The following is a 72,089-nucleotide window of genomic DNA, read 5'->3' as shown; positions in this document are numbered from 1 at the left end:
TAACCACTAGACTGTCTGGGATCTTTCCTTTGTTGATTAGGGGGCATGGCTATGAATTAAGCCTACGCCTTTTACCAGTGGTCAAGCATTAACTACAGTGGTGACTTTCAAGGTGCGTGCGTGTATGTCATGAGGAGAAATAATGAGGGAAAGCACAGCACTGGCTAGTTTGAACCAGTTTCTATTTCAGTTTCCAGACCAAGAACACACTGTTTGTTCATGGTCTGTGGAGATCTAACTTGTTAAAGCCTTTTTGGCTCTCCTTCTCATTTCCACTTGCTAAATTGCCATAAAAGCAGTTCTGTTATGGCAGGGATTTTCACCTTTGGCATTTCTGAAATATCTAGCCTTAAGCCTTCTTGTTTTTCACATTACTTCCTTGTGCTTGAAAGCAGCGTAACTTCAAGAAACATGCTGTATAGTCATGATTAGCAGAGGAAAAGCCCCATGGCACTGTGAACCAGGAGGCCAAGGAGCAAGTGTCATCCACTTGCTGGTCTAAAAAAGACCCTGCTTAATCACTGTGCTTCCAGGACAACATTACTTCAGAGAAAGGGGCTTCTTAAAAGAAAACTCTAATTTCTCAGTCCTACTGATGTGTGTCAGTGGTGCTGGCACAGAGACTCAGACCCTTCACAGGACTGCTGCTCTGGCCCCAACCCCAAATTCTTTTTTACTTCTAAATTCACAGCTAAGACTCATTGGTAAAGGCTCCCGATTCAGAGGTCTGCTAAATCTCACAAGAACATCCACTTTGAGATCAAGCACAAATTGATCATATAATAGTGGGCTAATACTATATTGTAACAGCTGAGCCTACAGCACTAAATTCAGGTGCTGCATATTGTCTCTCTCTTGTGATGGTGTCTAGGCCAAGAAATCTCAAACTGGAATGATGCATTCTTCAGTGCCTGCTCAGCTTTGCTTTGCTTTTCTCAAGAAATGACGATTTATTTCCTTCACTCAGACTTCATTTTTTTACCTCCTCAGTGACATCCAAAAAGGGGGGAGGAGGGAGGAAGGGAAATAAAAAAGAAAAGAAAACAAATAACAGAAAAAAAGAAAGTTGGCCAGGCTACAGCTGCTGTGACTGAGGTGACCATAACTACTAACAAGTACAAAAAGCTCGGGAAACCATCACCACAAGAAATGCAGTTAAACTAAAAATATGGCAATGCAGTCTGATTGGGACTTGATCACTGTGTTTTAAACACAGATTTTTCTTTTATTGCTTGTTTTCATGCAAAGGTCACTAGAAAGTCAACTATTATGTTCTATAAATATAAACTCTGAAAAATCTTGCAATTTCTTACCAAAACAGTCTCATGCCCTCTATTTTACTTGGGGGAGATTAAATTAATCTGAAACCCATAGATAACGTGTACTTAAGAGGTTCAGCACTCCAGACTCTTTCCACAGAATGGCTTCATTTCTGCTTCTGTAGATGATTTGACACAAAAGAAGGTGCTAGAATGTGCCCAATAATAGATGTTCAGGAACTGAGGGGGTTGGGGACACCATATGAAGATGATCAAGGTTAAAGAGACCATGCAGTTACTATAAACTACGTAAAGTAGAGCAGATGCAATCAGGTATTTGCGTCAACCTCCTTTACTTTTTCATACTTACTTGCACATTAATACTGCTGTTGTACATCTCTACTAAAAGCCAGGCACTTATGTGCTACATTTATCCTTCTGATTACGAAGGTAAAAGCATCTGGCTCTCTCTTTAGTTACTAGAATTTCCAAATCACCATCACCCTTTTGTAAGAACATAATGGGTTTTTAAAAATGGATGTTTTACACAAATTCACAAAGGCATAGTAGCATTAGTATGTTATTTTCATTGAGACAACACGCAAGCTCTAGCTGCTCTGAATGGCACTTCAAGTACACAGATGCATATTAAAATCCACTTGCTGAAACACACTGAAATAATTTCCAATTATGCTTAAAGAAATGTCATTTCAGAGTAGTAAAAATTGATAGTCAAAGCTTATTATTCAGCCATGGCACATGACATTTATGTTTTGATGTCTATTAGTTCTTTAATTATTTTTCCTTCAAGCATTGACTTGTTGAGATTTGATAGCTCTCTGGGGTTGTTATCAATTACTCCAAAATAATTTGTCTGAAAAAATTGTCACTGCTGTTAATAAGTGGCAAGTCTGAGTGCTTAGCTGCATGATTCACCAATATCAACTGTTAATAAGAACTCACTAAAAATACTGAAAGTTCAATGCAGTAATAACAGTTCTTAATGCAGAACCTTGTCTCATAATAACTGTCTTTATACAAAGGTCTCTGTTTCATACAGATGTCAGCAGTGGCAAAAAGTACTTCCTTTTTAGGAGGATGTTGGTCACGGTTTCAGGCAAGCTACTAAGCAGGAGGGATATGCTTGAGAAACGGAAGAAATGTCTCGGATTGGTACCTAGTTCACCTTATCCTTGGTTGGGATTAGTTACACCTGCCTTCATCCATCTTATTCTTAGACTTCAGTGATTAAGACTGCCTAGGGAGATCATGGCGAGGCATCACCGTACTTGCTATTATAAGGATTTTTCAAGAGTTTAAGCTGAGTCCAGTTTATTTCTTCTTTATTCACCACAGACATCAACAAGTGATACTTTTTGCCCCACGTGGTATATGCCTATTGCTTTGGAAGATCCATACTATTATTTTCTTAAGGCTGAACAACTTTATTCTTTCCAGGCCTTCCTCAGTGATGACATTTTCTACACCTGAAATGCTTCTTGAAAGAAAATGTGTCCAAAACCTGCACAGGAAGGCAAATCATAGGTATAATTTTACTGCAGAGACATAGGACGAGGTGCTCCAAAAGCCCACTGTCACCTCTGAACAACAAAGGCACCCTGTGTGTAAGCATCTAATATTTGACTCTATATATTTACATTTACGTGAAATCATACATACAGAGTTAAAAATGAAAGCCACACATCAGCATAAGAGATTACCCAAGAAAACAGTAATGATGGAAAAAGTAGGGACAATGAGATGAACATAAGCACTCAGTCTTGAAACTAGGTTGAAGGGTTACTGGGATATTGTGCATGTCAACAAGTTAGATGAAAAAAGCTTCTCACCGCTTGGTTCTACTATGGTTTCAATGGAGTGCTGGCACCCAAATATCTGCATTTCAAAGAGGACTTTAAGAAGAAAGAAAAAAAAATAGTCTGGATAGTTTCAAACAAGAGGTAGAGAATAGTTTTAAAAAAAAAACAGGGATGAGAGGAAACAAAAACATTACAGGATTTGACACCAGCCTCCATCTATCTATAGGTCAAAAAAACCTCAAACATGAGCCTTGTTGACAACCAATAAGGCTACACTAGTGCTTCTTTCATTCACCTTTTGCAGTCCTCTGTGCTTCTCTGTTTCTTCCTGGACTGGAACAATGTACTACCATGCCACCCAAAGCAGTTTTTCTGACCTCTTCTAAAGCATCACATAGCATGTGAGAAAGCCTCATAAAGGCCACAAGAAGAGACAACTCAGCAGAGATCTTTCCCTGAACTGACCATGTAGCACAGCTGGACACCATTTCCAAGACAGAAATGTGCTATTTTGCTTCCCACAGCAAGCTCTATGCATGATCCTCTGGTGCATAATCACAAAAACCTGCATGCCCTTTCTCCAAAATTACATCTGTTTGTACAAGTCAGGATGCAGGAATCAGGCTTCATACTAGTGGTTTTCTGCTAGAAGTAACTGAATTACTTTTATTTTGCTCAGCTGACAGAGTTCCGCTATTGATTTACCTTATCTTACTCAACTCTCATTCACTTATTTTAATTTGATCTCACAGATATTTAATTAAGCTACTTAAAACACTAGCACTAACTGCTAAAAACATATGTATGAAACAGTGTAAAGTGTATCAGATAAGGAGAATCCCAGGTGGGTACCAAATGGCTTTGATCAATGCACTGGCTAAGGATTAGCAAAATACTGCGGGAACACAAAACTGTTCCCAAAAATGTGTTTGACTGCAATTTTACAGACTCCTGCAGAAGCACAGAAAAGTTACTAAATTGAATTAGAAATATAAAGCAACTTAATATGGGCTAAAAAAGAAAGACAACTGTTTGCATCAACATCTAATAAAAACACTAGGAAAAAGCAGGAGGGCAATTCTGGTTTCATGGTGAAGCAAAGCTAGAAACAAGTTGAGATACAACATCATGGAAACAGTCTTGAAATCAGTTATTATGAAAATTGCAAAGGGATGCATAAATAAAATATGCAATGAGAATCTGTTGGTAGATCATATTCTTGTTTCCAAGAAGATGAACTTTAAAGGGAAGATGTTTAATAAGTAACATTTCCCTAGATACTGAGAGACACTACGAAACTGCAGTAAGAAGAGAGAAAGAGGACAGGAGAGCAGGAAACCAAGTGAAGCAGAGCAAGGAGCAGCACTTTTAAAATGCTGCTACACAATGCTGAAGTATTTAAATAAGCCAGGAGATTGCAGGGGGTGAGGGAGGGAAACCTTGAGATTTCCCCAAAAGCAGTTTAAATACACACACACACACACACACACACAGGCATGTATGAAATGTATTTCTGAACAATATTATCAAGAAGTTGAAGGAGACACATGATAATATTTTGCCAAGCTACAAAATAAATGACAGGCTTGTTAAGCACCTGGTTTCCAGAGATGAGCAGGTGGACAGTAACAGAAATGAAAAAGGCAATAGCTGACAAGAAAGGGACAAGTGAGTGACATGGAATATAAACCACCACTCAGTCAACAGCAAATGTACAAGATGCAAAAAGAATACAAGAAAAAAAAATTCAGCAATTTTGTATAGAAAACTTAATGGAAAAACCTTATACAGAGAATCATTATGTCAAGGGTTTCAGAAAGGAATTCACTTGACAGTGACTTTGAGATTTATCATACAAGACACTGATGGAACATAAAAAGTTCAGATTTGTCAGCCCCAAGTGAAAAAAAAACACCAGCCATAAATGAACAGGAAATCAGAAGCCAAAGAGAAAAAAATCAGCATCTTTTTCTTTTCCATGCTAAAGTCTATACTAAATAGTGCAAATTAAAAGTGTACAATAAGATGTGACCAAGATCTTTATTATAAACAAGTTTGAGACATGAGAAGATGTAAAGATTGAAATTTCATATAGGGAGAAAAAGTCACAGCTTTCAAGAAAAAGTCATAAACTTGGACTAAACTTAAGGCATACAACAAGTATATGTATAATTGAATCAAACCAGGATGGTTATGAGTCAGCCACAAGTTCCTAACTGACACACTTGTTTATAACTGACTCTAAAGAAGAAAAAGCACTACTGCAGACATCCATTTTTAGCATTATCAGTGCAATAATCACTAGGATTGAAAATTATCTGATATTTTCTCAAAGACTTCCAAGTACATTCACCACCTGAGACAACAAATGGAATAAGCTTCTACAGGATACTGCTTCAGCACACTGTAACTTGAAATGTTGATAAGAGCTGGAAGCCAGCTACCACATCCTGAAAAATAAAGTGGGGAATGAAAAGGCAATCAGCATACAGCATGAGATCAGCCAGGCAGAGCAGAAGTATCACTCCAGCAAAATGCAGTGAGCTGCTGGATTGCACATCAGCTTCGTTATCAACAGATGGTCAAGAAATACTTGAAAAAAAACATCTTAAAGAAAAGTCTGCTTGACAGAAGTCTCACCAGTGAGGAGAGGCTTTTTTTTTTTTCCCTCTTCTTTCTCTTAGTTTTTAACAAAACATATCACAACCAAAACAGGTATTTCATTAAAGTGACTGAGAGGTAGCTAGCTAACTGCTGAGGCAGAGTGGCTTTGCTTATGAAAACACATCAACTGAACAAGAACATTCAACTCGCAAGCATAGAATTGTTTAGGTTGGAAAAGACTTTTAAGCTCATCAAGTCCAACCGTTACCCTAACACTGCCAAGACCACCACTAAATAATGTCGAATGGAAAGTGCCAACCACCCGCCTAATTGTGTTTAAGCCAGGCGCAGAAGAAAATAAGAAAATAAAGCAGAGGTATCCAAGTGTTCATATTCATTATTCTGTTAGGCTGACCAACCACAGGGGATAGAGTTCTTCTATTCTTCTCTGTGCCCATAAAGAGAAGAACTGCAGAAACAAGGTGAGCCATCTAGAAAGCATTACTTTAAAGGCACAGTGGAACATCAAGAAAGTCAGAGCCACCATCAAGGATATTGCCATTTCTGAAAAGACAGATTTGCCAAATTCAGCCCAGGACACCGGATAAGTGGTTATGAGAATTGCAGAAGTCAAGCTAAGTGGCAAAGAAATACTGCACTAGCAGCAGGTTACAAAAGAAAGCTGAAATGGGATTTTGCTCAAAACTACTTGGCTCTACCTCTCCAAAGCATGAAATAATGTTAAAAATTGAGATTGTAGAGTATTGCTGGTCCCAGAAACATCTTTACAGAAAGGGAAAAAAAAACAACCAAAAAACCAAACCAACCAACCAAACAAGAAAACCCAACAGCATTTCAGCAGAACAATATCACAAACTGGTTGTTGTCTTGCAGTGAGTGTGTAGATATGTGCATTACACATTGCTGCCATTTCACTGTCACATCAGGAGGAAAACCAAATTTCCTATTAAAATCCTAAAGAATGTGGCTTCAAAATGGAAAAAAAAAAGTGCACTTTGGGGTTGAGAATTCCTCCTTCAGTAGCATTAATGCCAAACTATTTCAACATGTGACATGAAGACTAACATATACTATCTATGGAGCTCACTGGCTCCAGCACGTCTACAGAGAGAGAGGACAGACTGTTCATTCAGAAGAAAGGTGGCTGCAAAGTGCCCAGGAAATCTGCACCTGCAGGAAATACAAAGACTGTGTCAGCATCCGTATTCCCCAGTGGGAGAAACTGATACATATGAAGAGCTTTTTACTAATTTCCCTTCAGTGTGGAAGGACTGAGCACTTCTGCGAAGTACCATTGGTTTGGAGAGTGCTGTGTTTCTTCCAGGTTAGAGATAATTTTGTATTGACAAATACAGAAAAAAAGTCAGCTAATTTACCCTAATGCTATATTATTAGGTTTTAAATTTACTGTCCCAAATAAATATGACAAAAGGACAAGTTATGCAGTCTCTCCGTACAGGGTTCTAGGATCTTACATGAGGAAACTGCAAAGAATTTCAGAACTTTTTACTTGATTAAGACAAGAAGAAATAGGACCCGGGCAGTGCACTCTTGTGTCTCACTTCTGGCTCACACAGAACAAGAGGGAACTGAAAGAGTCTGTGCAATAAGGTATTTGTTTGAAATGCTTTTAGCCGCAGATGACAGAGTCAATTTTGCCTGGAATTTACTCTGCTCATTTGTAAGCATTTTCTATCATGAATGTGAGCGTATGAAGTTACATGAGAAGGGAGTCAGTTCCTGATTTCAGCCAGCTCTCCATCCTGCTCTTTTATGCTTAGCTGTACTCACCTCCGAACAGTTGCCCAAGAGACACTGTAACCTCCATGTCAAGGGACCAAGAATGGTTTAATAAGAAAACAATTCTTCTGGGATTATTTTTTTGTTTGTTTGTTTTTATTCAAGCCAGATTTCTGGTACTATATAATTTATACTTGCAACCAAAATATCAGTAAACCTTAACCCAGTCCTTGGTAATGTTATTACTGCAAGGCAGTATTTCAGGCAATCTTGGGTAACACATTAAAATAGGTGCGACTTGATTTTTAATTTTTTTCTCCCTCTCAGCTCGATCCAAAATGTGCTAAACTGATAGAACACCAGGAATGTTGCAAAGGCTGGAGCTCAACATATTGTATCTACAACTATAACATTGCTGAACTGTATCTCAGCTGCATCACCACAGGAGAGCACATGAAGAAGCAGACATACTTTATGGAGATAGTCAAGGCACAGATACTTTTGAGAAAGTAGGGCTGGCAAACTGATATCTGATTTGAATGTGGGAAACCACAAGAGAAATACTCTTTGTGTACAGCTCAAAAGGACATAGGAATTGATGGATTAATTTTCCAGCTCTGCCTCACACTTGAACTTCACAAAACTTCAGCTTTATCTTCTCTCCCCAAGAACTGCCCAATAAGGCTAGAAGGAATTTAACACCCAGTAACTGAAATTAATCATCATTACACTGTCAGGAGTGGAACCCAAAAGAGATGTTATTAAAAATGTTAGAAATATTTAAACAAGGGTCAAAAAGCCAGTTCTTGAGTCTGCTGGATGTCAACATGTTGCTTCAGAGTCCAAAGCAGTGTTGCAAATATCCAACCCTGAGCTTAGTGATGCCACTTTTAATAAGTTAAACATTACATTTCTATTCATAAAGCCTTCCTTCTTCCAGAATGGACATTGATTAATTAGTTCTCAATAAATAAAAGATCATCAGCTTTTACTCTATAATAAGTCTTTCAATTGTAATGTGTTTGTATTCTCCTGCCCTACCAACTGCATCTCCTCCAGCTGCTAAGAACTATTAGTAATGTTTCCAGAATGAAAACATGGAACTGTTCCTGTTTCTTCCCAAATGTCAGAACTGACAAAAATGAAACAGACAATGACACTAACAACAATTTTTATGTGATCACATTGTCCTTGCTGAAAATAAGCGTGTAAATAACAGTGCAATGTGTAACTCAACCCTACTTCTACTTGAGTTAACCTAATTTTTTCCTTCAACTGAAGTGGGAGTAGATTCTTCATATGCCAGTACACAATGCCTAATCAGAGATCTCTCTACACTTCTCGTTATTCTCATTCATCATATCAGTATACCATGACAAAATAATAGCATTTTGATAGTACTTGTGGTGGCTTTAAGGCTGCTCATTACCCTCCAATGGCTTTTCTAATTGTGGCTCAGTTTACAGCAGACGGAGACATCACCTAAAAAATTCATGGTGGGTTTTTGTGTCTGCACATGTGTGTACATGCCTGTGTGCTTGCATGCAGGTGCTTATGCATGCAAATAATGCAACTGAGATTCAGCAACACAGTGCTACACAAACACCAACAAAAAAAAATATTCATTAGTAAGATAATAGTGACAAGAGGAAAATATTTGTTTATGTTCAAACCCAGAAAAAAGTCCTTGTAACCTGCACTTTTAAATCCCTTTTGTGCTCAGCCCATGTTGCCACAACTGCCTCTTGGCAAGCTTGGGGGAAGATACGGAAATCTGCTCCTGTCTACTTCTGCAGAGGCTGAGAAACAGCAAGCATTCTGCAAGGTGCTGAAGTGTTAGTAAAGATGTATCTAAGGAAACATGTAACATGTTGTAAAAAAGTTACTTCATGTAAAAACACTTGCACCGGGTCAGCAGTTACCTTTATTTTGCAATGAACTTAAAACCTTTGTTGCATTATGCAAACACTACTGCAGAACACTTAAGGCAGAAGAAAACAGGAAAAAAAAAAAAGGAGGTCTATAAAGCTGTGGTGGGGATATACCCAGGGTAGGAAAGCATCATAGCTTTCAGAAGAAAGCTACTGAAATATTCACAAGTCAATAGAGAACACTGAAACATCCAGCACTGCTGTGCCCAAGGCTATCAGCACTACTGTCACAAAGAAACACACCTCAGAGCCAGTATGTACCTGTGATCTTCCCTTTTTTTTTTGCTACTGTGTTTTAATAAACCGTTTTCAGTACTTATTCTGAATCTTAACTCCACATAGCTCCTTCTGGGGGGGATTTTTTAAACCTCATCCCCTTAATGAGCTAAATTTTTATCACCAAAGCAGGAGACTTGCTCGTGATCTATGCTTTGTGAGGTATAAAAGCACAACCCAGGAGAAATTAAATTCAGCTTCAGAACTACATGAACTTGGACATTACTGAAATTAAAGTGGTAATTTCAGATTCTGAACAATGTAAAAATATGCATGGCTTAATGACTTCTATGAAGGGAAGACTTTTATATGGCTACATTAGGAATCTTTGCATGCTGTTTATAGTCCACTCCAGTAAAAACTGAAAACACACACGTCACTCCTATTTACAATTTCTGCAGCAATTGGTGAGTTTCTAACATACCCAACAGCACTTCACAGAATAAGTATTTACTGCACAGTATTACATAAATCTTCACGTCTCCTTGTCCACCAAAGATTCATCAATACTATGCCTTCAGTTGTTGCTGCTCCTTCTTTAACTGCAAAGGAACAGAGAGAACAGGACTAAGCAAAAGTTAGGCTTATTGCTTCCAGGAACAAAGAGGTTGGAAACTAGGCAGCATAAACAACTGCAGCTTTCAACTCACACAAAGTTTTCACAATTCGAACCCAAACCTCCCTTTTGATGCCATCAGTTGGAGAATTCCCTGGGAGTGCAATTTCCACCCATCTGCTTGTGTCACCTGCCCAGTTTGGATGGGATGCTCCAAAACCTCACACATACTAAATAATATTAATGTGCTTTGAAAAGTAATCACATACCTCTCCCTTCTCCAGACAATCAAGTTAGGCTCATGCTTGCTTTATTTCTATCATACTGATTTGCCATTTCCCTCTCTCTCTGCTGCTTCACCTTAAACTAACCATATTACTTGTGTGTATCCTAGAAGCTGGATAACAGTTTGCAGTTACTGTACCGCCCAAATATGGTGGGGCTTAATTGTCAACATTTGCAAAGTGCAGAGATAAAGTTCAGACGAAAAGGTTCACAACCACTGAGTACATATGGATGGAGAGAAGAGATAACACATTAACTATGTTTGCTGAAATGGTGCAATATAATTCAATTCTACAACCACACACAAGTCAAATGAAAAGCTACAGCTATGCACACGTGCATTCACTCACATTCTCCTTCAGCCCAGATGCCATCAGCTATTTGTGGAATACAAAGACGTGATCCTGAAAATCCCGCTGTGTACCTAGTCTTACAGCTTGATTTCACCTCCACAGTATGCACAAACATGGGCAGCGCATCTTGTAAATCTTAAAATACACACAGTGGGAGAAAGACTAAGATCCTGTATGTTTTTCCATTCTATTGCAATAAAAGCAGCATACAGAATGCAGGATAAACAAAAACATCTGTACAGGCACATAAGGAAAATACCAGACAACTTTACACCCACTACATTCTTTATTTTTTTTCTTTTTGCTACTGTACCACCAGTTGATCCAGATGTTGCATCACCAGACGGCACAAGCACAGCCCACGTCCTGAAGCACTGTACTGCCATCTATGACACTTAAAAGTGGTAGGGTCCCCTCCAGAGCAAACCTGTAACATTATACAAAGAATAGCCCTAGAAGCTATTGCTTCTGCAAGGTGGTCACAGCTGGTGAATCACGATGACCGGAGACAGCTGAACAGCAGCAGGTAGCTCATGTTCACTGTGCAGCTCTCATGACCTCTCCACCTACCATACAGGAATTACAGACTCACATACCTGATGCCACTGCTGTGCTTAAAGCACAGGGCACCTGGCATCCTCCTACCCTGAACCACATAACCTACAAGACAGGCAGCTATTTCCTTGTAGTCAGGGCTCACTGGCTGGCAAACCTACATGACATACTCCTGCAGAATTACAGGATGACAAAATGACTAAATGAGGAAGATGGACATCTTTAATGGCACTTCAATACGAGAAGACAGATCTATAAGCAATACAACTGTGAGAAATAAGTTGAGAATCCAGCCCCAGGTGTTGCATTCTCCGTATCTAATTCTAAAGGACAAGAAGGGGAAGAAGGAGGGAAAAGGGGACAGAGAAGAAATTCAGAATGATAAAAAAGCTTTGGGATCAATTATCTGCTTACTTTCTTACTTGAGAACAATTCATTAAAACAATGTCTTTTTTATTAGAGAGGAGAGCTGAATCCCAGCTTTCCCCAAGCTGTACATTGTAACTTGAGAGCAAATGCAGTGGGACTATAAGCCTACTCTTACATAAACTTTCTTTGCTTGCTTATCCATTTTTCATGCATGTAATATCCTTTATGCAAAGCTTAGCTATGTTTTGTTTCAACAGTCTTATTCCCTTTGTTATCTGAAAAGCTCACACGAGATTTAGAAGACTTGACCTCAACATTAAAGCTATTTTAACTTTAAAGCAACTCTGCAGATCAATAAAGAACTCACTTAAATCAAGATCAAGGAGTGTCATCTGTTCTGAACTGTCACTTAACTCTGACTATGTGATATTCTTGGATCTCCTTTCCTCTCAAAAAACATAGCTGCAGTTGAACTCTGTTGCCCCACTCTGTGAGAGTACTGATCCTATAAAGGGACCTGGTTTTGACTTGGTATTTCCAGTCAAAAACACCCTCCAAAGAGCCACCCAGACAAAGCACTTGCACAAAACTAATGTTTATGACAAACTCATGGTGTTTCCACAAAAACACGAATCAAGAAGTTCTCCCGCTTTGTAAAGTCTGAGCCATGCAAATTCAGTATCTTAATCAATTTTGAGGAAAACAAGCAAACAAACAAAAAAACAACCAAAAAAGCAGATTAGCAACTTTACAATAATTTTATATTTGAGAACAAAATGGTTTCAACACCTGGAACAGCCCACTTTCCTTTAAATCAGAAGGATAGTCTCAGCAGGTCCTACAGCCCTGCAGTGCATCAAGTAAAGCACTTACTGCATGTATTCTCATCAGTACAGGGAATAAATCACCAGTAGAATTTAAAATAGAATTAAAAGCTACATCTTCTTTTGCCTGTGTAGCTTCAAAATGCCTGCAGTTCTTGTTTCATACACAAAGGAAATAATTTTAGATAACTTTATACTTACCTAAATTGTCGATTATATATAACCAGCACATAGAAGTATACTAGCTTTGTGTAAATCAAGATTTTATGGTTTATTGCATTTGTTTACAATTTTCTTGGGGGATTTTTTGGTGTAGCTTGACTTGAAACTGTCAGACATATCTACATAGGTTTTTTTCAAGATTCTTTTATCACACAGTGATCAGTTCTCTACATTCATTTTCTGTAGCTTGCTCAATTCCAGTTCTCCAGAGTTCATGAGTACTGACACTATTGAAAAAGTACAAGATCAAGCACACCTATACAAACAGACAAACTAGACAGAATATTGCAGGTAAGGCTACTTTTTTTTTTTTCCCCTTTTTTTTTATATGTATATACATTTGTCTAAACCAGGCACAGAGAACTTTGGAACACACAATACTGAAAGCCATCTATGATAATCTTTGAAGGTTAGGTATTTTCAAATTCCACAGTCAAGCATTCACCCCCATAGCTTTAGTAACAAATACACAGCTCTTATTTCCTCAGCACTTCAAGTGAATTGTACCTTAAACACAGTGGTTCTAAAAACCTGTACCATATTTACCAGAATAAGACTACAGATGAGCTAATTAAGTGTCACCACATTCTATTCAACTGTGCTTTACTTTACAATAGGGCTGACTGCTCAGAGGCCAGTCCCACAGCAGTGAAAAACATGCACAACTCAACTGAGAGCAGGCAATGGCAGGGCACTTGGATACAGTGTGGAGCATGACAGTAAAAAGTACTGGCCACAAGAGTCAGAGAACCAGTACTTGCATACGTAACTTAAGGAAAACTGCATTATCAAACTGTACTTTTACATGAAGTTCAAATACAAACTTTATCCAATATTCCCAATTTGCCAGAAAGCTGTGAAGAACCACTCCTGCCCCAAACTTTGAAGATGTATAATTCTGCACATTCAATTCCACATTAAATCACAAAATAAGCACTCACTTTTCAGCCACCTGTGAATTTAACAAAAACCCCTCACAATTTAAGATTAGCAAATACATTTCCAATCTACTGTTTCATGTAACTTTACTAATAATATGTCTTGTCAAGGAAATTCTCTCAAAACATACATACAATATATATGTGGGTAAAGGACACCGTGAGCACATTATTTCCATTCTCTCTAACAAATACCCAGTTATTATGTGCAGTGTTTTAATGCTGATGTTAAAGATCACATGATTCCTGTTCTTCCAGTCCCATTTTACTTATAACAAGAACTTCAGAGTGCACATACAACGTGGACTGTGAAAAGTACAAATCAGTGCTTATTCCACATAGGTGCTGCTATAGGTCCCTGAGGAGCCCTTTCAACAGTCACAAATTCATCAGGGTTGTCAAAAGCTTCATAGTGGATTAATAAATCTTGAATAGCACACTCCTCGATCTGGAAGGAAAAGAGAACATGTATATCAGTTTCAGATCTACATTTAAACCAGCAGCAGTTATGAACTGGCTTTACTAGTCTGGAATGCATGCCTGCTACAGACCTCCTAATCAGGAAAAAGTATACATAAGCCCTTCCTTCAGAACCTTGTTGAAATCTCATGTTTGCAAGCCCTGTCCTCTTGGGAAACCGGAGCCACTCTGATCCCTGCTAGGCTTGATTCAACGCAACCCAGCAACACAACAGGGCACAAGCACTCGAGGAGGTATGCATTGGTGAAAACTTCCTAACACAGATGACCAAATAGCTGATGAAGGGTGACACTCTGCTGGATCTCACACTTACAAAGAAGGACTGGTCAGGGATGAGAAGGTCAAGGGCAGCCTTGGCTGCAGTGACCACGAAATGGTGTAGCTCAGTATTCCAAGCAATGGGAACAAGACAAATAGCATAACACCCTGGGACTTCAGAACAGAAGACTATCATTTATCTGTTCAGGGATCTGCTTGTTAAAAACCCATAGGATATGGCCCTGGAAAGAAGTCCAATGAGGCAGTCTGAAAACTGGCTGAACTGGTGATCTCAAGAAGTTTCTGATCAGTGGCATAAAGTCCAACTAGAGGCCAGTCACCAGCACCAAAACTGAGAACAGTACTGTTCATCTTCATTAATTACCTGCATGACGGGACAGAGTACACCCTCAGCAAGGTGGCAGACAATACAGAATTGGAAAGAGTACCTGATATGCTGCTGGATGGTTGTGCTGCCACCCAGAGGGACCCAGACATACTGGAGAAATGGGCTACAAGGAGTCTCATGAAGTTCAGTAAAGGGAAATGCAAAGTCCAACACCTGTGAAGAATAACCCTAAGCACCAGTACACGCTGGGGGCCAACAGGCTGGAACGAAGCTTAACAGAAAAGGATCTGGGGTCCTGGTGCACAGGTTAGCAGCAATGTGCTTGTATGGCAAAGAAGAGTGACAGCCTTCTGTACTCTGTGAGGGACAGCATTGCCAGCAGATTGAGATAGGTGATCTTTCCCTCTGCTTAGCACTGGTGAGACATATGGAGTGCTGGGCCCACTTCTGGACTCCCCAGTACGAGACAGACATGGACATAACAGAGACAGTCCAATGAAGGGACACAAAAATGATTAAACGCTTGGAGTATCTGATATATGAGATGCTGAGCTCATTGCTGTTGTTTAGCATAGAGAAAAGAAAGCTTAGGGAGGTCTTATCAAAGTGTACAAATACCTGATGGGAGAGAATAAAAGGGACTGAACCACACTCTTCTCAGTGGTGCCCAGTGACAAGAGAAGAGGCAATGGGTACAGGCTGACATATAGCAAGTTGCATTTAAATATAAAAATCTTCTTTACTGTGAGAGTTGTTAGACACTGGAACACATTTCCCAGGGAGGCCAAGGAGTCTCCACCCTTGCAGATGTCAAAAGCTGCCTGGACACAGCTTTGAGTGATCTGCTCTAAGGAACCCTGATCTGAGTAGGGGAGGGATTTGGATTAGACAATTTCCACAGGTTCCTCTCAACCTCAACTATTCTCTGATGCTCTGAATGCATTAATCATGGACTCAGTAGTCTTTAATATAGATATACCTTATCAAATAGCAACTTGAGGTTATTATTAAATGATATTTAATATAATTTTGTCAATGATACTAAGTGTATCAATAATTAATCCCCCAAAATGATCTCTGAAACAGCCAGTGGAAACTCCTTGTGTTACTTCACAGATGTAGTAACTTAGCGCATTACCTGGATCAAAGCCAAAGGTTTTTCTCTGCTCCTAATAAGGGCAGCTTCTTGCTGGAGCTCTTCTTCTACGATAGCTGAAAACATGACAGGTGCTATCACAGGAGAGCTAGTTGGTGATGCTGCTGACCAAGGACTGAAAAAAACAAATGACATTGTGAGGCAACATCAAGAACAAGGTCAGTACAACACACAGAAAACAAGCTCCAGAATCTAAGATACTGTCAAACATACTTATGACTCTCCAGCTGTGGAGAATCCAGAACACGGTCTTCTAGGGCTGGGCTACTTACAGTGGTGCTCCTGGAAAAACATAGGAAAGGAGTTTTAAAGTCACTGACAGAGCATTTTCCTGCATCATCTGTGAAGGACAAATTTACTATGGGCAATTACAAACGGGTAGGGTTTTTCCAGAAGAAAGGCATTAGGATGTAATGCTGAATTTGTCTTAACTGTGATACAGTGACTAGAAGGGACAATGATGCTCATTTTTGACTACCAGAATGTAATGGTTTTTCAGCTTGGATATTAATTGTGGCATTTCATAACATTTGAGCATTTGAACAAAGGCGTTTTTAAAAAATAAACCCATAAAAAAAATCGTATAACTCTACTGAGTTATGCACTAACATCACTGACTATAGATGTCTGCAATATAAAGAAACCATAACAACTGTCCTGTTTCAAATTAAGTGTTTCATGCAAAAGAAACAGTGCTGCAATAGTAAATTATTTGTTCAAGTGTAAGCTCAGAAATGATGGATATCCAGTACACATCCTGCAACCACATCTCACATTCATACAAATAGCATAAAGCTAGGATTGAAAAAAAAATTAAAAAAACCCATGAAATATCAGAGTTCCCAACAGGAAGATACTTTATTCAGTTGCAAAATTTTAACCTCTCAATAAAAAGAAGTTGCACTTGGTATGTTGTATGCTTTAAGAGACAAGTATTTGTCAGAAAACCCCCTCCTCAGTAGGAAGACAGGGACCTGTTCTCATTATTTAATATCCACCTTTGGCAACGTCTGACTTCCAGGACTCTAAAGAAGTGTTACAACATACTATGAAATGCTAGCAGCCTTCTTTAAGTAATTCTATGGCACTGTAAAAAATTCGTGAGGGTGTTACCCCTCGTGAGGGTGTTTCAATATATGTCTCAATTTTCTTAATGGCTTTGGTAATCTTCTGTTAGTGGTCACAAACTCTTGGAAAGGAGGAAAAAATCTATAGAAAGCTAAGAGAATTCCAGTAACTGCTAAGCTCTCTGCCTGGAATATTTTCCCCAGAACAACACAATTCCAAGGTCAACAAAAACTATATTCATACCACTAAGCAATGATGGCAAGATCTCAAGGAAAAAAATCTGAAAAGCAACATCCATCATTAAAATGGCATTTAAATGAACCATGCCCACGTTTTTGTCATAAAACATAACTGCCCACCAAACAGCTAACTACTCAAAGAACAGAATGAACACAACTGCTCTGGGAAAAGATACATGTATCTGCAGAAACAGCTGCCAGGGCATAACACTGGATTTCAAAAGAGGCTTTCTACAGTGTCACTCCCTTGAACAGAACTCTGTGTTTCTGCCGGAAAGCACAGTTCATGTTAGTCAAGATGATCCTTCCCCTCCTTTTTCAGTATTGGTGATCATATCAGACACTGACAGGTCAGACAGTGGTACATTGTATGGAGAGGAAACCAAAGAGGTGTGGTGCTCTCCAAACTGGAAATTTCCAGATAACCACTATTACAGAGATTTTAAAGAACTGACACGTGAAACAACAGCTGCATGCCAAGACTGGTGAAATCTGGTGTACCATTCTCCAGATGGAGTATTTATGTAGCTTCAGTTGCTTTATTTTGACGTCATTAATACACAATGTCTTTTCCATAGGTGCTGAAGAACACTTAGGAAAAAAAAGGGAGAAAAATCAGTACTTTGCAATTTTTTTTCCCTCTTTTATCTTTGGCAAAAAAATACCATTGGCAGGTTAGAGAATCCTATTTTATTTAAGAAAGGTCTTGGGTCATGACAGATAAGGGTGGTAAACAAATAATGGGAATTCTGTAAAACACTGAGTCAAGGTCCACATAACCAAATTTACTATTTTTTAAACAAGTTTCTCATAGCTCTGCTACCTAAATACTACTTTACTCACTTTACAGCTAGGTTAATTGTTATTTTAGACAATAAGTTAACCAAAAGAAATATAACAAAGTTACTGCTGATGGATGCAATAAACAGAAAAGCTCAAACCAGTAGACAATATTAAGTGATGCTATTAATTTAGCAAAGGATAAAAATGAACAATACGACTGCGGAAGACAGCAGTGGGAAATTCAGAAGTACAAAAGAAAAGACTGAAGTGAAGGCTGTAGTAGTTAGTTGTGAGCTGAGAGTTTTTCAGCTTGAAGAGAAAAAGGAGAATCCAGGGTGTACTGATCTCAGTAACAAATCAGAAGTATGTGGCTGAGGAAAAATTGTCTCCATTTGAAACAAATACTTTTACCAACATATCCCACACTGGACAAAGCTTATTTGGATGAGCTTTTAGTTTTGGTCTTGTAGGTTCAAGGAAGAACACTAAATTGTCACTGTTCTATGTTCTATATTCTATGATTCTATTACACAGAGAATAACTGATATTAAATCTTCCACTGATCATCTTCTGAGAGAAAACAAAAAATTATCTCCAACATTGCAAAGAAAAGAATGAGAGAGCCTCCTCCAAACACAAAACCAGATCATTTCAATGTGCCTTAAGTCAACCAGCATGGCAGAAGGTTGGCAGGAATGAACAAGTCCTACATGGACTTGGAATTCAAACAGGACAAATACAGTGGAAACACAGCCAGCCTACACCAGAGGAAAGTATAAATATTACTTCTGTGTAGAGGAACACAGTTGTAAAAGTCAGTGCTTGGCTGGAGCTGAAACAACTCAGAGAGGTGGAGGACAAAAAGAAGGGTTTCTATATTAGTGAGAAGAAAAAGAAACCAATGAACCAACCACCGTGTTTTCTTGATGACTAGAAAAATCTAAATGTTATACCCATTTTCCAGGATGATATAGGGAACTACAGACTGATCAATATCACCTCAATCCTGGGGAAGACTGGGGAGCAAATCCACCTGGAAGTAATTTCTAAGTGCATGCAGGACCGGGCATTGATTTATGACATGTATTTATGACAAGGCAAATTTTACCTGACCAGCCTGGTTGCCTTCCATGATAGGATGACAGACTCTGCAGACAACCAGGGAGCAGTGGTTATCATGTTCTTTGGCTTCAGCAAGGTCTTTGACATGTTCTATTATCCTATGCTTATACTCAGTCTGAAAAATACGGACTGAGTAAATGGACTAGCAGATGGTTGGAAAATGGGCTGGACTGAAGCCTTCAGAGTTTGCACAAAGTCCAACTGGAAACCAAATACTAGTGACAGTTCTCAGGGAGTATTGCTGGGACCAATCCTATCTAGCATCTTTGGTAAAACAGAGCATACTCTCAGCAAAGCCACAGATGGATGAGGAGAAGGTGTGGAGGGTGCAGCAGTCCACAGTCTGGATGCCAGGCTGCTATCCAGGAGGCCTTCAAGAGGCTGGAGAAATGGGCAACCAAGAACTCATTTATTTCAAAGGCAAGCGCAAAGTCACATATTTGGAAGAGAACAGCCCCATGCAGCAATACAGGCCAGGGACTGACTGAGTAGAGAGAAGCTTGGCAGAGAAGGACCTGCAGAGTCCTGGATGGCAGCAAGTTGAAGATGAATCAGTATGTGCCCCTGCAGCAAAGGCGTCCAACTGCATACTGGGGTTTACTAGCAAAAGTGCAGGCAGGTAGACAAAGGAAGCGATTCTTCCCCTCTCTGCTGTATTTATTAGTCTACATACAGAGTATCACATCCATTTTTGGGCTCCTCAATACAAGAAGGATGCTGTCAGGCTGGAACAAGTCTAGTGGAGGGCTACAAAGATTAGAGGCTGGAGCGCATCACAGGAAGAACTGTGTTTTGTTAATCCTAAAGGAAGTCAGCAAAGGGCATTACTGTCTTCAATTGCCTAAATAGAGTTTAGAGAAAAGATGTAGCAAGAATCTTCTTACAGGTGCACAGTCATAAAGCAGCAGCATCACAGGCTGCAAAACAGGAAATCCTAGTTGGATATAAGGAATGACAAAAAATGCCGGTATGGGGACAATCACACACAAGAACATGTTGCCCAGGATGTCTGGGGTATCTTCATACTCGGAAGCAGTCACAACGCAACTGGACCAGGCCCTGAGCAACATGATCTAGTTTGACTTATTTTAAGCAAGAGGCTGAACTACAGAATCTAAATTATTCTATGATTTCAACAGCCGGGGACTACATTTTAGCTGAAGTCTAGATACATTAGCTTCCAGCTTTTACTGCACTTAATATAGTAACACAATAAAGAGCAAGAAAGAACCAGAGAAAAGGAAGGAAGGAGAGGAATTGATGAAAGCAGTTTTTTGCTTGCTTGTTTGTTAATTAAGAGCATGTTTGTAGAACTTACTACATGCCTTTGTTCTGGTGTCATCTCTCAACTTTACCTCTTTTTACACCTGCTTTACTAATGCTCACCTTTCTGCACATTTGACACCTACCCTCTTTCCCACTCACAATCCAAAGAACTCATAGCACTTCTATAAATGAACCCAAGTAGACTGCTATACTTAACAAACTTGTTTCAATACAGAGAAAAAGTTCTTTCCAGAGAAAGACTTCCAAACAAATTAAAGAAACCCCCCAAACGACCCAAAAACCACAACAGAAATTTTCAAAACATGGAATTAATAGTTCCTGTGTCACAGCACACTCTAGTGAGCAATTAAAAGATAAGTTTAAATACCTATGTCATCTCCCTCAATTTAAATGTGCCTCTAAAATGTAGGATGTAGTTCACATATTTTGAAGCTGTTTGTACATATGTACATCTGTGTTTCTTGCTAGCAAGTCACTCGGTCCAGATATTAAATCAACTGCAGATATTTCAACATGCTAGATTAATTCTCAGCTGGCATCAAAATAACTAGGAGAAATGAAGCAGACGGGAAATGTGAAGCTAATAAACACAGAAAGAAAAAAAAGCAGCCTCAAAAATATAGAACTTGGAAACCTGGAAATCTTGAAAATTAAAGACTGATGCAGAGACATAAGTGGTTCTGCATGGAAACAAACCAGCCAAATATCATCAGCACTGAAGCAACCTGATTAACTCAGCTGGCTGAACTTGCCATGACTCTTGCACAGCCACCAACATGTCCTAGCACTCAGCTCCCCAGTGTTTCTTGAGGAGTTTTTTCTTTTGAAGCCAGTTAAGGTCCAGTGCCTCCCTGATCTAATGACTGCTCTCAGAAAAGGAACACAAAGCCTGGTCTACTGCAGAACCCCCTGGGTTTTGCTGTACCATTTGAGTCATGTACTATTTATTAGCTCATTATTAGCCATGCCAGAACTAGGCCATTCCCACGCGAAGCCACAAAGACTTGTTTCCACTAAGACTCTTCACTGCTCCCTGGAGTAACACAGTGAAGACAACCCAGGCTGCCACAACAAAGTTAAGTCATGTCAGGCCTATGTTTTTAGCTTAGGCTACGAGTTACACATGCACAGCTGCACAGTGTAACTCCCAAGGCTGAGCTGTCCCTGGAAACAATGCAGCCGCAACCACACAGCCCAGCTTTTGGGCTCATCTGTCTCTGAACTGAAACCAGTTCACATATTCACATTCATGACATGGTTCATGTACAGAAAATTTCAGGGTTGCATATACTGGAAGGTGACAGCATATGGAAAAGTCTTTTTTGGTGATTGCATAAAAATCCTCACCCAGAGACTACTGCACAGTTTATACAAAGAAAAAAGACAAAGCAGGAACAGTAGCCATGCCAGTACCTTCAGTGTCTCATCACCGAGTCTGACATCAACAGATGAGGATTCCTTACACTCTACACACATGTAATTTCCTTTCTTTAAAAAGGAAGGGTTTGGATAATTTATCATCACAGAAATAGCCCTTCAACACCACAGGCAGAAATCAGAGCCTACTGTGACAGGAACTGTCAAAGAATAAAATTACCTCAAACTAGAAACTCAGCTCCTAACTTTCTGATGGATGAACTAGTCACCTAGGCTCTTTATACCTAATGGAGAGAAATAAGCATCTTCAGACACAATTCAAAACAACTGAAATAGCTCTGGAAGTGCTGTCCTTTCCAACTGATAATAGTCAATCTAGTCATCTAGGCGCCCACCAGCCTAATGTATCATTTTCGGACAGCTAAAGTATTAGGCCTGGATTCAGCTCAAATAATCCACTTTGAGAGTGTGCAGACTGGCCAGACAGCACAGACTAGACAAAGCAATGCAAAAGGAAAAGAAATGACTTTATGACGATCACAGAGCAAGTGTGACAAAGCTAATAATAGCATCCAGTGCAAATTTCCTTATCACCAGCTCTTGCCATCTCCCATATGACAAAAAGCTTTATTATTTTGCTAGCAACAAAATTAATGATACCTGGTTTTCCAGAGATTTGTCCCTACATCTCATCACAGAAACTTCAGCTTTATCCCTCTGTTCCTGAAGAATGCCTTCCCATCACACACAGTCTCCAAATCCTCCTACCTCTCTCTTCTAACACTGTCCCGCACAATGTTCCTGTATTTCTACCCTCATTTTTTCTTTATCTACCAATAGGACATATGCTACTTTTGTCCTAGGGAAACACCAGTTTTTATACAAGCTGACCAACCAAGAGGCAGGTCAAGCAGAACTTTCTTTTTCTTATGGAGGAGACAGTTTTTGAAGTGGGATGGAACAAGACTTCGTAAGAAAAACTGGGAGTTAATTGGTGTCAGGGCTCTCTGTGACCAACAGGCTCTGCAAACTTTTATCCCTCAGTGCAGATGTGTAAACTTGAGTCAGGCTGTGATGAACAGAGTTGAGCTGTAACGCAGACCTGTGCAAAAGCTCAGAGGGGCTCCCCCTCTTTACTCAGGATTTGCATTTATGCTCAGTCTGTTAGTCTTAGGCCTTTCTTGAGCTACACTGCAGCTATGCACAAGCTCAGCATTGCTGTTCCTGACCCTGACTTGACTTGTAGGTTTGACCTCATCCCAATGAACTTGTCTGCACACACTGACACTGGCTCACCCTGGTTTCCAGCACAGAGCCCGCCCTGCTCACTTTACCCCAGCACAGTGGGGCGGCGCTCTTGCTAGGAGGCCAGTGCCCAGCCAGGCCTGCTGTGACACTTGGCTCCCCAGCCATCATGGGGCAGCTGGCCTGTGCTGCTTCCAGACAGTGCCTGAGAAAGTGTAAGATTTTCAGGCTCTCTGAATTGTTAATACATTTGAAATGCATAGCATTCAAAGTTACTGATGATAGGGGAAGAGATGCAGGTAGGCAGGCAGATGCAGGAAGGTCAGTCATACAGACCTTCAGGAATATGGCTGAGATTTCTTTCCTCAGCTTAGACAGTTATTTTAACCCCAAAAAGAGGTTTTATTTGAGGTAGCAAGAGGATGCATGGCTATAACAACTGGACCAATGATCAATATTGTCTAATACTAGACACACAATTAATGTGCACCTCAGAACAAGTTGTGTCCTTAGAACTGTAGTCACCCATTAATTACAATACACAGACATAACCAATGCATCAGTATTTCAGTAAGCCTTCTTAATCCATGAAAAATTTGATCTAAACAACTAAGTCAGCTTATAAGAAAGCTCAGATCAGGAAATGCTAAAAATATGTTTGCAGAAATTGATTTTATCTACTCAGATGCTACAAAGAACTATTCCTAAGCAAACTCTGCTTCATGTATGCCATATCCAAATGCTAAAGAATGTCTAATTTCTACAGAAGTTAGAAAACACAGGTTTATAATTTTTAATTTTTATACATACATATACAAATGTACACACACTTACGTAGTTTGCCCAGAGCCTGAAATGATTGTGTCCATCTATACACAGACACCTATCTATATATACAGACACAAACACTTCAAACATCCAACAGAATATTAGCATTGGAATTAAACTGCTTTAGTCTTTAAGCCTCCTACTCATAAGGATATTCCATTCATAAAATCTATGAAAGCACTGAAATCAGATTTCAATGACAATCATTGAAAGACAGAAATCATTGAAAACCAAAACAGTCAATGAAAGAATGCTTGTAGGATTTATTTTTTTTTTAATGACAATTTTATCCTTTCAGCAGAATTTAAACAGGTTATTGTGGTTCTTGTCTAATGGATGATTAGGAGCTTTGGAAAAGCCTGCTCTTACCTTATGGTGTTTTGGGCTGATGAATCCTCAGTTCCTTTATGTCCAGCTCTTTTGATACCAGTACCAGGAGAATTATTTGCATTCATGCATTTTTCTTCTTCCATTACAAGATCACGGAATGACTTTGGGAAAGCAGAATGTAATGAAGATGACCTAAAAAAACCAACCCCAAAACCAACTATTTTATACTTGCAGTGTCCAAGACTCCATATTGTTCCATGATTCATATAGCAGAGGGCCTTTTCAGTTACTAAAAATAAAAATACAATATTACCTAGCTTTTGTAACTCATCATTATGCCTGCTAGACCTCATTTACCAAAATTGGTCACTTTGGGTCAAACAGATAAGCATCAGATAATAAGTACTTATGAGAACAGAACAAGCCAGTCATATGGAATTTTTATTAGAAGGAAAACCAACAACTTACACAAATACCCAAACCCATCCTTCCAACTATTCCACACCTAACCCATTCTCAATTTTATTTGCACAGACACCTTGTCTTAGACAAGCTATATTCTTATAAATCACACAACGCTTTAGTACTTTCATTCTAATATTGTTAGTTTACCACCATGGAAGTCAAGTACAGCTGATGATCTTTCCGTAAGATATGAGTTACTCATATCTGCTGGAGGCGATATAAAACACTTAATTCACACTCAAATTCCTAAAACTGATATGCTTTACTTTGTTTTACTTGCCAAAAGTATAGCCTGCAGTATTACTGAATTAGAGCCTGCATATTATCTTTCAAAAGTAAACAAGTATGAAAATATAGCAATTTAGTATCATAGCTATTCTGAACATTTTCTCATCCAAAAGCGTTTTTATGTACAGAATTCAAGGTAGTTACCATTAGCTTCTTCCTCACCCATCAAGGCTTTGGAATTAATTCTTCATACATTTGCTTACATTTAACTTTACTAAGCACAGCAGTCCCACTCATTGTCAAATACATATTGGAAGAATAGCTCTGTTCATTATCTACTCAAATATGAGATCAATTATAAACACTACTGAAGTAAAACTAGCTTTCTATACAATGCTAATTGTTGTGCCGCCAGCATAAGCAGCAAAGCATCTTAAGCCGAAGACTGTCAAACTCTTACCTATGTGGTTCACAATTTAAGACAACAAACAAGGCAACTAAAACACTACAACACTGTATCTGAAATCTCACAACAAAAGCAACTGAAAGTTATATATGGTGTCTGAACCCCCTCCTCGACCACCTAGGCTTATGTCTGGAAAGGTTCTGTTGTTGAGTTTTTCCTCTTTTTTTTTTTTATTTAATATTGCATAAACAATGCAGAAGGCACAGAAAGCAGAATGAGAACCCTCAGATGCAGGGGCGTTTTTGCACAGAGTCATTTTGCACATCCTCTATTCCTGCCACCAGCTGGTACACAAGAGTCCAAGCAAGTGTTTGACCAGAACTACCCCACATACACTATACCAAGAAGGCAAATAGTTCCCTTGGGATCTGCTGACGCAGAAGCTTCTTTTTTAAACAGTTTAAGTAGCCTATTTTCACGAAAATTCTGTACTGCAATCAGATCCATTTGCAACACAGCACCAAAACTCCCCCCAGAAAATACCCAAAACACTACCCTGCCTCTTGTCAAAAAAACAACCCTGCATCATTCTCACCTTGTGAACCTATCCAAAACAGTTACTGGAGGCTTAAAACGGTTCACCTTAAACTGGTAAAAATTTTCCTAAGGGCAACAACTCTGTATTTCACCTTGCACTGCCTGATACATTGTCATTTCTATCTAATTTGTAACATTAGAAAAACTAATTTATACATCTTTTTTAAAAAAGTGAATGCAACAAAGTTCCTTTAAGCTGTAGCTGTAAAACATCAAAATCAGGAGGTTTCAAAACAACTGCTGGTGTTTCAGCATAAGCTGGACAAACTGACAAACTAGACATTAAAATATACAATTGCCAATTCTCAGGCTACACTCCAAATATTTTTTTTTCTGCCTCCACTCTTGAAGAGCCATAGGCTTTCCTGAGGTTAAAAAAAAAAACCAAAACAAATAAACACCACCCCACCCACCCCTCCCCCCCTTTAGATATGGAAAACTAACAGAGTTAACACCTAGCTTCTTGCATTACATACTCTCAAAGTGTTCCTAGAGTGACTCCCGTCCCCCTTCTAATTTCCATTTCTCTTCAAAGGAGGAAAGGTAGGTTCAGTCCCCCAAAAACTGTGAAACTGGCAGACTTTTTGGTGGAAAAGGTAGGACATTGTGAATAACAGACTGTCTTTTAGTCAACCAAAAAAGAGCCAGAAGGTCCCACACCCTTCTGGCAAGTGTGCTCTCTGCACATCCAAGATGAGTATCTTATTTCATTGGAACACAAGTTCTATGGCTTTGACTATACTGCATGTGTGGAAAGCTCAATATATTGCCAAATGCTTAATAGTCTGTTGTGAATTTACAGAATATAAAACTTTGCAAGTACAATATAAGAGCAGATGAATAGCACCGTTTTACCTTACATACAAAACTACAACTAGAGGGGCAGTCAAATAGTTGATGGCTTGCCTAGAGCAGCTAAAAATTTATTCAACAAATGCTCTCTTCCAGCAGCTAGGCATAATTTTAAACATTCATATACCTCCTACTGGTTCTTTGCTTGAACTCTTGAGCTACTGGCATTTTCCAGATCAGCAGCCAGTGGAATGCTGCAGAAGAACGTACAGAATCATGCTTGGTGACCACATGAGCATTAGATGGATTCCATCCTCCTGAAACACACCCTGGCCTTTCCACTTAAGATGGTTTGTGTAACACAGTATGGCCCAGCTACTTTTAAAAACTCTTTCATCAGAACCTTAAGAGAACAATGTATCTTCTGGAGATAGTTATCTAAGCATATTAAAAAAATCAGCCCACACTTTTTAAATGCAGGGAACAGTTCATAGGCAGTTGGTACTTTAAATTAGGTAACAATAGGCAAAGAATTATCTATCAAAAAGTTGATGTATAGCACAAATACTATTCAGATCAAGGAAGTTATGCCCCAAACTTTTTTTTAATCAGGGTTTCTTCTAATATCTTACTTTCTGTATTAAGAAGTAAATAATTTAACTAGAGGCATCTAACTCATGTGCTTCAGTCAACCAGTACAAATACTTCTAGAGTCATTTATCTCGCACTGAAAAACAGGACTTCAGGAACCAACAAAAACCTCTTCTAAAGAAGTCCAGATAACTAGATAAGCTATGCAATGTCTTCCAAAGCCTACTTCAGGCTCTACTATATCTGGAGGTCGTGTATAAAGCAGAAAAGGGAAAGACCAAGCTGGAGAACGACATCATCCTGCAGAGGAGTTCTCATAGCCCCTTCTGGTGATATCCAAAGACTGTCAGAGACAAGTATACAGACCTGCAGCTTGAAAAAGGCTAGCAGAACAAAAAAAAAAAAAAAAAAAAGAATTTAACTGATGATATTTAAGATGACTGGTCAAAAACACCCATGAAATGCCTACAACAGTGATAATTAACATCAGCCCAAGCCACGGAATGGCAGGTGTGGGGATGTTCCTTTGAAGACCCCACTGTGACCACAGAAAGGCCCCTGACTCTGTTGGGTCACTGAGGAAAAGGACTGACTCATGCAGGCCATGGTCCACCTCATCAGCAGTGCTCCTGAGTAGCTGCAGCTTTTCTCCTACATGAGCATGGACACCCCTTTGAGTCACCCATCAGTTACTGCACAAGAGCATGGCTTCCATGGTGCTGCCACACTGAGTCACTGATGGGTAGAAAGGTGGTAGGTTTGTAACAACACATATATTAATGTGTGAATAAGCCCATGCGATTTGTGTGTGAAAGACTGCATAAATCATTGCCACAGATGTAGTGAAGGGCCCAAAATTGAACACAGCATCTGAGGCCTCACCAATGCAAGTACAGGGGGATGATCACAAACCTAGCCCTCCAGGCCACAGCAGTTCTGATATTAAAAAAAACAACTAACTTGCTGCTTGACCTGCAGTATCACCTGTGTAAAGCACAGAAAATGTTCTTTGGGCATTTGAGATCAGTGTTAACGATTCTGAAATTCATCCACTCACTAGAATTCCGAAGACAAATCTTGCAACCGTTCTTCCTCCTATTGTGAAGGTGCCAATTACAGTTTAGAGGTCAGGTAGAGTTTGAATCCTTCAGCACAAAGCAATTCATTTCTTCTTTAAGACAAAATTATGGGCTTTGCCCAGTGTTGTACCAGAGTAACTTTTGGGGGCTATGGGAGTAAATGAGACCCTAAATTTTGGTATTAGGTGTACATGTTTGAAAACAAATTCAGTTGACGCATTCATAAGTCCTACTTGTACAAATCAAAGTGAAAGAATTTCACTTTTTCTTAGATTTACTTGAAATACTGTGTGCTGGGTATTCTAAAATCAGGTCACCTTAGGCAGTTCATTTTAGTACTTTACTGTAACAACATAGCTCTATAGCTTGTAAGGGGGACACTAGAAATACATGGCATATAACTTTTTTAAAAAGTTTTAATCTAGCCCTGATATACAGATGCCTACAGAGAAGATTTCTTGTCGCCACTTTACTGATCCTTGGAGGAATCCTGACCAGTCACTGTCAGAATCACTACTTGAAGGACACACCATGCTACATTACCTTGAATTCACTAAACAACTCCCCATTTCATATCAGATTTGACGCTCCCTGTAAAATAGTAAAGCCCTTTAAACGTATGTTTGAATGTACTGCATGGTGTCCACTGGAGAAGCAAAGCTTGTTCTGGTATCATAACTGGAAACAGAATACCATTTTAGAATCAATTATTATGCACAACTTTGGGATGACTATAACATGCTCTCACAGGTTTTCAAATACATTACTGATTTTGAACACCATCTCTATCTTACCATTATGATGTTCTGGGATATTACTGTTACTACTATGGTCTGAGATAACAGCATACCAACAGACCTATATAGCATCCCAAATAAATCTAAAGGCTTTTTAAACTCAAGATATTGATCATAAAAGCATCCATCCAAAACAAAGGAAGATGAGGTAACAGATACATGAAACAGAGCAAAGAAGCAAGCAGTTCTAGATATTACCCCAAACCTTTTGACACAGAACACCTCTCAGGAAGAAGCTACTGCCAGGAAGCAGCCTACCTTTTCCTCAGTCAGCCAGTCATGAGATTTTTTTTTTTCTTTCTCTCCATAGACTCATTAAGTAGCTAACAGGCTACATGTCTGTTTTGAACTTACAAGAGCATAAAGGCAAAGATTCCAGCAGATGCTTACTACTCTTATATCTGAAAAGAGCAACCAATTCATATAAAGGATCAAAGAAAACAGAGCCAAAAGACACGAGGGAGATAGCTCTTATTGTGGAACATAAACCCATTCTTTGAAAGACAGATTCCTATTTTATTTTGAAATCTCTCCAATACAAAAGGAAAACTACTACAATAGCATTTAAAACAGCTAAATTGTGTAAAAAGACTTAATTTAAAATACAGTGACTGTGGTAAGTATGCAGCAAGCTTTGTTCCCACTGAGACAACACCAGGTAAGCTCTAGAGAGGAGACTGACTCAGAGTTCTTCTAAGGGTCCATTAGTGAAGCAACCTGCAATGAAAGTCTAGTCCTTGAACAGGGGAAGGGGAGAACTGACCAACATTTATCTTAAATTAAAAGCATGTGCATAGGTATTTATTAAATTTACATAGCTTGCAACTTTTAGTTATGTCTTTATGCTTTCACCTAATATCAACCGTAAATGTGAAGAACAAAGCACGGATAGGGCTAGCACCTCATTACAGTCATTGCTGCAAACCTAGTTCATTGAACAGATGATAAACCACTTTTCCATCTGATACAGTGATACTAACCTGAACATTTACATTGCATGTAATCAGAATTAAAAAATTTAAATCCATTATGCATCCTTCCACCATTAAGAAGTCTCAGCAGCATCTATCACTCCCTCCAGCTCCTAGACACGTAACTTATCTATAATTTAAGAAGATGACAGTCCCTTCTTCATCAGTTTTGCTCTACTCCAAAGTCATTAGAGCCCTTTTCCCCTGGAAGGGCTAATATTTCTCTATGTTTTTGACAAAGAAAAAAATACCATTCATAATGGTTTTCAATAATCTTTTCCTGAATCACAGAATCCTAAGGGTTGGAAGGGACCTCAAAAGATCATCTAGTCCAACCCTCCTGCAAGGGCAGGGTAACCTACAGTACATCACACAGGAACTTGTCCAGGAGGGCCTTGAATATCTCCAATGTAGGAGACTCCACAACCCCCCTGGGCAACCTGTTCCAGTGATCTGTCACTCTCACAGTAAAGAAATTTTTCCTGATGTTCACATGGAACCTCCTATGCTCCAGTTTACACCCATTGCCCCTTGTCCTATCACTGGACATCACGGAAAAAAACCTAGCTCCATCATCCTGACACTCACCCTTTACATATTTGTAAACATTGATGAGGTCACACCTCAGTCTCCTCTTCTCCAAGCTAAAGAGACCCAGCTCCCTCAGCCTCTCCTCATAAGAGAGATGTTCCACTCCCTTAATCGTCTTTGTAGCTCTGCGCTGGACTCTTTCAAGCAATTCCCTGTCCTTCTTGAACTGTGGGGCCCAGAACTGGACACAATAATCCAGATGTAGCCTCACCAAGGCAGAGTAGAGGGGGAGGAGAGCCTCTCTTGACCTACTAACCACACCCTTTCTAATGCACCCTAGGATGCCATTGGCCTTGGCCACAAGGGCACATTGCTGGCTCATGGTCATCCTCCTACCCACCAGGACCCCCAGGTCCCTTTCCCCTTCACTACTGTCCAGCAGGTCAACCCCCAACCTGTACTGGTACATGGGGTTGTTCTTCCCCAGATGCAAGACTCTACACTTGCCCTTGTTGAATTTCATCAAGTTCCTCTCCGCCCAACTCTCCAGCCTGTCCAGGTCTTGCTGAATGTCAACACAGCCCTCTGGTGTGTCAGCCACTCCTCCCAGTTTAGTATCATCAGCAAACTTGCTGAGGGTACATTCAGTTCCCTCATCCAGGTCGTTGATGAAAATATTAAACAGCACTGGTCCCAGCACCGACCCCTGAGGGACTCCACTAGTCACAAACTAAGTTTCAGAGCTTGTGCTCAACCTTCTTTTTCTATGCTTCACTTTGACACCATCTGCAAATACCACATCACACAAAGGCAAGAACTAGATGGGATGCACACTTCTGACTCACCGTAGCAAAATTTCAAAGAACTGTTAAACTGCAACCACTGCATTTCCCTGCCCCCTTTGAATTTCTAGATTACTACCAAATGTAGTACAAATAGCTCAATGCTAGTCTTTTTAATGAACAGAATGAACAGAACCTAGGCTGTATTTAAGAAAATGCTTCTATGAGACTATTAAAAGTAAAAACACTCCAAAGAAAAAGAAGTGATATTTGACTTGAACATACCAGGCATTTCCTAGTTTTACAACTTGTGTAGGTGGGGGTGGTGCAGTTACTAATGTAGTAGTCTCTGTGCTGCTAGTTATTGATCCGTTATCTTTTGCTGCAAGTGCAATCATTTTCCTTTGCTTCTGGGAAAGTTTGATTCCATGAGAAGCCATTCTGCTGTGAATTGATATTGAAAAGAGAGATGTAAGATAAGTGTCCTTTGAGATGACTCACCTTTAATCTTGTAAATTAAACTGAGAAATGCTTCCTTTCTAGACCAAAATACTTAGTCTTGAATGTCAAAAGGGGAGCATATGGGAGGTGAGGGATTGGATGGCTGGGGACCAAAAGAAGGATCAATGTATATCAAGAATAACAAATAAAAGCATCATAAAACTATTTTTCATATAGATGTCTATAGATGAAAATATGCAGAGTAGGAATCAAGCCTCTAAAAGAGACAGACTACCACCAGATGAAGACTATTTTCTAATTTTGTGATTTTTGAGACTGTCAGCTTAGCTCCCTTAAACCAAAATATTCACGCATTAAAAAAAACTTATACAACATAAAGGCATTTTTTTCTATTTGTAATAATATTTTTTCTAAGCTATTTGGATTCTTCAGTCTTGGCTGTTTTGTTCATAGCTTCTGAATCTACCTAGCCAGCAACCTTTTACAAGGCTGCAGTACTGCTGTCCTAGCTCTCCTCTAATGCTACACTTCAAATTTCATGAAAGTCATCTCCAGTTCTTTTCCAGATCTTGCCAGTTAGGAAACACTAGGTTTAAACCACTGCTTCCTGAAAAAGTACATTTGTCTCCCTGTGTCTTTGGGATGCTTCTCTGAGCAAAAAAGGAAGAATTGTCAATATCAACACATGGATGCTGGGGTGGTCAGAGAATGTGAGACAATAAACAAACTTCAGGATGGATTACTTGTGGATCAGGACTGGTCTGGTCCACAAGTAATTTCTAAAGTGCTATAGACAAGAATTAATTAGCAATGAGAAAGCTCAGCAGAGGCAGGTCAATGATTTAAGATACTAGCTTACCAGCTCGCTCTTTAATATTTTAAAAGCTAAAATATGCATTTACCAAGATCAAAATAAAGGGATAGATTTCATATGCTCACAGCAAAACACCATAATGAACTGAAGTAAACAAAGCTGTTTAAAAACAAATATGACAGCTTTTCTCCTACCTTTTTTAAACTCTAAACTGCCTGAACCACTAACTAAATTCGTAGTAGCCTGGTCTATCACACTCTTCTTTTATACATTTTGGTTTTTTACCAACCCTGAATTTGCCTTTGGCATGGCTCCACATTTCTGCATACTTTCTTCAATTTCCATGATAGTTCTTAGATCCATAGCAGGAGGGCTGGCAGGGCTAAATGAAAAATAAAGAAGTTACCTTACAAGGCACTTATTTTTACTTACATTCCACAGTTCCAGCCTTCACTGAAATCCTCTAAATCATACATAAGCTTGGTAACCGGATGTATAATTCATTTCTGTTTCCTCAATTATGGGAAACCTCAAATAGAATGTTTCTGACAAAACTTTTATAAATATAAACACATTTAAGAGCACACCATAAAAATACTTTCAAGACTCATTATGCTACGAAGCAAAAAGATGTCAACTATGATTACTTAAAAAAAAATTGGATACCTACATCCAGGGTACTTATTCCATAGTCAACTGCTCATGCTAAGTATTAGAGAGGCATTGCTTGCAACTCTTTCGCAAAGGCTCAATAAGATCTTTCTTTGAAGAATAGCATTAAATAATTTCACATGGCAAACAGAACACTCTTTGTAAAGTTAGAGCTCTGTACAAACAGCAGTAACATTCTCAGACTTTACTATCAGTTTCTTTTTTCATAAATGACTTTATTTTAAAACTCCACAGAAATGAACATGAATTAAAACCAGACATTTCCAAGCTTTACATAAAACTATATATTAAAACCTGTGTACTTAAAGGCATTTGTAAACTAAGCTGTGTTATAATTAGATTTAAGGACAGGCTTTGAAATAAAATATAGGCAGCACTGCCTCTGTCTCTCCCTACATAAAAACCAACTGCCATAGACTAACTAGTAAATTACCCACTGGGAGGTCATACCAAACCCTGTTGTCACTGCTCCTCCACAGTAGTTTAAGCAAATACACTACGGTAATAACGCTTTAAACATTCTACACAACAGTGCTGCTTGCTTTTTCCTGACATCACACCACCAATACCAGAAAAAGTGAAGAGTACAAGGGAAACCCATAAAGCACAGTGAGATGACAATAAAGTGCTACGGCTTTATTTGTTCCCCTTCCATGCAATCCTCCAGAAAACATCTGAAAAGAACTCTTAAGATAGCAGATGAAGGTGGAGCAAGCAGACTTGGTTATGGGATGTTATTACCCTCTCTGCATAGACTAGGCTTGCACAAATACAAAGTGAGACAAAACAGGTTCCTAACAGACCCCGGTTCCTAAACAATATTATTTCAGAGCTGCAACTTTTGATCTCTACATCTGTATCACCTGTATTAACAAAGCCCATCAGCCACAAAACAGCAGAGCCTAATAAAACTGTGGGAAATTATCACTATATGATTCCCTAAAGCCTTAAACTTTTTTCTATTCAATCTTTATTTGACAACTGTCAGAGACAAGACACCAGGCAAGACAGAACTTCAGTCTGTCACAGCAGTACTGCTCATTTTAATATGCAGATACTGCTACAAATAAAACTAAAGTTTTATTACTGCATCAGTTAAACCTGTGGCATTGATTCTTGTAAGTCTAAAGGTATGCCTTAAAAACTTCAAAGTACAATGGTGTTTCTAATGGCTTCAAGCATGGTCTGATTAAAAAAAAACCTGCCAAGTATTTTACAAAGTGTTAACTAAGCAGACCTAAAAAAAAAGACATTAGATGTCCAGACTGGCAGCACTTCAAATAAGTTAGTATATATATATATATGTTTCTTTTTTGCAAATTATAATTAAAAAATACGTACTGGTCTAATATAACTACCAAAATCTTTATGGGTCAAGTAATGTATGCTCCTTTTGAACAGCAGATAGCTTTTTAGCCTGAATATTATTAATATTCACTACCAAGTGCAGAACACTAAGTTAGATAGGCACTACAACTATTACTTCACCTGAAACTAGCTGCTACCCAATTGGGAGAGCTTCCAGAGTTGTTTTTGGCATGGGGAATGGACTGTGGAAGAGACTGTGTCAACGCTGATGATCCCTTGTATGACTTCATATCCCTATTAGGTTGAGAAGGTTTCATACCATGATTGCATGCTTTGTCCTTCATCTAAAAGAAGACAGAAAAATTATGAAAAAATATTCTCACATGTAAGTGAAAAGATTTAAAGGATACCTCAAAAATAGCAACAATGTAGTGAATGCCTGATGAGTCTGCTTCACACTTCACCCCGAATCATTTAAGTCTAAATACATATCTTGACAGTGGAAAATTCACTCAGAGATGTTCACTTCTAAAGTTTTAACATTTAACATAGGCACAATTCTCTCAAACTTATTTCTCTTTGCCAGTTATGGCTATTTTCCTCAATATTACTTCTGTCCAACTACAGTAGATGAAGAACAGCATGATTTTCCTGAAGTTTTTTTTACTTGGGTTTGGGTTTGGCATTTTCGGGATTCTGAACATTAGATTTGCTTTGCATGTTAAATGAAATATATAAAACTTTACATAATTGCTCTTTAAGTGTGAAATTTTCTGAATGCTGCAGTATATAAAAGTTACTATAGTACCATGTGAATAAATTACGCCTAGATGATTTCATGAGTAATACTCAGTTTTATTTGCTTTATCAGATAAAAAGATAACTAAAGTTTTTACATCATTTTAAGGACAACAGATTTGCACAAGCACTCCAAAACACAAACTCTGGTTTTGATGGACTATATAAACACAAATAAATTGCCAGGAACAAGTAAATCTAACCTCAGCCTTCTCTGGATGAAATCCTTTGGTGAAGTCCGGGGACTGCAAGTCTCTGGGGCTACCCACTCCTGCATAACTGCCTTCAGAGTCAGATGTTAAGAGTTCTGGAAGTGATTCTACAGAGTTAGTTTTATCCAGTTTTACAGAGCCTAAGAAACAAAAAGAGGAAGTAGAACTATGAAATCATGAGACCCAGACTAAACAATGCTTAAAGAGAAAAAAATAAAGAAAATGGAAAATTATTCACTCCATATGATCAATACAAAATAACCAGGGGTTTACTAGGTCCACTACACTAAACTGTAACAAGTATAAACAAGACCATCAAATATATTTTTCAGAGTAAGATTACTCCCAATTTTGTTTCTGTCTTGCAGTTTTAGGAAGTAAGGCTGACATTTTCCTGTTGAAAATGAGGTCTTCTACCATCTTTTCAATAAAGAGTGACTAATTTATATTTTTTATTCCAGAAAAAAAAGAAAACAAAACAACACAACACACTTTAGCAGAAATGTTCCACATATTAAAACCACATGGGAAAATGTCCATTAAGCTTATTTAATAAAAGTCATGTTTTCACAGAATCTGAATTTGGGGCACAACCTTAATATGACAAACATCATTTCAAACTAAATTTATTCTTAAGAATTCAGTATTAAATTCAAATATAGTGTTCATTAGAACAGAAATAATCATTGCAAGATTTCCTTACTGGAGTATAGAAATTGTACTGCATTGCATATTAAACTTTATGTTCTGGTTTTATATCTGAAAGGAACTCTTTCACACTGACCTGTGGAGGCTGGACTCTGAATAATATCTGATAAATTATATCCTCCAGAACTATTGGACCGTTTTCGTGGCTTCTTCTTTGCTTTATTTTTTGCTTTTTTGAAAAGGGCTTCCCTATTAAAAAACAAAACAAAACAACAAAAAGCAACAAAAAAAAACCAAGATGGACTAAAGCCAAAGAAATTAAGCCTCAAAAGTATCAGTGTCAATGTCAAGTTTTTCAATAAGCAGCAGCAGTTACACTTCAAGTATTAATACCTGGTCCTACCAGCCACTGCTAGCTGTTTCTGCTCTCTCTGCTTATGCACCGCCACAACTATTCAGTTAATGTTTGGGGGGTGGGGAACATTTCAAGAAGATAAGAAAAAAATTCTTTCCAATCTAGATCTAGTCTCTGGTCTAGTATACTACATAAAGATTTCTGCTGAGACAGTAGAAGACACAGCAGCTGCACAGGCTGGCACTGCCACCTAGGTCAGATTAAACCTGCTACACATCACAGCAACCAGCATAAAGCAAACTACATCTATGTCACTTTTTCCTCCCTTGATTTCTCCTAAATCAGTGAAGTAAAATAAAACTCCACAGTTGGCCTCATTTTCCACGCTCCCCAACACCATTACCATCAAGATAACTACTACAACTATAAAGTAGGTATGTAGTCATGCTACAAAAATGTTACATGTTCCTATATGATGTTAGAAAGAGTGGAATCAAATAAAAGGCATTTTTCATTTTAAGATAACTTCTAGAAATTTAGAATTACATGAATCAAAACAAGAGTAACTTTCAAGAACCTTATTTGAGAAGCTTTTTGTGAAACATTTTTTGTGAAATACATACTTATATTCATTCCTGAATCAATACTGTAACCTTACAATGCTTGGGGTTTGTTTAGTATTTCAATTCCGAACAAAAAGAGAGCTAGGAATCATGCAAAGGGGGATAAATAACATACACAGCTCTCCTAGTTAAAAAGGTGATGAAAAATAGATACTTACTGAGAATTTTGTTCTATATTCATTTCTTCCCTTAAAAAGACAAAGTTCTCTCCATCTTCAGGTTCAAAAGAACTTATGTCGGGTCCATCTGGATATGGAGTAATAACTCTCCTGACCATAGCAGGAATCTGTAGTTGTAAAGGCCGTTACATTAAGTTTCTCTTAAGTTGTATGTTAGCACATATATGATCTCTTATAAAAGGACCAACTCAACTGTCATTTAAACACCTGTACAGACCAAGTCAATTACTTAACCAGCTTAAAAAATTAAGTTACATCTTTAAGCAAAACAGAACTATTTTAACTGACACTCAGACTGCACATTTCAGCTGCCTGTAACCCCTGACAAAAAAAACCAAAACAAAACAAAAGATTCAAGGTTTTGAAAACACTCATCTTGTACTATCGTACAGTTAAAGAACACTGGATTATAACGTGCCTTGGCTTTCCCTTAATTGAAGTTCAACTTCCATATTATTTTTCTTACTGCTATTAAGATCTGTATGATCACTCTGAACTCTACACTGAAGAGGGACAATTTTCTTTCTTCTCCTACGTAACCAATGTCACATGAAACAACATAAGCAAAACCTGTTAAAGAGCAATTGTTAATTACAGAACATTAATATATTTAATGTGCATAATTAATTAACTTGAAGGACAACACTGTTGCAGCAGTGGCAAGCGAATAATGAAATATGAGCTCCATGAGTGGTAACAGCAGCAGCTAACCTTAGCTTTTGAGTCAGATGTTCCACATTCAGCCTGTCATCCAGTTCCACATTCAGCCTGTCATCTACAGACCCTGAACATTTATATTTATTACTCCTCTGTTCTCATTTTAAACCTAACCAGCTTACGCTCAGGTTGTACAACTTACAGTTTTCCTGTAATAATCTGAAAGATCCTTTACAACTTCATCACTTAAGATATCCAGAGTCCTTAAAAAAAAAAAAAAAAAGGAAAAAATAGATACATATAATCTCACCAGCTTTTTTTTTTTTTTTAATCAAGTTAGCATTTTAGATAAGTCTCACCTACAGGCATTGTTACTTTTTCGTGGTGGTCACAGAGTCAGAAGGAAGAAAATGAACACAAATATAAAAGTAGTCAATGCTCTTGTTGTGAGGGTTAAACACACAGCCTTTCCATATAGCCCAACTTTACTTACAGCCACAGCTAATACAGACCTGCACAGTCAAGTTACCATGAACTAGATATTACCTATTTCTGCATACTTTCAAGTCTTCCTGACATGTATCTAATATTCAAAATCAATGCGAATTCTTCTATAAAACTCAGCTACAAGATTCCTTGATATTTATACCAAACAACAACACTACAGCAACAAACATTACTCAACAGAACTGTCTTGCCCACATGAACAGATCTTGCACAAAACTGTCACAACTAAATTCTATGTGTCTCAGATTAAAAGTGTTGCTACCCAGTAATGCAGTAATGGCATTTTCAGATTTTCCACTAAAATCATAGAACAGTTACAGTTGGAAAGGACCTTAAGATCATCTAGCTCCACCCCCCCTGCCATGAGCAGGGACACCTCGCACTAAACCATGTCACCCAAGACTCTCTCCAATCTGGCCTTGAACACTGCCATGGATTATCACTCCTTTGGGCAACCTGTTCCAGTGCCTCACCACCCTCACAGTAAAGAACTTCTTCCTTATATCTAACCTAAGCTTCCCCTGTTTTAAGTTTGAACCCATCACCCCTTGTCCTATCACTACGGCGATAGGCTACCTTCAGGTACTGGAAGGCATATAGCCCTAATTGTAGTATGAACGTCTGCATGTCCTTTCCAGGCTTAGGATGAAAGAAACCTGAATAATAAGACATAACTAAAATTTTATTCTTCTCTCCAAAAATTGAAGGTTAAAATGTTTATAAAGTTGTGAAGAGGAAAATTGCTAACAGGAATTAATTTCTCTGCCTATGACACAAGCAGAGCACTTCTGTGACACAGCAGTGAAGTGCTGGCATTCTGAACTGGTTCTGATCTCTAAGAGCTTCTATAGCTAAAAGGAAGCATGACAAAAAGACTAGGAGTGGAAGAGTGAACCAATAACAGAGATGGGGGTTTGTTTTTTTTTTCTTTGCTTGGGTTTTTTGTTTTGCTATTTTTTATTTTAGGGTGGGTTCTTTTAAATCTTTTCTAAGAAAGTAAGTTAAATCAGTGCTAATAAGGCTTGCTCTGAGAAGATGGTATGTAATCTGGAAGCAACTTGAAGCTCTGTCCAAAAGCACTGACAGAAAGACAACCAGAGCACACCTTCAAGTGATTAAAATCCTAGCTGAATCATTGTGCAAAGCAAGGGTAAATAATTTGTTCAGCCTTCACCACATACTGCTACAGTAAAGAAACTACCAGAAGGTAGGCCCATTCTCTTTGGGAAATACAGCAACTGTAATAAACCTCCTTAAATTAGATTCAATTTGCATAGTAATCTGCTAATTTAGGCATCTTCAAAAACAATTAAAAAAAAAAACAAAAAAAACCTGAACAAGATTAATGCCTAATGTCAAAGCCCACTGAATTCAAGAGAGGTTTATCCCTTTAATTCAGGGTCTTCATGCCAGATTGCAACACAGGGTTTTGTACTATAGAACTGGTAGAGTATGTACAGATACTTAACTAGCTTCTGTTTGTCAAAAATGAGTCTCCCTTTGAACTACCAGCATTCAGTTGCATTTTAACATTTACCTGCTCCTATGAATTTTTCCAACCCTTTTCCCTTTTTGGCATGTTTGAATTCAGCAGCTAGAACATGAACACATTTGCTTTCCTACTTACCTCGATTCAAGCAAAGCTGCCATATTAAGTACTATGAACTGCAAGCACGACAGTTTTAACTGTTCAGCATTGTACATTGCAGAGAACTCCAACAGCTCAGCAGCATTCTTTAAAGTAACTGCAAAGAGGAAACACAACAAACTAAACTGGATAACGTGCTACAACATCATGAAGCAGTTTTTAAGCCTTATTGCACAGTTATTGAACATATTACTGAAAAATATACTTCATTCCCAGAAAAAATGCTAATGCTCTAACATTACTAACATAAACTACAGCAAGCTCCATGTAACTTTGTAGCAGTTTGAATTCAATGGCTTTTTCACAGAAATAGAAAGGCACTACCTACAAATGTATCAGTTTCAATATATTGAAACTCAGCAGTCTAAAAAAGGGGAAAAAGAAATTTAAAATCAAGTTTCATGTACAGCATAAATAGTTCTTTAAGCTCCAAATGTTCTCCTTTAGCAGGCAGAAGGAAAAATAGGGAGGTAAAAGGGGTAGCAGGGCAGGGAGAGAGAAAAAAACAAAAATAAAAATGGATGTAACTAAGAAATGCCAGCAAAACTTGTATGCTGACTTCCTGTATCAAGCTGGACAGCAACACTTAGCATTTTCTAAAAGGGACAGATCTTCATAGTCAAACAGAAACAGCTCTGTGTCAAACAAACAACAAGAGAATTAGTAAAATTAAATACAAGAACAGAAATAGAAACAGAACTTACTTTATCAAGTTTTAAAGAAGTCTGAATTCAGTGAATAAAGGTTTTATAAAAAATTCGGTTGTTTTAGTGGTTTTGGGTCTGGGGTGTTTTTTTTTGGTTGGTTGGTTTTGGTTTTTTTTTATTTTTTCTTTTTATTTAAGAGCATGAGATGAAGACAACAATGCATAAGGAAAAATCTGCTAACCTAAAACATCACCCAGACTAAAGAAGCAACTGTTAATAGCTGTGCAATGAATAGCAAAAGGTAATTAGAGCAAGAGAATAATAAATAATGCTGTACTGAAGAACTCACATTTTTCTGCAATGGCTACTTCACAGATTTCTTTGAGTCTGGATATAAGAAGCTGGTCTGCCACAACAAGAACATTACATATGAATTCCACATTTTGAGAATCTGGAAAACAAAGCATCACATAAACGGTGTGGCCAAGTCAAAAGCAACTATAACATATACAGCTTCAATGAGATTTTTACCGAGGAACAAACATAATGGTTTCTCAAATTTTGATGGGATTTTCACAGCACAAGGAATAGCTTTGAAGAACACACAGTTTTTCAAAGCAAGAGGAGGGAAAAGGAAAACTGCAGTTTGACAAACTAAAGAAGAAGTACAAAAAGGCCTGGGGTACAGGCATCACCTCAAAATTTAAAGCAAAAGTCACAAAAAAAATTGATTTTCTATATAAAACTGCAAACATATTGAGTTTCTATTTCTAAAACATAAAAATTGCAGGAGGTACAGTTGAGCTGAAAATATATTAATGGCACCTTTTATTGCAAGAGCTTCATCTGTATACAGGTAATCTACAATTATCTGTAGAATGTCAGAATGTATTGGCATTTCCAGAGCTGAACAACAGGAAGCCTAAAAGGCAAAGGGTGAAAAAAAGAGTGAAAGAAGCTGACTACCTGGAAAAAAAACAGAAAATTAAGAAAACAATTATATTTAGCAATTGACTCAGACTGAGGGTCACATTTTCAAAGCTAAACAATTTTTAAGCATTTGCACAAAGTTCTTTAATTAAGAATTGATTGTAGCAAAGCAATTAAAATTTGCTTAAACCTGAATAAATATCCATGAAATACTTCAGTGTTTCATCAGTCTGAGCTTCTTCTCTAACAATTCTCCTTGATTATATTACTTTACCCGCAATTGCCTAAAAGTAGATCTGCAGGAATCCCCTATGCAGGTACTGAACTGCTTTACTTTCAAGGTGAAAGATCTAGTGAAACCACAAGTTCCTATGCAATAATAAAATGAAATTGGCCATTACTGTTAATGCCTGAGAAAACAAGGTCCTCTGCAAACTCTCCATTTGGACAATTCAACCATTAAGGCAAAGCTTTTGTATGAACAAACTTTAGCCATTAAACCATGTAATTCTCAGCATTCAAGCTTATGCAACATCACTGCTTAACAAGTTTCTTTTGTTTCAGGTGGCACTGAAGCAAACTTCATATCACAAAACTTCTTCTGCTTCAGAATGTGCTACTGGTACTGATATATTTCCCATCTGAAGTTTAAAAAACTTACAGACGTTTAGATTTTTCTATACAACATCTAGACTTGATTTACAAAATATTTACTTGTGAATTCAGTATGATTTAGACTTACTTACAAAATAACACATAACTTACAAACTAAATATAACTGATACACAAATCTATGATTCATATGGACATTCAACACTTTAAAAATACAGTAATACATCAATCATTTGTCTCACATGTTTCAGATATATTTCCTCAGGGATGACTGAGGAAAAGGCAGCACAATAACTTAGAGGACAGCTGAAGTTCTGTCATGCAGCAGAAGGGAACTTCCAGTACTTTGCCAGGTTCTTAGATGTACATATAGCCAAAAAAACCATGAAAGTTCAGAAGACTCTTGCACACTGTTTCAGCTTTCAAACTCCAAAAAATGCTTCTCCATGTACACCTTTCCTCTCTTTACACAAGCATTATTAATTGTATTCAGACACTTAGAGGAATTTAGTGAGATTAAGATGTCCAGGAACAACCAGACCACTGACACATAGCTAGCAAATAGCAACCAACACAAACAAAAGATCTACACCTTTGTAACAGCAGCTGGTGACTAAGTGGAACAGTCACAGAATCATATAATAGTTAGAGTTGGAAAGGACCTTAAGATCATCAAGTTCCAACCCCCCCTGCCATGGACAGGGACACCTCACACTAAACTATGTCATCCAAGGCTCTGTCCAGCCCGGCCTTGAACACTGCCAGCGATGGAGCATTCAACTTCCTTGGGCAACCCATTCCAGTGCCTCACCACCCTCACAGTAAAGAACTTCTTCCTTATATCTAATCTAAACTTCCTCTGTTTAAGTTTTAACCCATTACCCCTTGTCCTACCACTACAGTCCTTGATATCCTTTATGTCACCGACAGTAAAAATCAACTAGAGATTCAACACACTGAATCTTGATTCTGCTGTATCTTTTTCTCACTACATATGAAAAGCTACTCCATATGGTATACTATTTAAGCTGCAAAAACTTTAACACAAAGAAAATGAAAATTCATCCAATGCAGTATCCCATAAGTCCAGCACCTTTTAAAAATTCACAAACTAACCCACAATAAACCACTAAAACAAAAGTAATAGTTTAATTTCCTTTGACAGATACTAATTATTACTCTCATTTAATACACAATCTCAGTAGTACAAATATAGAGTAGCCAAAAATGAGGGGGGTTTGTTTAGTTTTTTTTTCTTGCAAACAGGATCCACGAATCCAGCCTTTCAATTTCCCCAACATTTAGGATGCATTATACTAGGAAAAACTGAAAAACTGTCACTTATTTGATGCAAAAAAACATATGACCACAACTGTTTACTGGCAAGCTTACCTCAATCCATGAGCTGCTTAACATGCTGTGAAAATAATCTGAAAAGAAAGGCATTTCAGTTCAAGATGCAATAAAATTTCAGCTAAAAAAAGACAGTATGACTTATATGTGTATATATGTATATATAAAAATACACATACCAAGTCTTGCACAAAGTACACACTTATGACATGGGAATTCCTTTCCATCTAAAGATTTCAGGGTCACATCGCAGAGGTATGAACTAGAAGATATTTAATAGAACTGTGACTACTCAGAAGAGCTACAAGTTGTAAACTCTACAAATAAATTCTTACTTTAGCAAGTTATGATTTATCCTTTAAAAGAAAACACACCTGAAGTTTAACAATATCATATAAAATGAACCTAAAAGTACAGGTATGATAGTTTACAAAGAGAAATATTTTGTCCAAAACTAAGGTCTCACAATTCCATCTGAAATATTTCTTTTCAATTACTGTTCTAAAACTCCTGTGATCAAATAATTTTAGTCAATCTTAAATGGTCTATGTTATGTTAGTTCTTTTACATTAGTAGCTACTACAAGCTTTGACAGTGCACTTCAAGAGTGAAGCAATGTAAATTCTGTGACAAAGCTACTTCTATGCAATGTAGCTTTTACTATGTAAGCAGACTATTCAAGCCTTTGGGTATAAATAATCTAATCACACCAATGGAATTAAAAAAAACAAAAATGATTTATAAAAGTGTAAAGAATTTTTCTATTTAAAGATATTCTATAGATCTTCACTAGATAAAATAGTATACATTTGCTTATTTCCAATCCATGTAATCTTATTGTCACAGCAAGCATATTTGAAAAAGTCAAACTGCTTTTGACTGGATTACCAACAACACTGACACAGTTAATCCACAGAACACATGAATGATCAGCAAAAAGCGGCAAAAAATACCATACATAATTTATCCCAGATTACTAGTTCAAAGATCAGTCTATAAGCATCTACAGAGAATTTCCAAACTTAAGTTACTGTGAAAAAGACAAGTGTATACTAGAAATTAAAATACAGTTGATGACTTGATATAGGCTGTACTTAACAGATAAAGAGATGACTTAAGAGGAAGATAGTTCAATGTAAAAAGTTTACCATTTCTTCTGATTTAACTTCATTTTATTCCCATTCTTCTTGTTGACAACATTAATTTTTCCATTTTCTAACCTGACTCCATCCAACCTGCAAACCATTAATATTAGTAATTAAAAAACAGTTCAAACCATTAAGAACAACAGTTTCACAAAGTAACAGTGCTTTGGTGGGCTCATGTTATTAATATAAAAAAGGACCAAAATCATTCACCACAGAAAACTAGGAAGGGCCACTTGCTACTTAGAAGTCTCCACTTTAGACGTAAAATGTAACATCTTAGCTACCCTATTTATTACCTTAAATGAAAGCTATAGTGCTATAGTTAAGGCCAAAGTCCAACATCACAGGGTCAAAAAAGTCTAGGAGTTCATATACACCGCTACCAATCAGTTATCTGAGCAAAGACAGTGATTTAAAAGAGATGCATGTTTCAGCACAGGGCTCTTGGAACACCCTAATTCATCAAGGAGGCTTTTGAGTGGGATGGTAATGACACAGTGTAAACCCTGCTCAGCAACAACTAAATCAACATTATTGTCATCCTAAACACATCACTATACCAGTTACTAAGAAGAAAATTAACTCTATCTGAGACAAAACAAGGCAAATACACAGGGCAGATGTTTTAAATATAAACATCGAAGAAATTCTAGGACATAATAAAGGGCAACAGCACATTTCTATCACATAGAAGCCTATTAAAAAATGATGCTTCAAATACATAATCATGCTACGAAAGTCTGCTTCTGACATTATTCTTACCAAGAGCATCAGAACAAACATCCTGCTTTAAAGAGATGACACAGTGTGTGCTGTAAACTTTTATACTTATAAAGTAAAAAAAAAACCAAAAAACTAAAGTTAGATCAGCTTACATAGACACTCTGTGAAGAGCTTGCCAGATAAAAATATGTTTCATCTCACCTACCTTCCACTTAAATTACTGAGTCCAAACTTCTTTGCAGAACTTTGCAACATTTTTATGAGGTTAGCTTCTTCACCAACAGCTTTGCATTTTTTAGATTTGGTCTTCTGTTTTTCATTTATAACTTGCACTTGATTATTTCTATAAATCTCAAATGTAGACTTTCCATTAACATTTTCATTAAAACTCATTTTGCTCAGGTTAGAAATTAAGGTACCTTGGTATTCTTCTGATTTTCCTTTGTGCAGGATTTTTGGTTTATAACCATGAGTCAGAAGATCACACGTATCAGTGTATATGAACTGCAGAAGGTACGCAAACAGATCTGGATGAACTTTCTCTACTACATAAAGATCACATCCAACAGCATCTTCATCTTTACGGTAGATGTCTGTAGTGTCTAGCTGGTTGTCACTGGAAACAAACAACTTCCTGAAGAAGTCGGAGCGTACAGCCAAGATGTATTTGTGCACAGGGTAAGTTCTTGTGCCAATCTGAAAAGTCACATCATGGATGCTGTCCATTTCATCTGTTTCATCTAACAGTTTGCCAAAATCCTCTCCAAAACTTGATAATGACACACTTGGAATTTCATAGAGACTAGAACAAAATGAAAACCATCAAAAAAACTTCTCTTTATAAGCTCCATAAAAATTTACATAGCATGTTTAATGAAAAGGCTGAGGTAATTTCCTTTGGGTTTTCTTCTTACATTGCTGGACTACTGAACATTTCTTGTCCTGTTCTTTACAAGAAAAAAAAACTAATATGGTATTTAGACAATTAAACCACATACGTAAGAACTGTCTAGCTTCCAGGTATCAAATATCGTATTTAGTCTTTATAAATTATCCAGGAAATATGTAATACCAGAGCTACCATACCTTCACCTCATTTTTCCAATAAGAAAACACAGAAATGTTTGCTGATTTTTGTATTACAATCCAAAGCAGTAAGACAAAAGGAAACACAACCCAGTATTTACTTATTTATTAGATATATTGGAAATAAATCTATTAAATATATTATAAGAGCACAAGCAACATGACTCAGTATTCTACTTAATCATTTGACTTTAAACCTTTTGTCCAAAGATCCACTTTTCACTTCTATTTAAAAGTTAATTATTGATGATTACTGAAGGGGTTAATTTCTACAGTATTTAGACCTCAGAGTAAAGAAATACATTGCAAACGCTTGATAGAAGAACATCAACATCATCTATACTAATTATGCAACTATATAAACTGACATCTTTGGGAAACTTCAACACGCATTTTCAGAAACAAGTCCTATTCTCTACAAGTATGGATAACCACATTTACTCCGGCTCTCTATGACTAAAACAATGTCTTTGAAAAGCAGAATGATTTCATTGCAATCCCACACAAAAAAAGAGAAAAATTACAGTTGTGACTTTAAGTATACCTTGTTTTAGGATCTGACTGTAAAACAGCAAAATTGCAACCATTAGGATCGGTGGCAATACTAACAGCTCGGTGGACAAAAGTCAGCTTCTGCAGTCGAATTCTTTCATACACACTGTTTGTATCATGTTCACAGGACACATCACATGAAGAATTCTGAAGGCTTGACACAAGTTCTGCTAAAAAAGAAAAAAAATTTTAAAAAAATTGAAAAAACTCACAGAAAGGTCCAGCTAACTAAAATGCAATCAATATAAGTCAATGGATGGAGTCACTGAATAAAGCTAAAATTGTGCTGAAGATTGCAGCTTGCTAAACTGAAATGCAGGAAGGCATTTTAATGAAGAAAAAAAATAAAATATGAACAATCAAAAAAACAAACAAACAAAAAACCCCAAAACATGAGAAATATTATGTATAGTAGAGTTTTTCTCCAGAACTACTTGTGGAACTGTTTTGCCACTTCTTCATATAAGGGGAAAGACTCCATCTAACATTCAATGCGACCTCTTGTGAAATGAAACAAGCACTGAATCAGCGTACAGAATTGTAAAATTGTTTTCTTTTCCTATCAATTACAGCAGATATAATACACTTGCCTACAGACTTCATATTGTATCTGTTTAAATTATATCCAAACTAACAACATACTATTGAAAAAAATGCAATATTCTCCGAATACTGTTTTTTCAATAAATAAAAAACTAAAGACATGCATACCATTTGTCGCACTCACTAAAGCCTTTCAAAAGACAGCAGCTCTCATTCATTACAAATCAGTGATGAACATCAACTGACATTCAACTAGTCAGCAGGTCGAGATTCTGAAGTTTTTGTACTTTTAGTATTTTCAAGGAAAAAAGAGCAATACACATAAAGAGAGTGCCTACAAATGCATACCGGCACCAGACAAACAGAGTGAAAAGGAGATGAATTCACAGGTGCCTCTGTAATGAAGGAACTACTATGTTATGTGCAGAATAAAAGAAAGTAGCAAAAGAGTAAAACTAGTAACTCTGGATTGAGCAACAGAGGAAATATTTTTGCTGTGAAAGAATGCAAAAATTGACAGATACAACTATAGATGGAATCTTGATATAAAAGGAAGTGGAACTCCAATATAAAGCTATAAAGTTCAAATACATCCTAGGTTGGAAGTAAATCCATTTCTAACCATAGAGTGTTAAGGCCCTACATGAACAGAGCTGACAGTTTCAATTAAAATCTTGTCCTACAGTAGACCATTCTTCCTTGCAGAAAAACCATCCATCAGGACCTACTCTTGGCAATATGAGCCAAGCTAGTAAGGTAGAAATTGATCTGGACCCTGTATTATGCCCAGATAAGGGTCTGGGAAACACGATAAGGTTTCATAGACTTAGCAGTGAAAGCAAGTACATGCTCCTTTGTTCAATGCCAGTTTTTTAGGACTGGTCATGTAATATCATCATTAGAGTAGACCGCTGTGCTACTATTACTTTGCAGAAGTACCTTTCTTCCTGGAAATCTCCACCTGAAAGTTAACTGAAAGCTGCAAAGTAAGTAAATCTTAATTAAACAGAAAAGAGAACAGTAGTGGTCGATGATACTAACGATCAGCCACAGAGGAAAGAACACCACCACATAATACTGTTAAAGAATGTACAGATTTGATTAAACTTTTATATTGATCTGAAGTACTCAAAAACTATTAAGAAATCACAACTAACCTTTTTTTTCTGAGAATTTTTTCCCTTCGTCTAGCCACTTCCCTGAAAAGGCTTCACCATCCTGTGTGACAAACATTATTTCGTTCCCATTTAAAGCAACATCAGACATGAAGACCTGCCGGCCATACACCCAACGACACTGCTTCATGGAGTTGTTAGATGACTTCCAGCAAAACACCTGTAATTTTTTTATTTTCAGAGAAAGGGTAAATCTTCATATTATATAAAAGCGGTTCCACATTAGACATTACTTTTTTTTTTTTAAACACAAGAACATGCCACCTCAAAGTTGCATATAAAAGGAGACAGGCATTCATCAAAATTATAACCCAAGTGTTATGAGCACCTATTTCAAAGAACCAAGATGTAAAATACGGAAAACCTATTATGATATCAAAATCCACTTGCCCATGAAGGACATCTGAAAAGCTTCTCTTGAATAGTCAAACATCTTCATAGCAGTCATCTGTGGGATAGTTTTTACTGACATTTCAATAATGACAGCAAAAGGTGTCATCAAATCAAGAAATAAGTTTAATCTAGTTCTTAATTTACAGATTTATCCAACTGGTTTACTTATAAACTAGACAAAATTCAAAGCTAGCATACCGGAAGTTTACACTATTTCCTGTTAATTGTTTGACAAAGATCTCAAGTTTCTCTGTACCAGACAAGGTTTTGGAATGGAGATCATGACCAAACACAATCTCTGAAATATTCAACAGAAATGTGAAGAACTCCATGCACAGCAGGACTGTACTGTAGATGCTCAAAAAGCAAGTAGAAAGAAACAATCCCGCACAAGGTAAAGCCCAGACATGGTATTAGTGATGCTGAAATTGGGCTTTCATCTTCTCCCACTGAAGGGCCTGCACAGATCTATTAACACCTACAGAAGGAGGGGACAGAAGAATCTGAGTAACCTATTTACTCTCCCCTCTCTTGAGCCTCACAGAATCACTGAATGGTTGAAGCTGGAAAGGATATCTGGAGATTATCTAGTTCAATCCCCCTTCTCAAGTAGTGCCATTCAGAGCCAGTTCCCCAGGAACACATGCAGACTACTTTAGAATCTCTCCAAGGACAGAGACTCCACAACTTCCGTGGGCAACCTGTGTCAGCACTTGATCATCCTCACAGTGAAAACATGCTTTCTGATATTCAGACAGAGTCTCTTTTGTTTCATTTTGTGCCCATTGCCTCTGGTCCTGTCACTGGGCACCACTGAAAAGAGCCTGGCTTCATCTTCTTTACAGGTTCCCCTCAAGATGGAAGATCCCCCCGCCAAGCCTTCTCTTTCCGCCAGTTAAACAGTACTCTCCTAAAGAGAGTACATTCAAGCCAAACCAGGAAGCACTAATTCAGGAAACAGAAGTATTAAGATTCCACCTCTCTCCTTACTCAATACTGTGTAATGCCTAAGAGCACTAAAGATCCCAGCATTTACCAGTATTTGAAATGTAGATTGACACATTTCCCCTGATGCAGGAAGATACGGTAGTTTTTTACAGTTAAAGAAGTGTCCCAAAGACATTTAAGGGGCACTACCAATACTACAGATGCTAGAAGCTAAACCTCACATGAACAAATACTGAACTGGAAGTGTATAATATCTGAGAAAACTAATGATGCAACAAACACATCCCAAAGCATAATTCAGTCAAATGCAATAAAAAAAAAAAAAACAAACAAAAACCAAAAAAACCCTCACAACCAAAAAAAAAAAAACACCCCAAAACAAAAACCCACAAACCATAACCTCCCCCCTCAAAAAAGCCACCCACACAAAAACAAAAACCACTGCTCCCCACTTTCCCTATTTTGATATACAAGCTCATTTTTTAACGTTAAGGCAGAATTTCAGTAACAAAACCTTTCTGTACACACCACTAGATGGCCCTGAAGTTTCATATCGCTCAGCAGATCTAGAAAAGGCTGAGGTTTTGAAGGACATCACATCTACAGAGCAGCTGCTTTTCAGCAAACCCTCTAACACTTCAGAGACTATTTTGGAGCGTGTGAAGGTGACTGGGTAGGTGGGTTGAGAGGATAGACAGGGAAGGCAAAAAAAAAAAAAAAAACAACAAACCTCCCCAAAAAATCCCAAACAGACCATGTATGGTATGTAACCACTTATGTATGTAAAAGCAAAGGCATTTACACCTTCACTGAAAATCTGTTAGGTGTCTACAGATTTAAAAATACACTACTGTACACGACTTCAGTAGTCTTCCCATAGCCCTTTAAAAAACCAAAATGTATCACCAGCAGCTATACATAAATCAAATGGGTGTTTTCCATGCACGATTTTGTCCTGTCTTATGTTTAAAGTTTCATTAATCAGTATGTAGCTTGCTATATGGTTATGATTTCCAAATACACAACTTACTCTTCCAGCTTCATCCAGTGCTAGAATGCAAATCTTCTGACCTCCATTTTCTTTAAGATGCTGGGTATCTACCTTATATTCCAAATATCCCCCACTGACAAGAACTTTTTTAAGGTTCAGCTGTCTGAAAGAACACAGAAGGTTAAATTAGTATTTCTTCATTGTGCACTTACGTTGTACTTACGACAGTCACCTCTTCATTCAGAGCAGCAGAGAAGAAAAAAAAAATAGTTGAGGTAGTGACATTGAAAAATTACTGAAGTTGAGTTTCTCTCCACTGGCATTACTGAGATAACTGCTAATAAAATACTATGAGGAGATCGTAATTTTTGCTTTGCTTTTAAGTAAGCTACATCATATCCATAAGTTATTCACAAAATTCTGGAAGTGAAAACTGGGATAAGATTTATCTTCAATCTTCAGCAGTACAAAAACTATAGTTGTGTGAATTTAGTTTAGCCATTTTTATTAAAAGACCTATCCTACCTCAGGAGACCATTTCTCAGGTTTGTGGTGGGTTTCAGGTTTTTTTTTTTAGCTGATCAAAACCATGTTACCTTTTTTCAGCTTCTTATTCTTATTAAGAGCACAGTACACGGTATTAAGTTTCTCCAAGTTCCAACACCTTCACTTACAACCATGCAGAAAATGAAGTATTAAGCTACCACACATCAATAAATACTGTTGGAATGCGACGTGAAGCTGAAAAGCTAACTGGGAGTTACTGGGAAAAAATGCTAATTCTCTCTTCTAATCTGTTACTACAAACTAAGTAAGAGAGAATGGTATCAAATAATTTCATAAATGTATGAGTCATGGGCCCAGTTTTTATAACAGGTTTTATATGCAGGTTTTAGCCTATGTACCAATGATGTCACAAGGTTACACCTGCAACCTAAACTACCCTTTATAATATACTATTATCCACACAGTAATTAAGAAATTCATTCAAACTACTGATTCAAAATTGTAACAACATAACTAAACAGAACAGCAGATCTTCAATGCCTCTAAGATGCATTTACGCAAATTCAGGTTAACAGAGGAACCAAAACTACCAGTTTCAGTATTTTTAAGCCTATGGCACAAAATACTCCCTCTTAGCATGCTTTGTTGCTTGTTTAGTTTTTAAAATGTCTTTGGTAAAGCACAAATGGCAACTTAACCTCATCTAATAACAAGAATATATGAAAACAAAAAAAACAACAAAAAAACCAAAAATGACAGCTGCGGTTCATATGAAAGAACTGCAAATGAAGCAAACCCAGGGGAGCACTGTATTATCTCTACTTTCTGCACAAAAATCTTTAAAATAGTTTACAAGTATAAGACTACAGTGAAATCTTCACCTTACTGTTCTTCATGACAAATCAGAAAAGTAACACATACTTTGAAGCCATCTTTTTGCATTGGTAGTCTGCAAGTAAATAAATATCTCCTCTTTCAGTAACGCATACTGTAGCACCATCACTTGCAGAGACCAAGGACACAGAGATATCTTTATGGTGTAGAGCAGAAACCTGGCGAGGTGAAGTTACACATTTTTCTCCATTAGGATCCAGCAGATAACCTAGAAAACACAAACACACCCAAAATCATTATTTGCCATCCCACACGTTGTGCATTTAAAGGACACTTTGCTAAACTACTTTAAAGAACCTTTAAATTCTAAAAGATTTTTGAGGCAGTTAGATAATTACACAGATAAGAGACCCACTAGCCATACTTGTTAGTTCACTACAAACTCCAGAAAACATTCAAGACTTGATACACAAAAATTGAAGTAAGGCATACTCTACAGAGAAAGCAATTTAATGAGGTTAAACTCCGCAGTGGTACTGCCTTTGATTCCAAAGAAAGAACATTTATTAGATCATACTACAGCTCAACACACTCGAAATACTATCACACTGGCATAACTAAAGCTTTATTTCAGCCATTGGAAGCTCATCATAAAAATTACTGTAAGTGCACATGCATGAAAACAGGCAGTTACATGAAACAATGGACAAGGTTGGAGCTGTAATGTAATGACTCTGAAAACATATTAAGAAAAAAAAAAAAAATCAGGTCAATGCTGCTCTGTTGCATAAAGAAACCTATGCCAAAGAATCTCATACATAATATAACCCTGCCCTGTGTGCACTTACATCTGCACCACAGAGTGGATCAGAGTACCAATATCCAGGAGCAAGCAGAAGAGCTACTTCTAAAGCTGGAAGCAACCCTGTCACATGACAGTGTAGTGCTATGCCCAAACATTTTAAAGAGTCAAGTCTTATTATCACAGGTCTATCATAGTGCCCAGCTGACACGACTGTATCATGATCTAATTATTGTCTCCACACAGTACTGCACTGGGCCTTACACACAGCAGAATAAACTCAATCTCAACAACACAAAAAAAAACCAAACTTATATGAAGGGTACATATTAAAAAAAAAACAAAACAAAACAAAAAAACAACCCATAAGATATTCATTAATAAGATACTTCTCTGAAAGCTTTTTGACATACCTTTGCTATCTTAAATAGGAACACAAAAAAAAAAGTGTCTGAACCTGATGCCAGAACTGATGCAGATTAACTCTAAGTACCAGAGCTAGCTAATATTTTGTTTGCTCATAGATACAGAACTGTGAAAATGCAAATCCAAACCGATATCGCAATACCTGTTCATTAAAAAAGACAAAAGCAACTAAAATAGCCCATTCAGACAACAAATCAATAAGTTCACTAGTTGCCAATATATTTTTATTAGGTTATATCTTGACATTCAGAATAATATTGAGTTAAGCAAAGATTCTGTTAATGGCATTATTGAAAATAGATCTAGATATGGGCAAGAATTTCAGTTTAAAAATGTTAGTATGGAAAAGTTACTAGTAGCATGTTTACAGAGTGTGTTGAAAGGAGGACATAGACAGGAGAGCTGAATGTTAGTTTATAGTTTACCAAGGGCAATAGCAGCCAAATTGCTGGAAGGAGACAAGCACGCCTTGGAGTGACCTGCAACACAAGCAGCAATATCCTGTTTCCTGAAAGTCTATAGTAGCAGGACCACACAAGATACATAGACAGTGAAAGAATTATAAAGAGTTCAAATAACAGAGCTAAGCCTGACCAGCTCCCATCATCTCAAAATGTGAAAGTAACCAGCAATAATGAAAAATATTCTTGAAAAGCATGAAGAGACTGGTTTAATTAAAAGAGATGGGGGGGGAGGGGGGTGTGGGGAGAGAGAAAGAGAGAAGGAGAGGGAGAGGAGAGAAAGCTTTAAGAAGTAGATGACAGCTTTAGCATGAACAACATCTTTTAATGGCTGGGGTTTACCTTCAGAACACTTCTAACTTACCTAGCTGGCCACCATTCAGCCCCATGGTATAAACTCCTTCCTTAGTCCATAGCACTGTATGGAATCTGCCTGCAGCCACTCCAATCACCATTCTACCTTTCAGATTTTTTGCCTGAACCTAAGCACAAATCCAAAGTACATCTTAGTATTAAGCAGAAACAGGTGAATTCCACAGGTACAAATTTCTGACATTTAACTCCTTAAGTCACTAAGGATGAAGCATTGGTAACAATCCACATACAGCCTAATAAGTCAGAATTATTTCAGAAGTTTGTCAAGTGGAGTACTCAGCACTAGTGTCAAAAAGTAGTAAACTTTGTGCATTATTTAATCAGAACTATAACCAAATCTCCTTACATTGTCTTCATATGCATGATATTGAACAAGACTTGCAGAGGTCACGTACAAAACAGTCACAGACAACTCAGATGCTGCAACAGCATCAGCTAAAAAGTGTCAGCTTGTAAGTCCTAATGCCCTAAACACACTGCAGAACTGCACCCTTCAATAAAAGGTAATGTAACTCTTACTTACATAGAAAAAAAAAAAAAATTAGATTGAGCATAGAAACATAATTACGTTGTTGATGTCCATACCTTTTCTTCCCAAAACGTTACCAATCCAGAATCAACAGTGCTTCCAGCAAAGAATACAACCACCAAACGCTGAGATTCATCATCCAGTGATTCAAAAGAAGAGCATGAATCTCAAGTAATACATATCTATTACTTTTATGTCATTTCAGCTACAGAACAATTTGGGAAAGAAAAGGGTTTTGGCAATTGTACCTTGTATCAGACTGGGCACTACCAACTTCAGTACAGTTCAGGTTACAAACTAAGATGTTCAATCAGGACACAGTTATGTATTTAAGACAGAGATGGATGGTAACACAGAACCAAGATTTTATCTGAATTCAATTGGACTGTATGGTCCTGAAAAAGTTTAAAAGTTATTTCCACGATCTCTTTCTTTTACTTTCTGTTAAAAGAACCAAACAACTAAGCCTTGACTGATATTATTTTTACCTGTCTAGGAACACTGCAGTTAGAAGGAGGAGGAAGAATACCCAATTGATGGAAAGTATTTAAACCAAAAGTGTAAACATATCCATCTTCTGTTAAAACAACAGTATGATCCTTAGCTGCCGCTATCTGGGAGCACTGATGGCCAGCTAAGCCTTCCACGAGTCTTGGAATCTGAACAAGAAAAAAAAATTGATATACAGATAACTCTGGTTTCATATTAACCAGTGGTCATCTATGAAACTAAAGAAACACCAACAGAAAGTCATAACCAAATACTGAACTACAGATGAAAACACATTTGACTATACAACAAACTCAATAACATAATTACCAAATTCAATGCAGTTAAGACTTTCATTTGAAATGTATCCTTTGCTGTCAGAGAGGATGACAGCTCTGAAATTCGGCTAGAAATTATATCTTCAGGACAACTGGACAAATATTTAATATTACCTCTCTTGTTCTTTTTAAATTACCATGAGTGATTTCTCCCTTCAGAATACATGACAATCCTAAGAAACTTCCACAGAATAAGGAAGCAGTTCTGTATCTTTGACTCTTCATGCACTCTCTACTGTGAGTTCTCCTCATTCAACTGGGTAACATTCTAATATCAAACAGCAATTTGTAAAAAATTCTAATATCATAAAATTCAAATTTAAAAAATAAAAGTGTTAAGAATTGGGCTCCACTCTTCACTGTAACACCCAGCAACATAATACCAAATTTCTGGCAGAACTTGATATTGTAAATTAAAAAAAATCTTTGTGCTGCGAACTAAATGAATACTACCAGGAAGCGTGCACAGGATAAGATACTGAAGTCTAAGAACTGTATTGTCATCATATCTTAGTCTTCTTATATTTTGGTATTGCATATCGCAACACGTACTGTTCAAAATAAAACAGTAGGTGAATTTTCACTTACAGCTGTGCAAATCCAGTAATAACAGCCCTACTATGACTCTTCATATCACTACAGCTCTACAGTACTGCTGTTTCTTTTGTGCCAGCCTTGACATATCACATACCTATTTAAGAATCCAGCCCTTGTCTGGAATCAGCTACCCTTTATAACAACTCAGTCGTAATACAGAAGTGTGACCGCAGTATCTAGCTATCTTGAAATATATTTAAATGCATGTTCTTCTATTCTCTGCCACTTCACTAGTAGTACTAGAGAGGTTTTGGTTTTTTTTGTTATTTAGTGGGGAGCAAGGGGTTTTGCTTGAAATCAACAGCAAACTCATTTTGAAAGTACACTCACAAAAACTCTAGTTCACTTTTTAGATTTGCTATTTGAAATAAATGAAACATCATGCTACATGCTACGCTTCATGAGATGGCATACCAGACATGTTTGTTCATCACCATGACCCAATCGTCCTCCTTGTCCATGTCCACAAGTATAAACTTGACCTTTGTGGGAAAGGAACACGGAATGAAATTTACAGAGTACCACCTGAAAGAAAAAGAACAAAAAAAGAGGTGGGAAGGAGGCAGTAGAGGACAGATCATTTTTCCTGGGCAACCTGAAAACACCTGCTAAAACTACTTTGTGAAGAAGTCCAGCTTTAATAAAGATCTGTTTCTGAAAATACAAGTAAGATACTACTATTAAAATTTAAAAAAAAGGTACTACACATTCTCCCCACAAAAATAGAGAACCATGATTTAATTGAAGGCGATAGTGGGGGGAGCAGCAAGAATATATTACTCTAGTACTCCTCAGCTGCTTTAAGCTGCTTGCCAAATCAATGGCAAATGCTTGCTGAGAAATAAATAAGAAGAAAGGAAAAGAGATGGGAGGAGGAATAAAACACCAAAATAAACAAAAAGAACCCACAGATCCAACTTTTGTTTTTTTTAACATGAAAACTTTGAAAACTTGCTAACACCTTTGATACTTGTTGCCCCCCCCCCCCCCCATGCACCCCTCCAAGCTCACCAAGAAAGATGCCTATTTAACACATTAAGAATACCTGTTTGATATACACGCCATTCCGAGGAAAGAGGTCCACCAGTTCAGGATGATGTTTACCCTGTTGGCCACCATGACCCAAAGTAAAATTTATATTGTTTCCCCAAGTGTAGACTTCTGTGGGATCTGCAATGAAAAAACATTATCTCTGCAGCTTATAAATTTACCAGTATTGTGCAAATACTGGTGACTTTGACAAGCAGCTCCTGATGGTTTTATCTAAAATTTGATGAGCAAAGCTGGTTTTTTTTTACATAGAACTGAAATTTAAAAATATTTATTCTTATAAGAAGGTACTATGACAAAATATTTTAATAATATACAATGATCAACATTACTTATATATATTTTCCAGCAGCAGAAAATGCAAACATTCCTCAGCAGCAGATTTACTTGTTATGTTTTCTGAAGACAACTACTACTTTCTTAGGTTACACATGCTTTCCTTCAGTTTAGTAAAAAGTTTATGCTGTCATGTATGAAAGCCATAAACACCTTCAAATCACAGGTGTAGCCAAAAAATAACACTTCAGATTTTTTTTTCAATAATCTCTCAGTTAGTGATGTCTGAACACCGTTTTCTGAGTAAAAGCTCAAATCAATGTACATTTCATCGCTATTAAAAAGATTAAAGAATTTTAACATATTTCACAAGTTGAAATTAAAATACCCAAATCTTCAGTGTAACCAAATTTACTTAGACTGGAAATAAGCTGAAAAAAAAAACAAAATTTCACAGTACCATAAGACTGAACAACATAGAGAAAAGAGGAAAGAAGGAGTAGAAAAGTATAAAACAGCATGAAAATAAATAAAAACTACTGGAAAGACTAATCTCCTGTCAAGGAAAAATCTTGTGTGCTCAGAGTTATTCTTACATTTTCTGTTTGGAGAAATTATATTTAGGACTACTATAACTAATTTATACCAAGCTACCTTGTCTAAAAGCATTTTGAAGATTAAAGAACATGTTTCCTCTCTTTTCACAAAAGACACAGAAGTGATGTAAACTATCAAATGCAAAGACATGAAAGTCTCTCTGACAACTTGGATTGAGATAAAGGAGAAAAACGATAGAATGCTTTGGGTTGGAAGGGACCTTAAAGATCACATAATTCCAACCCCCCTGCCATGTGCAGGGACACCTTACACTAGACCAGGTTGCTCAAAGCCCCATCCAGCCTGGCCTTGAACACTGCCGGGGGTGGAGCACTCGTAATTTCTTTGGGCAACCTGTGCCAGTGTTTCAATACCCTCACAGTAAAGAATTTCTTCCTGATACCTAATCTAAATCTACTCTCTTCTAGTTTAAAGCTATTACCTCTTGTCCTATCATTATAATATGTAAATAACAGAATATATATGAATAATATATAAAAAACAGTATATATTAAATATATAAATATATTACAAAAATATATAAAACACAGAATAACTGAAGTTGAAAGGCACCTCTGGAGGTATCTAGTTCAACACCTCTTCTCAATTAGGGTCAGCTACAGCAGGTTGCCCAGGTCCATTTCTCTCCCGTTTTGAGTATCTCCAAGGATAGAGTCTCCACAACCAATTTAGGTTACCTATTATATCATTTGCTTTTTTTTTTAATCTCTCTCCCCCCCACACACCCTTTTTAAAAACCTTTAAGTCAGTCATCACTCCTCCATTTTTGCTACACAGGTGCCTCCTGTGTCTACTGCCAAGATTCTATACCTGCTGTCCTATATTAGGGACCTCGCATCTTCAGGTATCTCGTAACTTACACAGTCCTAATTAGAAACAGGAAACATTGTCTACACCATTACATACATTAATTGTTGAGATATATCTCTTTGTAAAACACAGTTTAGGCTATTTGATTTCCTACCAGTTTTCTTGAACACCACATGGACTGGCCTATCTTTCATCACAAGATCCAGAGCTGATAAGCCTTCTTTATCCTGAACATAGAGACTAACACCATGCTGAAAGAGAAGGAGAGGAAGAGAAGAACGTAAGTTAATTTTAACTCCACTCCTTGAATTAAGTCAGGTAAACATTTAAGAAGCTAAACATATCTTCAACTGAGGTTTAGTACTAGTAAAAGGCAATCTTCAAATTCAACTAAATGGTAAGCAAGACTGATAGAGAAAAAACAAACAAACAAAACACTCCACAGAAACAGTGCAAACCTGTTCAACCATGTATATATTGTATTATCCTATTAACTGGGATTTTAATTCTATGAATATTGACTGATTAATAAGAATTAATCAGTAAAACACAAAGGAAGATAAAGTAAAGCCATCTAGAAAGCACAAGTATTTACTGAAAATGCATTTACCGGCTTCAGACAATCCATTTTCTTATAACGGCATGTTTTTTGGCAAGTTAAGAAGTGAGAAAATAAAAATTAAAAAGAAAAAAGTATTCTTTGAAAACAAGCAAGGAACAGTGGTTCACAGCTCCTAAGCTAGAGGACAAAATGGCCAGATAAGACCAGGAACAGCAGGGAAGCTTCGGAAGTACAAAGCGCAAACAGGTCATTCCTTTAGAACTCAGAGAGAAAGATATTCTCTGTGAATACTGTTTTCTTAATATAAAAAAAAAAAAAAATGCTGTTACACCAACAATGGTTTTAAGGAAGTCAAGTGTCATCAATCACACCCCTGAAGGGAAGAACTGCAGATATCCCCAGTCAGAATCTAAGGGATGTATAGCTGTACCTACTAGCTCATACCTAATAAAAAAGGAAAACCTTACAGAATCTCATGATTAAGAGCTAAACACATGAAAAACAAAAATCAAGGAGTACAAGTCATTCAAGCATGACAGAAGGACAGCTAGCCACAGCTGCAGGAGGGATTTTAACCCATAACTTCATTTGGAAAAACACTAGCCAGAACAACAAAAACATGCATTCTCCAAATTATAAAGCCAACCCTACTAGCAACAGTGCTGGTATTAATTCACTGCATGACAGAAAGACCGACTTATTTTTATGATTTAACAGGTAGCTGGATATTCTCTTTGGCAGCTGTACAAGTCATTACAAGCAGAACAGAGGCTGCAGTGGCATCCACATGGTCTGAATTTTTAAAAACAAGCCCTAATTGCTGATTGGCAAAACTTGTAGTTAAGTACAGTCTGAGAGTAAATCATAACTGCTTCCAGCCCACAACAGAAATATGCCACCCACACTAGCTGAGTACCCTGGGGTTGATTCTGGGACCAGTACAGTTCAACATTGTCACTAATGACCTGGATGACAGAAAAGAGTGCACCCTCAGCAAGCCTGATGATGATACAAGACCAAAAGGAGTGGCTGATAAGCCAGAGGGTTGTGATGCTATTCACAGGGTCCCAGACAGGCTGGAGCAATGGGCTGAGAGGAATCTCATTATTTTGACAATGGGAAAGGCAAACACTGGCCCTGGGGAGGAACAACCCATCATACCAATACAGTTGGAGGCCAACTGGCTAGAAAGCAGTTTGGCAGAATAGCAGTTGGGACTCCTGGTGGACAACCAGTTGACCACAAGCCAGCAACGCGTCCTCACAGCTAAGAAGGGTGAAAGCATCCAGGGCCACATGTGAGTGTTGCCAGAAGGTACTCATCACACTACAGCATTACTCAGCACTGGCAAGCTGCAGCTGGAGTGCTGGGTTCAGGTCTGGACTCCCCATAACAAGACAGACATGGACATAAAGAAACAAGTACAGCAAAAGACCATGAAAGTAATGACTGAGGCATCTGACAATAACATAGTACAGGAGGGAGACTTCAGTTAAGGAACTGAGAGGCAGATCACTCTTCATGAGTGTCATTCTGCTCCTTAGAAGAATATCAGCAGAGCTATCAGAAAAATGTCATTCATTTATGCACTAAGAAAAATATACCTGGGAAAGCTGTACAGGCCTCCTGTAAGCAACTATCAAAAATACAGATACACACATTAGGGGACTGATTACTTTTTCAGACCTCACATACAGAGTTTCCAGTTTTCTAGAGAACAGAATTCTGAACAATTCCTGTACAAACACATACTTTTGTCAAGTTTAATGAAAACTTCCTCACTATGTAAGGGTACAGCACATTAAATACATACTTAACAGTTACCAGACCTTAAAAAAAAACAACAAAAACCTGAATCCACAACAATTTTGCTTAAAATCCTGTTGAAAGCAGAGAGCTTTGTTTACAAATGGCTAGTCACTGCCATGACTGTAAAAAGGCTGAACTCAAAATAGAAAATTATCTGCCTTAAAAGGTCAGCTTTTAAGTAACCCTAAACCACAAATATTTTGTTTTCTCACATGATTAAAAGGACCCTGGACATCTCAGCCATATATAAATCTTCACTTTGCTGTACTTGGGACAGGAGGAACAGAAGGAAAAGCAATCAAAAATATATATAACTTGTTAAGTAGTAGGGAAGAAACAGCAATTGCAAGAAAGGAATGAGAGGCACTAAGCAAAAGCCCTCATTAAAATATGAATGAAATGGAGATTTGCTTAATGAAATGTTTCGTATCTTAAAGTGCTTCTCACTCAAAAGTTAGATTCATTTCTAACTCCATTTAAGCTTGCGTTATTTTATGTTCTCTAAAAACACTAATTGGTATAATTACTGAAGAGTCTATTTTTATAGCATCTTTAGTCTGATCACTCTCTACTTTTCAGATCCTGACCATAATATCATCTACACAAAACAGTCTTCAAGGAAGCCCACAATTAATCAGCAATCCTTAGTCAGTACTGATTTCTCATCGGCAATGGCAGACATCTTTTACAAAGACAGAGTTAATGTTGAAGTAAATCAATACACTGTGATCTAAACACAGCAGTAAGACAACACTCAAGAGACTTCCAGTCAAGTTTAAAACCCCCCCTTTACATAAGCAATACATATCTAAAAATTGTAGATGATGGAAATTACAGCTGCAAATCACTCACCTTCAGTAACGACAAAACACAATCAATGTATCCATAAAATATACTTCTGTGCAAAGCTGTCCATCCAGACTCTTTGTCTTTCACTGAGAGATCTACTCCTTTGACCTCAGCCAACCAGTCTAGCACGCCTTTTTTGCCACAAGACGAAGCAAGATGTAGAGCGTTTCTACCAAAGGCATCCTTTAGAGTTGCAGCATTGTAGCAGTAAGAAGAGAGAAAGGCTTTGATCTGGCCTTCGCTTCCTCTGGTTACTACAGAAATAACATCCAAAGCATGCTGTAGAGATCGACATTTTGAAGTGCACTCTGGCATGAGAGAATTCATTTTCACCTACTCCTCTCCTTAAGGGGAACAGCCCTTAAGTTTATCAAGGCACTCAATTCAGTACACAACACAGTGCCTTAAAAAATTTTGTAATTCCAAGGATGCAAATCCAGTTTATTGAGCTGCCATTAGAAATATTTGTACTGCTATGTTTGGCACTTGATCCAAATAAATATTTATAAATATATATTTTTAGAAGTCTTATTTCACCATCTTATATAACAAATATTCTTGTCCATAGAAAATTCCAACTATCTCAAGTGTGCAGAGGGGGATTCCCCCTCCACACTACCTTAATTCTTCTAACACTCCATAATTGCAAGGGAGACCTGGAAGAGAGAAAAATAGCACAGATTAATTAAAAAAAAATTCCCTGCATTTTATATTATATAGTACAAATTCCCCTGTATTTGATACGTAATTTAAATGCCTATCAAACCAGAAATGTGGCAAGGGTTAACTGACCTACCCTGCACCATCTAACCTTATACTCAGGCATTCAGACAGTTTAAAAGACCATTCCCTACCCCAGGCTCCAAGGGCAGGAATCTCCTCCCTTCCTTTTACATAAATCTTCAAGCATACATGTGAACTGTATTCAAAATCATAATCAAAAAATCATCCACTAACAAATCCTTGGCTATCAATCAGAAGCTTTGTCACACGCAGAAAGAGGGAGAGCCCATCACAGTTTCCCTTAGCCACTGCAAAAAACGATTGCTCCCTGGTTTCTCTTCCCTGGTCTGAATGACTACCCATCTCCCTACCAAGTCTCTTCTATAGAATCACCACGAAGGCTCCTCTCCACCACTCTCAGAGCAATGGTGACAGGAAGGATAGCAACAGAATGAAGCAAAGCAACTTCAGTACAGGAGACATAAATTCAGGCTGTCAGCACTCGTGAAGGACTAATGTCTAAAGCTCCTCAAACAGGTGGGAAGAAGCAAAGGCTGAAGTTGGAAGGGGTAAGGGAGGAAGAAGGAGAAGGGCAGAAAAGATATAAATTCTCCTACATTAAAATACATTCACAGTTTGGAGCATACAGCATTTCTGCTTATCTGTGCATACTTACCTATAGCATATCCATCTTTCTCTAAAGAAGGCCTGACAGATGCAGTCATCTAGCCTGTTAAACGTGTGCAGTTATACTTAAAAGGGTTACAGCACGCAAAGTGCAGACATCAGTATAAAAATCACAGATAAACCCATCTAAAACAGAAAAAGTGAACTATATACATCACTGATTCACTGCCTAACTTAATGTCAACTGCTACTTGGTCCCAAAAAACATCACGCTTCAATCTTTCAAGTATAAGCTGCAAAAGCGGGTGAACTACTATTCAGTCATATGTCAACCCTCCTTGATGTTTTTGCTTGCTATGCAAACTGTAATTTAAAGTTGTTTTATCTGCGAGTAAAATATTCCAAAAGAAGCTAGACAATGCCACCATGAAAGCTGAATAAATAAAACTAAAAAATGCTACCAAAACCTTGGGAGGAGAGGGAGGACACAACAAAACAAACAAAAACCCCACCCTGCTATCTTTCCAGCTCAGTGGTTATTGTATATATGCATACTCCACTCCTTGGTCCCCACCCCTTTAAAAAAAGCCTGTCAAGCTTACCTTCCCTTGCTTTTCAGGCACTAAGGGTATAACCGCATTTTGTTAATGTCTCTACCTACAAACAACTGCCAGGGACAGATTATTTTGTTTGGAAAAGAAAACAGAAATACCAGTCCTTCTCCTATTTCACAAATTATCAAGATGACCACCAAGTTGAAAGCAATCTGTTTAGAGCAAATACTAGTAACAGAATCTAAACTTTCATGAAAAAAAAAACAACCCAGCCATTTCTAATCTAAGAGTGTTTAAACACCTCATGACACCAAGCTGTGTGGTTCGGCTGACACGCTGAAGGAAAGGAATGCCATCCAGAGGGACCTTGACACGCTTGCAAGGGGGGCTGATGCCAACCTTACGAAGTTTAACCATGACAAGTGCAAGGTCCTACACCTGGGTCAGAGCAATCCCAGGCATAGCTACAGGTTGGGCAGAGAAGAGATTCAGAGCAGCCCTGTGGGGAAGGACTTGGGGGGACTTGCTTCTCCAAGGAATCAAAGTGGGACAGACTCAAAGTATCAGCAGACTTAGATTACCAGCGCATCAAACACCTTTCTAAATAGCAATCATTTAAAAAAAAAATAAAAAAAAATATTTGGACAGCTATTGGAAAAGTGTCAGAAGGGCCATTATCCTCAAACTAATTTGTCATGTTTCAGCAATATGCCACTAGGCAATAAAATTACGCTGTGGAAGAAGTATTAATTTTACATATGCCTGATAAAGCAAATCTTAAATACAATTCACCATTAAGACATTGCTATTAGTGCTACAAAGAAAGAAAAGTAAAAACAAAAAGGGCAAAGAAAAGTTATTCAGGGGAACCATAAAATAGACTCATTTGTTAGATAAACTGGTATGAAATGGCACTGCCACCCCAGGAAGCAGCCCTGCCATGCCTCATGCTATACCTTCCCTGGTGCAGATACACACCTACTCAAGACACTGAATTGTACGAGAAAACAATTCACAAGAAAGCAAAGCCTGGTTCCAAAAAAACCTTGCGACATTCCAAAAAAGGAACAGAAAGGCCAGAGAGAAACCTCTTCAAAACACCTGAGCTCTAGTTTAAACAATAAAATACTGTGAACAACAAACTACACATTAAAAGAATAAAAAGTCTGGTACTAGACAGAAATATAACCTTGCATAACTCATACTCACTCCATTATGATGACATTTACTGCAACTATGTGAAATATGGCTCTGCTGAATTATTTATTTACAGGTCATTCTAACCCAGCCCTCTTTAATATAAAGATTACAACACTAGAAGCTATATTAGTACACTGATACATATACCTTGAGTTTCGAGACAGAAGGCTATAGATCAAGATTTTACCCCTCCATAATAAACACTGGCATGCCAGTAACACCCACTATCATGTTATTACAACATCTGAAAAAGGTTAATAATCAGATCTATTTTTTAAATACAAAGGAGGTCTTTAAATGAAACCTTGAAATTTTAATTTGTGAATTGATGCTCATGTCTGGGTGAAAACCTCTGTGCTGTCCAAATGCTTACTACTGTATGGAGTTCCAGCTGCAAATCAGCACCCAAAATAAGCACAAAGTAGGAACAGCACCAGCATTTTTCACACATTGAATTTAAATGTCCAGAATATGGCACCCATCTGAGTATCTGTTTTTATTTGCAGGTATTAGGTATTTCTGCAGGCTTCTCAGCACTAATCCTATTCATGTCATAATACCAGTGTCTTCCTAATGCTGTAATTATTAAAAGACATATATATAGCTAAATATCATCTTTTAAATATTTGTATGATACAACAGGCATCATTTGGAATTCAAGGTCTTATTAAAAACTGATTCCTAATTAACATATTCATTATAGAAAAAAGTCACCAAAAAATGAGGAATGGGAGCAGTATTCAGAGTATCCTACAGATGTTTTATTTCAGCAGCAAGCAGATTTCTGAATTTTCTCTTAAAGACATGAGCTACTTATTATACAAGTTCACAGCTCAGGAAAGTTTAAAAGACTACAACCAACTTGGAAGGAATTCCTAAATAGCAAGAAAGCGTGTGTGGTATTTTGCCTCCTGAAACTGAGTTCAGGAGTCTGAGGTCCTCAGAAAGGCAAAGCACCACTGCACCACAGCAGTCAGACATACAAGAAGGAGAGTGTCAGATGGTCATCTGACCTTACGGAGGCAGAACTCCTGAAGCTGTAAAAGCACCCCTTTACCTAATGCTACTGTCTCAAAAATCTGTTTCTTTCAAGAAGTCACTACAAATAGGCAAATATTTGGCACTTGTTTGTAAGAAGTCTAAAATCAAAGCTGCACATCCATATGACTAAGCTAACAAATACCTTAAGGACTAAGGATAATTATGTTAGTAAATTTCAGCTTCTGCAAACAGCAAAAGGCAGATGTGAAACCTCAAGATTCTGTCCAGTCACTGGGAAAAATGAACCCAGTTGGCAGATGTTTCCCACTGTGGAGTTCCAGAAATATCTGCATATCAAAGCTGCTTACATGGGGCTTCTGGTGGGTTAGTGCTTACCTATTTTGTTATCCAAGATGCTTCCCAGAATAGATAAATATATATATAATCGTTTTCTGGTAATATGAATTCTCACAAAAATTAAGCCCAGAAGATGATGAAACCAAGGCAGCTTTAGAACCTCCTACTAAGTATTTTCTTCATTAATGTCTTTCAGAAGACAAACCCAGTGAAGGCAGAGCATACTGTGCACAAATATTTGCGATGAACAGAACACTGATGCTCAGCACAGAGACATCACAAGCTACTGGGTAAAGGCAGATACTAGACTGCTCATTTCCACATCTGTGGGATCACATTCTCCCATCAACACATTCACAATTTTCTTTTTTTCTAGAATTTATTTCCACAGAGGTTGTATGCTTTTGGCTCAAAGATACAAGAGTGCTATGAGAAAAAGGGTTGATAGCAACCAACCCCTATGACAAGGTTGGCAGTTTCAATATACATTTCTGGCATTCAGACTGGGATGCACACATGATACTAGAATTCTTATCTGTGGTCTTACAAATTCTTCCTGATGAAAGCCTCTACTCACTATTGGATCTAGCAAAATCTGTTTAATACGGATGTGGATACCAGTTCCAAGGCAGCAGATAGCAGCTGCTGTTGTAGTTGTTTTCATCCTAATAGAGACAATGGTCTTGCGTCAAAGTGAAAGAAAACAAGACATTCAGCTAGTCAGAGCTCAGTGCCACTTGAAGACAGATCACTGGTTTTGCATCTTCCAAGTCCTCTGCATTAAAATAACTAATTGTCAAATTAGTGTTATGGCCTTGAAACCCAGCTCTAGGCTGCTTTACTAAGAATGCATTTATCAAGACCTTACTTGATCTTTAAATTGGCATAACCTCATTCCTTTCACTGGTTTTCTGTTGGATTTTTTTTATGTGATACTGATTTTTTGCTAAACACCAGTTGCACCTGGGATGCACTTGGTGAAAAACTGCCTAGCATTTGGCTCTCCTAAAAATGGAACTAAATAATGGTTTCTATTTTCCACATAAAAGAAGCCTAGAGTTTCCCTGGTCAATCCTAATACTCCTCCTTTAAAAAAAAAAAAAGAAAAAATAAAAACAAAAACAAAAAAAACAATAACAGGGTAAATAACATAGCTTTCCAAAAGGTGCAAAATTCATTTGCTCTTCCTTTTGATAGTAAGTTGCTAAATAGAGAGTCCATCCTTATAAGGGTAAAGTGAGATCTCAAAGACTTCCAGGGTGGAGTGGAAGGGGGGGTTGTTTTTTAAACAAGCATGCTCATAATTAATAATATTCTCCAAGTTGGTCCATTCACACGTTTCATAACATCACAAAAGACCTGTAACCATAACAGCATGAAAATCCTGAAAATATCTGTATTCAAAACAAACTTATGGAGGCAACATGCAGAGTACTTGATTAGTAAGCTAACTAAAAAAAAATAAATAAAAAAAAAATTAAAAATCTAAAACTTCTAGAAATAAAAGACATGGGAATTTGCTATCATATTGCTGTTTTCTAGGATTTTCTGTTGACTGGAGTCTTACCTCAAGGCAACTTTTACTAGTACATATTAAAGTAGTAGTTTAGAGTCTGACAAAAGTGACTAGCAAATCAAAGCTGGGTAGTAATATAATAAAAGTAGCATTGGCACTAAGCAACATATCCTCAAGGAAACGCACATGAATTCCTAGATAAATACACAGCTTTCAGCTATAAGCAGCAGAACAGTTAGACTACTGATTTCTCTTCAGAAGATCAGTTATCCACAGATAGCTTAACCTGTTAAGAAATTCCCTGCACATTTGTTTAAGTCTGGGCATAAATCTAGTCTTTTCAGCCCCTTTAACAATATTATTTGAATACACAATATATTGGGGGAGGGGGGGAGGAGAAGTGACTAAATATACAATGCAAAAAGGGTAAGAGCAAGCTATGCAGCATCTTAGAGTATTTTGACAGTCAGAAATTCCCACATAGAGTCTTTTAAATAGCTAATTCTTTTTGTTACAGAAGCACTGCAACACAAGACACAGAAAGTAAGGGTTCTGCTGTTTTCAATACACAAACACATCAGGTAGAGTGATGCCTCTAGTTGAGATACCAAGGTTTAAAAGAAGTACATTAGAAGAAAACTTTAGAAATAGAAACCAGAATTACTAGGTTTCCAAAACAACCTGTGAGTACATACTGAAAAAATTTTCTCCTTCAGCTGTGGTTTCTACAGATAACACAGTGTGTTTGAATAAGACAGCTGTTACAGAGTCTCACAGAATGATTAGGGTTAGAAAGGACCTTACAATTATCTAGTTACAACCCCCCTCCTACCATGGGCAGGGACACCTCACACTAGACCATGTCACCCAAAGCCCTGTCCAACTCTTGTCCATTTTACCCCTGACAGCGGGATAAGTAGTCATTTGTTCAACTGTCATAAGAGGTTAAGTTTGTATGCCAGGAAGAACTTTCAAATGATAAATTGAATGCTAGTGAGGCTCTCAAAATGGGCTAGACAACAAGCAACTTGTTCAAGTTTTAAGTGAATATGACCTGCCTGGAAGTAAAGCTATAGAGGAAAACCAACCTGCCTTTAAAAACTCCCAAGTTCCACATGCCTGCTATGTCCCCTGGGCCATAGCAGATACAAGCTGCTTCATTTACAGGGCCTGGGCCTCTGTGCCACCACTTGGCACAAGTACACCCCTGGCACAGGTGACCTTTAGAGGTTCTCTCCACTGTTTCTACAACTTCCGCATTCAGTGACAATGGCATAATCCTTACTGGGATGAGTCGTTCAGTGATCCAGTAACTCTAATCCATTTGCCCCTAACAGTACTAACAAGCACTGCCAATTAAAGGCAGACTCGCCTGTCAAAAAAAACACCAAAATACCACTGGTAGCTAAATTCAGCTGCAACACGTCATAGCACATTTATTAGTTAGGAATCATAATATATAAACAGTATGAAATAAACACACTGAAATACTGTACTTGGCATAACTAGAAATAGGCACAACTACTCACATTTAATAACTGTAAAAATGAAATAAAACATACAGAAAGTGGTATAGACAAAATTATAGCAAGGGTATTTCCACAATAACAATTTTTATTGAAACAGATAACGTGAGATAAGCCAAGAGCAATGAACCACAAATCTATTCTAGGATTTCACCACACTTAAACTATATCCAGTATATACATCAACTCTTAGGAAAAGCTGACTTTTCTGAATTAATTGTGAACTTCTGGTACAATATTACTAATGAATATCCACATCAGATGTTGCTGGTTGATGATTATTTTTTATAAACCACAAAGCGTGGTGAATTTCCATGAAGGCTGACAATTGCACTGACCATGTCACCAACAAAAGGTCTGGATTTCAGAGGTCTGGTGGTTGGCCCCCCAAAAGACTGCACAGAAATATCCTTTTAAGCTAACTACCAGATTTCAGCTCTCTAGTGCTTACGCTGCTGCTCAAAGACAGCAACACTGAGAGCTGCTACCAAAAGCCACAGACGAGTATCACCCACAAAGTCAGAACACGACAGGCTTGCCGAGAATCTCCAGCTAAGGAAATCTGGCAAGGGCCGCTGCCAGTGTCGACAGGGAGAAGGTCTGAAGCGTTTCAAAGAACCAGCCACAGGCCATGAGCAGGCAGGGGGGAAGGTAGCCGTTTTGACTACTACTACACATGTCCACGTAGCCGGGAAGTGACGAGGGTCAGAAGAGACTTATCAGAACAGGCGGCCAAGCCACTTTTCTTCCGCCTCGAAGCCGGTCCCCTCCCATCATCATACGTGGCCGGCTGGCTCTCCTGCCCGGGGCTCCCCCCTCTGCTACAGTACCCCACCGCCGCAGTACTGTCCCGTCCCAGCCGGCAGTGCCAACCATGATACTGACACACGCCCCCCAGCCCTGCTCCCTCTCCGGACACATCAGCAGGTCGCGGCCCGCCCCTCACCAGTCGCTAGATGAATGGACTCGGGCGGGCAGGGCGGGACGCGCGCTGAGCAGCGCGGGGGCTCATCCTCAGTGACACCGGGACAAAGGCAGGGCCAGGCTGCTGCGGCTACCGCGACACCTCAGGCGGCGGAGACGCCGACAACGGCGGCAGCGACAGCCGGCGCCAGCACCTCACAGCCGAGAGCAGGCACAGCAAACACCGCACCCTCAAAGAAGCAAACCGCCGATTGGTAGCGGCTTTGCCGCACCTCGCAAGTCCATTGGCTGAGACTACCACCTCAACTCCGCCCCTCGTGGCTGATCCCGGATTGATTGATAGGCTGGGTCTGGGGGCGAAGGGGCAGGTCTGGTGGGCGGGCCCTGTCTTGAAGGGCAGTGCCGGGATCTGCAAGGGGAGAGAGGAGGTGGCTGTCGGTGGGGTGAGGAAGTGGCTGGCTGAAGTGGGGAGAGAGTAGGTGGAGGGGAGGGGGCTGTGGTGTTTCCAGTGCCTTTGTCTGTCCGCCTTCAGGAGAGAAGCGGCGTGGCCAGCTCTGAAAGAGGGGGACGGGTTTCTGGCGAGGCCACGCCTTTCCAGCCGGACTCGAAAGCAAACGAATCATCCGCCTGCAGGTCTCTGTAAAATGATGAGAGGCAGTATCGAGAAGGTTGCGTTGAGGCAGACTGCTTTGAAATAATGTGATTTCTCTCTCTGACAAAGCAGGTGGCCCGATTGATAAGATGCGGCTTGATTTTCGTGAGGGCTTTAACGCAAACTCGGTGCAATCTCATAAGGAAACTTCACATGTGCGCAAGGATTTGAAAAAAAAAATGCTCTTGTAAAATAATTA

At 38.0% G+C, this 72,089-nt stretch overlaps 1 protein-coding gene across 3 annotated transcripts; it reads right to left on the bottom strand.

The window, feature by feature from the left end:
* Window positions 1-12,839: 12,839 nt before the first annotated feature.
* IBTK (inhibitor of Bruton tyrosine kinase) lies at window positions 12,840-71,484 on the bottom strand. Of its 3 annotated transcripts, none has more exons than XM_061460413.1 (29): window positions 71,261-71,484; window positions 62,834-63,486; window positions 59,765-59,861; window positions 57,902-58,026; window positions 57,271-57,381; window positions 55,921-56,091; window positions 54,893-55,010; window positions 52,927-53,107; window positions 51,538-51,661; window positions 49,149-49,326; window positions 47,441-47,618; window positions 46,016-46,612; window positions 45,088-45,174; window positions 44,119-44,201; window positions 43,979-44,016; window positions 41,870-41,966; window positions 41,394-41,495; window positions 40,377-40,494; window positions 38,445-38,505; window positions 37,565-37,692; window positions 36,565-36,677; window positions 35,772-35,920; window positions 34,951-35,114; window positions 33,080-33,172; window positions 31,800-31,955; window positions 24,315-24,467; window positions 16,210-16,278; window positions 15,979-16,111; window positions 12,840-14,201 (listed from the first exon to the last, which is right to left on the bottom strand). In XM_061460413.1, exons 2-29 carry the CDS (start codon window positions 63,155-63,157, stop codon window positions 14,076-14,078), a joined length of 4,074 nt encoding a protein of 1,357 aa, XP_061316397.1. In that variant the 5' UTR covers window positions 63,158-63,486; window positions 71,261-71,484; the 3' UTR covers window positions 12,840-14,075. The 3 variants fall into 3 exon arrangements, with proteins under 3 accessions (XP_061316397.1, XP_061316395.1, XP_061316396.1); XM_061460411.1 differs by having other exon boundaries at window positions 31,800-31,958; window positions 71,261-71,483; XM_061460412.1 differs by having other exon boundaries at window positions 31,800-31,958; window positions 47,441-47,615; window positions 71,261-71,483.
* Between the last annotated feature and the right edge of the window lie 605 nt (window positions 71,485-72,089).

The sequence above is a fragment of the Pezoporus flaviventris genome, unplaced genomic scaffold, assembly GCF_033815535.1.
Source record: "Pezoporus flaviventris isolate CSIRO_AGI_PZ_B2104156 unplaced genomic scaffold, CSIRO_AGI_Pfla_v1 ptg000031l, whole genome shotgun sequence".
NCBI lineage: Eukaryota > Metazoa > Chordata > Aves > Psittaciformes > Psittacidae > Pezoporus > Pezoporus flaviventris.
Note: the sequence above shows the minus strand (reverse complement) of the source record. Positions and strands in the feature narration are given on the sequence as shown.

Excerpts from the sequence above, each read along its gene's own strand:
- IBTK (XM_061460411.1), bottom strand. The coding sequence starts at position 63,157 with ATGAATTCTCTCATGCCAGAGTGCACTTCAAAATGTCGATCTCTACAG. Across the intron at positions 35,921-36,564 it reads TCAGAGTCCAGCCTCCACAG|GCTCTGTAAAACTGGATAAA; the intron begins GTCAGTGTGAAA and ends TTTGTTTCTTAG. Across the intron at positions 24,468-31,799 it reads GTAAAACTAGGAAATGCCTG|GTCATCTTCATTACATTCTG; the intron begins GTATGTTCAAGT and ends TGGTTTTTTTAG.